This window comes from Cottoperca gobio, chromosome 10 (genome assembly GCF_900634415.1).
Source record: "Cottoperca gobio chromosome 10, fCotGob3.1, whole genome shotgun sequence".
Taxonomy (NCBI): Eukaryota; Metazoa; Chordata; class Actinopteri; order Perciformes; family Bovichtidae; genus Cottoperca; species Cottoperca gobio.
In genome coordinates, this window is record NC_041364.1 from 6039470 (window position 1) to 6110070 (window position 70601).

Genomic DNA, 70601 nt, shown 5'->3' on the forward strand with positions numbered 1-70601 from the left:
TGTCCTTGAAGTTTTAATGTGTTGAAAGTTCCTGCTGCAATAGTTTGAGCCATATATCCAAACTTCATCTTATACCAGTAAAAAAACCTGAATTCATTTTCACTGGATGAACATGTCAGAGTCAAATTATCTCCAAGTTCAACCACAGTCGAAGAGATCTGGTGAGGAACCTCTGCAGTTTGAATCAGGGCTGAAGAAAAGAGACAAAAGGACAAAAACAATGAAAAAGGGACATAACAGGACAATTAATACAAAGAGTTTGTCTAAACTTGAATATGACCTAAAACAAACAGTTTTACAGGAGTCCTCTTAAAGTAGAAAAGTAAAGTTGCACTCACACGCAGTACTTAGAAGAATCAAAGCAGCCAGTCCTCCGATCATTGTGCCACAGAGCCCTTCTCTTGCACTACTGATGTCGACGCACCCAAATGGAAGATTTAGTCACAAGGTGATCGAGGTTTACAAAGTAGAAGTCATCGTGATTGGCTGAAATGCAGACAATGCGCATAGACCTAAATTTACCAAACCCTTGATCCTGTCCCCTTTGTATTTATTGTTAGACTAACCACACTGCATTGGAGGTAAATAATGTGTTAGTTAGTAAAGACAAATAATAAACTGAATTCCACTCAGCAATAATAATGAAGCTGAGTTTACAAAATGAAATACTTTTACATTTTCAAAATGTGTAAAATGTAACGTCTTCTAAATGTAACTTTAGTGAGATTGCTTTCACAGCCTCAGGGAGCATATGACACATATCTTGTAGTTGTAGCAACAAGAGATGTCAGATGGTGCCTGTCTTTTACTTTTCCTACAACAGTGACGCTGCAGGACACAACCTCAGCAATTCTGACTTTCTGAAAGAGAATGCTTGGTGCAAAGCTGTCTGAGCAAACACCATGTAACACACTGATGTGCACAGGCAGCAGACCCACAAAGAACAACTAAATAACCGACTTGTAGGAACTTCATGTCACAACAGTGTGCAGAATTACAACTGTAACGGGAATTTGAAAAATGTCTTGTCCTTATCAAAAGCTTTTGCTACAAAAGCTCATTTCCCCGTAAAGGCCACATCTAACTGGGTTACTTTCATCAGGGTGTGCATGGTCATTGGTTTTGTCAGTGACATGTCCGGACCTTATTGTTTGGCATTCAGCACAGAATCTCTAGGAATTGCAACAATATTGGGAGAGTCTACAGGACATGATTTATGTCAGGTTCAGTGTTGGTCAGTAAAGCATTACTTAGTAACAGAGCTTTATATGTTGTAAGTACATTTTTGTTGCAGAATGTTTCCAAAAATAATGCATTAGAAAATATTTTGTAGGAACAACTACACTGTCTTTATAGTTTACATTGAAAGCAACAAGCAAAGTCACAGGCAACAGCTACACTGACAGACAAAAGCTGTGGTGGGAGATTTCTCTGCCTTTGACCAACCACTGAAGCTGTTTACTCAGAAGAGACCTGCCTGGAGATCAACAGGATATGTAGTGAGGTTAGAGGTGCAAGAGGGGAAGCGCTACAAGAGGCACCAGAAAGCTAATTTTAGTTTCACCAGTATAACTGATAGTTTTCATTTAATCTAATTTGCCTTTTAGTTTTTTTGCTGATCATGATTTTGCAGCAGTAGATTACAACATGGATGTGCTGCACCTTCACAAAGATCTGTGTTGGACCAGTGAATGTGTAGCACTCCCCTGTCCCTCAACAACAAACACCAAAGAAACACCTTTTTACACTGTTTAACTGACCAGGTGTGGGTTTGTATAACCCTCCTGTACCCTGTAACTATTGAGAATGACAGGAAGAATTGCAGCTTTGAACTCACACGTTATTTTCACAGCCCAACAACCACCAGGCTCAACTTGTCATTTGTTTGTCCGTGGTGATTAATAATGTATGTCTGTGCACACATATTCACAAGAAAATTACAGGGCAGCATCCAAATGTTTTTATCACAAGACAAATAAATGTTTTCGAGGGTTTACTACGTGAACAGGAGGGGCTGAGCACACAGCCCTGGGGGGCTCCCATATTAAGCAGTACAGTGGAGGAAGTGTGAACACCAATCCGAACTGCCTGAGGTCTATGTGTGAGGGATTCCAATATCTAGTTACAGAGTGTGTTACTAATGCCCTGCGTGCAAAGTTTGGCAATCTGTTCTGTATGCAAATCTGGTGAGGGTCCAGGCTACCTGGGATGTTGTTTTTGATTTGCTGGTGAACCAGCTTCTCAAAGGACTTCATCATAATGGGGACGATGGTGGCTGTCTTGAATCAGGTGGGAACACTCGCCTGTCACAATGATAAATTGAAATATCAGTGAAGACGTAAGTTAGCACATGTTCTTAGTACACAAGCCGGAATGATATCAGGACCAGAAGCTTTACTCATATTCAAGAATTCTTCTGACATACGCTGTGGATGCTGACCAAGGCCGGTCCTCTGTAGGCGAGGCAGACTTCACAGCTGACTCTAAGAAATATATGTTTACTAACATGTTGTCTTGATTTTAAAAGTGCATGTATAATATATTCTTTGAGCTTAGGGAAGATATTAAGTGTTTTAAAGTCAAAAGGTTCAAGTCCACGTGAAGTCACGAGTCATTGGTGTAAATGTCCAAGTTGAGTCGCATGTCTTTTTTGATTGTGTCAAGTTTAGTCTAAACAGAGTCTGACTGGAGTCCAAGTCATGTGACTGGAGTCCAATTCATGTGACTGGAGTCCAAGTCATGTGACTGGAGTCCAAGTCATGTGACTGGAGTCCAAGTCATGTGACTGGAGACCAAGTCAAGATCACACCTCTGGGTTATAGAATGGCAGATTTGTTCTCAATCAAAAATAACACTTCCTGTTTGGTTGTTTCTTAAATTAGTGGACTTCTCCGGGAGAAACTGTTTGAGTTGGAGTTCAGATAATAGTTCATCAATCAAGTCAAGTACATTTGTATTTATATAGCTTCAAATCATGGCAAATTCTCTGTGACGTCCTGGATCCTTGACAAGTTTTTTTAATGCGTAAAAGAATCATGTAGTAAACAAAGTTATGTACGTCCATTTGACAGTTTTTGCTAAACTTCCTTCATTTCTTGAGAAGATAAGGACGGTCCAATCACGTCACAAGCGTGATGCCAACAGTACTCCAAGCACAAGAACAACGGGTGTCCAGTATGATCCTGGAATGAGAGAAACTCCTTTTATTTCAATGAGTACCTGAAGCAATACTTAAGTGTGCGGACCAAAACCTCAATTTGGTGTCGTGCAAGATAGTAATGATTGTCGTTTAAGATACCTGCTTTAGATAATAATTTAAATGTCTTGAACATAACATGTACATCTAATTTAATAAGCCCTTCGTTTGTTGATAGTAGCAGACGTTTAATCATTTTGCTTGACTTGCAACCAAACTTATCAAGACTATAGTGAGATAACATAACAAATACACAAAGTGACATGACCAAATCAGTATTCTCTCTTTGACCTAACATGTCAACATGTCCAAGAGTTTGCTTACTGGTCTGACTCATGCATGTTGATTTTTTAAGAAACATATATTTATCCATAGATAGATTTATGTAGATTAGAATCATGAATTATTGAATTATTTTATAAGTTTCAATCTAACAAAAAATAGAACAGATAAAATTTCTTTTCTCTCGCCCTCTTCCCCGTGAACACACCACCCCCCCCCCCATCCAGAAATTCATCGCCCTACCACCCGCACTAATCAATTAACATATACTCCCCCATTTATTCATCAATCCCCCCAAACTTAAAAAACGTATCCACCAAAATCTTCAATCCTAATTACACAATACACCCACCAACTCTCCAATCTCTCCCCCCAAAAACCCCTCTATCATCTTACCCCTTACCCACAAACACATGCTACTAAAACCATAATCTCCACCCCCTAAATAGTCGTCTCTGACTCCTTCCAATTCTCGAAAACGCTCGACGCATTAACTTCCAATTATCTAATATATCTATCTAAAATTTAACCGACCCTCTCCTTCACAACACAGATATCTACTTTCACCCTTATGCATACCCATTAATCCCAACCCTCCCCACAATAACCAATCCACAAAAAAAAAAAAAATCTCCATAAACAATAACCAAAAATTAACAACCAAAAAAAAATCACAAATAACTCACCCCCCTACAAAACACATACCCTCCCTCTCCCTTCCCCTTTCCCAACCGTAAAAACATGTACATGTCAAAGGTTGTGATTCGTCTGACTCAATGCAGTGTGAGTTTAAGAAAAACTATATTATCCATAGATAGATTTATGTAGATTAGAAATCATGAATTATTGATATTTTTATAGTTTTATCTAATAAAATCTGAACAGCTATAATGTTCAAAATGTACTTAAGATTTCACAAAGGACATTAAAACTACTTGTTCCACTTTAGTTCTTCACCAAACAGGATCTGTCCACATGTGACCACCGCACAGTAGTAAGTCCCAGCATCAGATGAGTTCTGTATAGTTGTGGACAGACTGTAGACACAACTTCTTTCCTTTTGTGTCACTGTGAGTGTAAATGAAGCTTGGAGTGATCCTCCTGATCCAGATCTGAACCAGTACACATCGTGTTCACCTGGACACTGATCTGCGTTTTTTTGTAGTGGAGAGAAGTGAACACTGGAGAGTCACTGAGTCGCCCGGCCGGACCGACTCCGTCCCGGACTTTGTTTCACGAGGACAGATTTCTGCACATTTATGATTGATTCACCAAAAGGAAGGAATTAAGTAATGGTTGTGGTGTTGACAAAGCAGCAACACAAAGTCACTGACATGAACATACCTTACCATTCACAGCCAAAGGTGCGTTAATGAGTTTCATTTTGTATGATGATCCTGCTAGACAGAAGTATATCGCTTCATCTTCTTTGTTTACATCTGATGTTAAGAACATACTGAGCGTTCAAATTTGTGACTTCAAATTGCGTTGTCAAATTGTCCTTGAAGTTTTAATGTGTTGAAAGTTCCTGCTGCAATAGTTTGAGCCATATATTCCAAACTCATCTTATACAGTAAAAAAAACCTGAATTCATTTTCACTGGATGAACATGTCAGAGTCAATTATCTCCAAGTTCCAACCACAGCGAAGAGATCTGGTGAGGAACCTCTGCGTTTGAATCAGGGCTGGAGAAAAGAGACAAGGACAAAAACAATGAAAAAGGGACATAACGGACAATTAATACAAAGAGTTTGTCTAAACTGAATATGACCTAAAAACAAACAGTTTTACAGGGCCTACAAGTGCCTATTATGAAAAAAGTATGGAACGTCAAGCAACACCATTTCACTTTTGTGTCACACCGAAACTGTGAATCCTGCTTTTTTCCTGATGAACAACAAAGGTGAGGTTACATAACCCCTGTGAGGTTGAAGGCAACCAGTGAATGTACTTTGTATGATGCAAACACACAGGATTCTTTTATCAACATGGATTTTCTCAAAAATAACAACGGAAGATTTCTGACATAATTCTTTATTTTTATGCTTTGAGTATAAACAGACATATCCATTCGTATTATTTCAACATAGCAACATTAGAAGAAAAAAAAGTTGAAGAGTTGGACTCCCAAAGAACTTGGTATCTCACCCGGGGGCAGTGCTAACGTCCTGCGTCACAGTGTTGTGTGCCTGATGCGCATTCTCGTTGGCTTGTATTGGGTCATTAGGGTTTTATGTGCAGACTATTGCGTGCCATGAGGCTAGGGCAGGGGCCGGCAACCTGAGGACTCAGCAGCCACATGCGGCTCTTTAACCCCTCTGCAGTGGCTCCCTGAAGCTTTGACAAAAAAAATCATGGAAATAAATAACATTATTTTATGTATTTTTTTGTTGCACAGTGGACAACCTTTCAAATGGAACATCTCTTATCTTGGAGTTCGAGGTGATATTGTGACACTGAAATACATTTAATTGAATTTTTACATTTCGTCCACTAAAATATGCGTCACATTCTACTGCGTTTACGGGCGCGGCGCCTTTCCCTGCAGGCAGCTAATCTTGAGTTTCCGACCCCCGGCTAACTCGGTAAGCTAACAATGGATACAACTAAAAAAGAAAAGTCTAATTCTGCAGTGGACAGATACATTTGCTTTTACTGCCAACGATGCTGGCTGACCTGTCTGCTTGATATGTGGCGAGAAATTAGCTAACAACAAAAAATGTAATGTCGAAAGACATTTCAAGAACAGACACACACAGCATTTGCTGAAAAGTACTGAGCTGGAGATGCGCGAAAAAAACGCGATTTCTGAACTTCTGCTGAAAGCGGAGCAGAGAAAATATTCCATTAAGAAATGGATGAAGTCTTCAAACTCAACTACTGCTGCTAGTTTTGTGGCCGCTCAGGAGATAGTACGGCGTGGAAAGACGCTCACAGATGGAGAATACATGAAAGAAGCATTCTGAAAAATATCAGAGCATCTATTTTCAGACTTCAAAACAAAGATGAAATTGTTCAGAAACATTTGAGATATGTCTCTCTCTGCAAACACCGTCAAGGACAGGGCCATTAAAATGGCAACACACATCACCAAACAACAAATTGAGGACATCAATTCAGCTGAAGCATATTAAATCGCCTGTGATGAGTCAAGTGATGTAAATGATGTTGAACAGACAGCGCTGTTATGCAGGTGTGTGAACTCTGATGTGATGCAGGAAGAAATAATTGAGTTGATACCAATAAAAGAGTTTGGTGTTGTCCTAATATCAATATAATCTCAACAGTTTCCTTTGTATTTCTGTAATTTCATAAATGCAACAAATATAGTATAACTATTTATGGTATATACAACTTAAGCTGTGTTATGAAATATGTGTTGCGGCTCCAGACACATTTTATTTGGTGGAAGAGGTGGCAAAATAGCTCTTTTGATAGTAAAGGTTGCCGACCCCTGGGCTAGGGTGTATGGGACATGTAAACTACAAGATCAAAGATCCTAATTTAGTTTTATTCTATTAAATGTCCCACACAACCATTGACTCGTCATATTCAGGCCTGTGAAACAGGTTGTTGTGAGTGGGCTGTACGTTATGTGTGTTACTTGTAAAAATAGAATTCAGAATGCATTATTTAGCTTCACTAAATGCTTTGATGGCTAAGCTACATTTTTATGGTTTTATGTGGACCAAACGCTTTGTGAGAAGTCTATATGGGACGTGCAACAATAAAATCAGAGATTTTTATTTTAGCGATTTAATACATGTCAATTTACTCTGTTAAGTCTGGCACATGATGTGATTCTCTTTTCCCGGTGTGGCCCTCAGTGAAATTGAGTTGAACACACCTGTCATAGACTGTGGCGGGGAAGGGTCACGGAGCTTGCCCAAGCGTTCACTGCTACGTCTTGCAAAACCACATCCACCCGGGTTAAATACCAAGCTCCTCTGTTTCCCTGTCCCAGCCACGATTACCCATAACCCCCTTCTCCATGTGCACCCGCAGAGACGCCTGTGTAAGTGGCAGTTCTAGATCATTTCAAAAGCAGGGAGGGCGTCCTCCCCACATTGCACAACTAATCTCATGTACAGTTAATAACATTAACACACGTCATCACGTGTTGAAATGACTTTCTTATATATAACAAAGAGTTTAACGTTTTGATAATCAGTGGATTTCACCCAAACAGAAGTCAGAGCTTATGGTTACTATTGTTGTCTCTTTTTTCTTCCTCTTCATGCTTTTCATTGTCGATAATTCCAGTTCAATGCCTCTGTGTCACCATCCTGACAATAACAGTTTTTAACAAAGGTATTAGAGATTAGTGCTTTGACATCAAGATCAAGTGTAGAATATAGTTATTGGTATATTTGATATCAGCAAATCTCTCTGTGACGTCCTGGATCCTTGTCAAGTTTTTTTAATGCGTAAAAGAAATCATGTATGTAAAAAAGTTATGTACTCCATCTTTACAGTTTTGCTAAACTTACCTTCAGTTTCTTGAGAAGATAAGGACGGCAATCACAGTCACACAGCAGGCCAACAGTACTCCAAGCACAAGAACAACGGGGTCCAGATCTGATCCTGGAATGAGAGAAACTCCTTTTATTTCAATGATTACCTGAAGCAATATTAAGTGAGACACAAAACTCAATTTGTGTCGTGCAAGATAGTAATTATTGTCTGTTTAAGATACTGCCCTGTTTAGATAATTAATTTAAATGTCTTGAACATAACATTTAATATAATTTAATAGCCTTCTGTTTGTTGTAGTAGAGACTTTTAATCATTTTCTTTACTTGCACCAAACTTATCAAGACTATAGTGAGAATAAATGAACAAATACAACAAAGACATGACCAAACAGTATTTCTCCTTTGACTAACATGTAACATGTCAAAGAGCTGTGATTCTGTCTGACTCATGCACGTTGATTTTTAAGAAACATATATTTATCCATAGATAGATTTATGTAGATTAAAAATCATGAATTATTGATATTTTTATACGTTTTTATCTAATAAAATCTGAACAGCTATAATGTTCAAAATGTACTTAAGATTTCACAAAAGGACATTAAAACATACTTGTCTCCACTTTAGTTCCTTCACCAAACAGGATCTGTCCACATGTGACCACAGCACAGTAGTAAGTCCCAGCATCAGATGAGTTCTGTATAGTTGTGGACAGACTGTAGACACAACTTCTTTCCTTTTGTTCGTCACTGTGAGTGTAAATGATGCTTGGATGTGATCTTCCTGATCCAGATCTGAACCAGTACACATCGTGTTCACCTGGACACTGATCTGCGTTTTCTTTGTCAGTGGAGAGAAGTGAACACTGGAGAGTCACTGAGTCGCCCGGCCGGACCGACTCCGTCTCCGGACTTTGTTTCACGAGGACAGATTTCTGCACATTTTTATGATCTGATTCACAAAAAGGAAGGAATTAAGTAATGGATTGTTTGGTGTTGACAAAGCAGCAAACAAAGTCACTGACATGAACATACCTTACCATTCACAGCCAAAAGTGTGCCGTTAATGAGTTTCATTTTGTATGATGATCCTGCTAGACAGAAGTATATCGCTTCATCTTCTTTGTTTACATTTCTGATGTTAAGAACATACTGAGCGTTCAAATTTGTGACTTCAAATCTTGCGTTGTCAAATTGTCCTTGAAGTTTTAATGTGTTGAAAGTTCCTGCTGCAATAGTTTGAGCCATATATCCAAACTTCATCTTATACCAGTAAAAAAACCTGAATTCATTTTCACTGGATGAACATGTCAGAGTCAAATTATCTCCAAGTTCAACCACAGTCGAAGAGATCTGGTGAGGAACCTCTGCAGTTTGAATCAGGGCTGAAGAAAAGAGACAAAAGGACAAAAACAATGAAAAAGGGACATAACAAGACAATTAATACAAAGAGTTTGTCTAAACTTGAATATGACCTAAAACAAACAGTTTTACAGGAGTCCTCTTAAAGTAGAAAAGTAAAGTTGCACTCACAAGCAGTACTTAGAAGAATCAAAGCAGCCAGTCCTCCGATCATTGTGCCACAGAGCCCTTCTCTTGCACTACTGATGTCGACGCACCCAAATGGAAGATTTAGTCACAAGGTGATCGAGGTTTACAAAGTAGAAGTCATGGTGATTGGCTGAAATGCAGACAATGCGCATAGACCTAAATTTACCAAACCCTTGATCCTGTCCCCTTTGTATTTATTGTTAGACTAACCACACTGCATTGGAGGTAAAGAATGTGTTAGTTAGTAAAGACAAATAATAAACTGAATTCCACTCAGCAATAATAATGAAGCTGAGTTTACAAAATGAAATACTTTTACATTTTCAAAATGTGTAAAATGTAACGTCTTCTAAATGTAACTTTAGTGAGATTGCTTTCACAGCCTCAGGGATCATATGACACATATCTTGTAGTTGTAGCAACAAGAGATGTCAGATGGTGCCTGTCTTTTACTTTTCCTACAACAGTGACGCTGCAGGACACAACCTCAGCAATTCTGACTTTCTGAAAGAGAATGCTTGGTGCAAAGCTGTCTGAGCAAACACCATGTGCACAGGCAGCAGACCCACAAAGAACAACTAAATAACCGACTTGTAGGAACTTCATGTCACAACAGTGTGCAGAATTACAACTGTAACGGGAATTTGAAAAATGTCTTGTCCTTATCAAAAGCTTTTTGCTACAAAAGCTCATTTCCCCGTAAAGGCCACATCTAACTGGGTTACTTTCATCAGGGTGTGCATGGTCATTGGTTTTGTCAGTGACATGTCCGGAACCTTATTGTTTGGCATTCAGCACAGAATCTCTAGGAATTGCAACAATATTGGGAGAGTCTACAGGACATGATTTATGTCCGGTTCAGTGTTGGTCAGTAAAGCATCACTTAGTAACAGAGCTTTATATGTTGTAAGTACACTTTTTGTTGCAGAATGTTTCCAAAAATAATGCATTAGAAAATATTTTGTAGGCAACAACTACACTGTCTTTATAGTTTACATTGAAAGCAACAAGCAAAGTCACAGGCAACAGCTACACTGACAGACAAAAGCTGTGGTGGGAGATTTCTCTGCCTTTGACCAACCACTGAAGCTGTTTACTCAGAAGAGACCTGCCTGGAGATCAACAGGATATGTAGTGAGGTTAGAGGTGCAAGAGGGGAAGCGCTACAAGAGGCACCAGAAAGCTAATTTTAGTTTCACCAGTATAACTGATAGTTTTCATTTAATCTAATTTGCCTTTTAGTTTTTTTGCTGATCATGATTTTGCAGCAGTAGATTACAACATGGATGTGCTGCACCTTCACAAAGATCTGTGTTGGACCAGTGAATGTGTAGCACTCCCCTGTCCCTCAACAACAAACACCAAAGAAACACCTTTTTACACTGTTTAACTGACCAGGTGTGGGTTTGTATAACCCTCCTGTACCCTGTAACTATTGAGAATGACAGGAAGAATTGCAGCTTTGAACTCACACGTTATTTTCACAGCCCAACAACCACCAGGCTCAACTTGTCATTTGTTTGTCCGTGGTGATTAATAATGTATGTCTGTGCACACATATTCACAAGAAAATTACAGGGCAGCATCCAAATGTTTTTATCACAAGACAAATAAATGTTTCGAGGGTTTACTACGTGAACAGGAGGGGCTGAGCACACAGCCCTGGGGGGCTCCCATATTAAGCAGTACAGTGGAGGAAGTGTGAACACCAATCCGAACTGCCTGAGGTCTATGTGTGAGGGATTCCAATATCTAGTTACAGAGTGTGTTACTAATGCCCTGCGTGCAAAGTTTGGCAATCTGTTCTGTATGCAAATCTGGTGAGGGTCCAGGCTACCTGGGATGTTGTTTTTGATTTGCTGGTGAACCAGCTTCTCAAAGGACTTCATCATAATGGGGACGATGGTGGCTGTCTTGAATCAGGTGGGAACACTCGCCTGTCACAATGATAAATTGAAAATATCAGTGAAGACGTAAGTTAGCACATGTTCTTAGTACACAAGCCGGAATGATATCAGGACCAGAAGCTTTACTCATATTCAAGAATTCTTCTGACATACGCTGTGGATGCTGACCAAGGCCGGTCCTCTGTAGGCGAGGCAGACTTCACAGCTGACTCTAAGAAATATATGTTTACTAACATGTTGTCTTGATTTTAAAAGTGCATGTATAATATATTCTTTGAGCTTGAGGGAAGATATTAAGTGTTTTAAAGTCAAAAGGTTCAAGTCCACGTGAAGTCACGAGTCATTGGTGTAAATGTCCAAGTTGAGTCGCATGTCTTTTTTGATTGTGTCAAGTTTAGTCTAAACAGAGTCTGACTGGAGTCCAAGTCATGTGACTGGAGTCCAATTCATGTGACTGGAGTCCAAGTCATGTGACTGGAGTCCAAGTCATGTGACTGGAGTCCAAGTCATGTGACTGGAGACCAAGTCAAGATCACACCTCTGGGTTATAGAATGGCAGATTTGTTCTCAATCAAAATAACACTTCCTGTTTGGTTGTTTTCTTAAATTATTGGACTTCTCCGGGAGAAACTGTTTGAGTTGGAGTTCAGATAATAGTTCATCAATCAAGTCAAGTACATTTGTATTTATATAGCTTCAAATCATGAAAGAAGTTATCTTATGACACTTTTCATAAAGAGTAGGTCCAGACCACACTCTTTAGTTGCTCTTTAGCGCCTTTCAAAGCTAAAAGCATTTGCAAGGCGCTAGAATGAAATGTGGTCTCTAATACAAGAAAGACAAAGCACCTCATAATCTTTATTTGTGTCTTGAAAACAACAAGCAAAGCCACATGCAGAAGCTACACTGATAGACAAAAGCTGTGTTGGGCCATTTCTCCGCCTCTGATCAAGCACCAAGACTGTTTTACTCAGAAGAGACCAGACTATGAGCTTCAACAGGATGTGCCGTGAGGTATGAGGTGCAAGAAGGAAGAGCTACAAGAGGATAATTTTAGTTTAACCATTGAAGCTGATTGTTTCAGTTTTACTTGCCTGCACACATGCATAAATTCACAATCTAAAAATTATATTTAGTGTATGTTTTTTTTAAAACGCCAACTGTATCAATCAGGTATTATTTACTTACAAACATATATTCTACACAGCACTGTTCTATTCTGCAGTGGGACTGTGTCCTACAACACATTAACAAACCAAATGAGTAGCTGGTGTTAGTCGTTATAAAAGGTTTGCTTTTCTTTTAGTCATTGCGTCTAGACTCTGTCTCTATGTCACAGCTCCCTAATCTTCGAAATATTTGTCATTATCACACACATATCTTTTTAATTTTGCAGGACTTTGAAGCAAAAGCAGTAAACTACGCATCACTTAATTTCTCCACAAGGAAAGTGAAAAGAGAGAGGAGGAAGGAGAGAGAATCGCCACAAAAGTGTTTATACTCTGGTGTTAAAGCAGATTACCACAACCAGTAACACCCCTCTCTATAGGCCGAGCAGGGCCTGCTCCCCAAGTCTCTACGGAGAGCTTCATCTTGAGTGTGCTCACAAGTACATTTTTAATCCCAACGGCCAGTTTTTGCACTCATTTTTAGTTTGGTCAGAATTTGTTGCCACAGCATGTGTCGGAATTTCTGTAACGTGACATCAAGGTCAACATGTCTGTGGACCTGTTTGCTTTTGTTGTTTTGTTGACATACTAAAAATGTATATTTGTATTGTCTTCTCATATTGAGGAACTGCATTTTAACCCATCACAAAAACTACAAGAAACAATGCACTCATGGTTTCTGTGACATCAAAAGTGAAATGTGTTGATTGACTTCCAAACTTTTTTCATTATAGCATTGTAGGCCCCACATGTGAGGCTGACTAAAACTGCCCTTATGTCTTTTCCTGCCTCCTCCGGCTGTGTCCTATTCTCGTGATTAGTGTCTGTGTCTATATATAGCTGTCCGTCGCCCACGGTGCAGGTGTTCCCTCGTATTCGCTCGTCTCCATCCCTAGTTTGTGCTCTAAGTTTTACTTTGGTACCTTTTTGTAGATCATAGACTGCTCCCTCATTTTGTGCTTTGTACCTTTTGTATTTTAGCTTTGTTAAAATAAAGCTCGCCTTTTGTTATCCTCGTCCTGTTTTCTAGGTTTGGGTCCTCCCCTTTCCCCATACCCGTGAAACAGGTTAAATTGTTTAAGAGTGTTAGTCTAATCTCAAACGGTGAAAAACAATGTACGTCATCATTTATTTGCAAAGTCTGTTTACATTGCGCTTTGTTTTTTTTCATTTTGCTTATTTATACCAACGTTTCCACTTCAGCCAAGCGTAAAAAACAGTTTTCAAGATCTTTTCAAATGTTCAGCTCAGGTTTTTTTAAAGCTCAAATTGAAAATGTCCATTAAAAACTGGTGGATGAAACGCACCTAGTCATCAGATCCATTCTTGATATGAAATACTAAATACCCAAATCACCACCAGATGGTGATCAGTTGACTGCTCCGCCCCTCTCTTCACCCGAGTGTCCAAAACATGCGGCCTCAGTTTAGATGATATGATCACATAATCAATCATTGACCTTTGGCCTAGGGTGCTCTGGTACCACGTACACATATGAGCATCCTTATGTTCGAACATGGTGTTCGTTATGGCCATTCCATGACTAGCACAGAAGTCCAACAACAAACGACCGTTTTGATCAGGGAGGCCGTTCCTCTCAATCACACCTCTCCAGCTGTCTCCATTGATTCCCACGTGTGCGTTAAAGTCTCGCAGCAGAACTACGGAGTCCCTACCGGAGCTCCATACAGGACTTCATTCAGGGTCTCCAAGTAGGCAAAATACTCCAAACTGCTGTCTAGTGCATAGGCACAGACAAAAATCAGAGTTTCCCCCCCATAACCTGTAGGCGTATTGAGGCAACCCTCTCGCCCACCGGGGTGAACTCCAACATAGCGGCACTCAGCCGGGGACTTTTAACTCCAGAGAAGAATAGAGTCCAACCCCTATCCAGGAGTACGGTTCCAGAACCAAGACTGTGCGTAGAGATCCAACTGGTAGCGCTCCACCTCCTGAAAGAGTTCCGGCTCATTACCCCACAGAGAGGTGATGTTCTACGTCCCCAGAGCTAGCCTCTGTTGCCCGGGCCTAGTCCGTCGAGGTCCCTGACCATCACTGCCACCCGTGGGACAGCGCACCCGACCCCAGTGTTTTTTTCCCATGAGTGATGGGACCTCAGGATGGATGAATGGGAGGCACCACGTAGCTTTTTCAGACTGTGCTGTGTTTTGTGGATCTGGAGAAGGCGCATGACCGGGTCTCCCGGGTGATTCTGCGGGAGGTGCTGCGGGAGTATGGGGTGGGGGGTCACTTCTGAGGGCTATCCAATCCCTGTACAACCTAAGCGAGAGTTGTGTCCGTGTACTCGGCAGTAAGTCGGACTCGTTCCCAGTGGATGTTGGCCTCCGCCACTGGAGCTGAGCTAGAAGGCAAAGCTCTCGATCAACCGGAATATCTTCGTTCCTACCCTCACCTATGGTCACTCGGAGTAGAGCCGCTGCTCCTTTGCATTGAAAGGAGCCAGTTTAGGTGGTTCGTGCATCTAGTAAGGATGCCACCTGGGCACCTCCCTAGGGAGGTGTTCCAAGCACTTCCAGCTGGGAGGAGACCCCAGGGAAGACCCAGGAGATATTATATCTCCACACTGGCCTGGGAACGCCTCGGGATCCCCCAGTCGGAGATGGCGGATGTGGCCCGGAATAGGAAAGTTTGGGGTTCCCTACTGGAGCTGTTTCCCCCGCGACCCGACCCCGGATAAGCCGTAGACGATGGATGGATGGCGTTTGATTGATGTATATTTTAAAATGTATCCGAGTATTTGTTACAGAGAGATGGAGGAGCCGTCTATCGGTGAATATAAAAGGAGCCAACCAATCCATACGTTCCAATGATGACCCGCCCACACTGCCTGTCAGTCACCTGTAGAAGCAGACAGAGAGGGGGAGGGCTGTTACGCAATAATACCTCTATACCTCGTGGAGAGAAAGGCAGGAACGGAAACTTAAACTTTTTTTAATGAAAAGCTTTCTACAGTGTATGACCTCGCAATAACATAAACACCTGTTGTAGTCAAAGTCTGGCATCAAAAGTATAACCAAGAGCAATAGCACAAGGTTTCTAGATACTGAAAACTGAACGACTGCCATAACATTCGTCAAACTGCTGCGTTGTGGTTTGTGGCCTCATCAGGGTCAACATTGTTGACCACAAGCCGAAACACAAAGGTTTGACAATGAAGTTGTTCTAAATACAATCCTGAACAAATAAATTATTACCATACAGTTAAATCCCGCCCGCAGGCTTGGAACGAGCTGCAAAGCATATTTAAAATAGATTGCAATCTGTTTTTACAGAACTAATGTGCCATTTGCTGCCTTCATACTTTCAGCCACCGATCCCCATATGTTTTGTGTCTGCTGTTGGGTTTTGCTACTTTTTTCCATTGTGATGCTATCTGACTGAATGTTGAGATATTGTATCTTAATGAGACCTTTTTGGTTAAATAAAGTTTTAAAATGAATTCAAATCAATGATTTCCCGACACAATGCTGTGTCCAGCCCCTGCACACATACTGTTATACACATAACAGTTAAATATACCGAACGGTGGATGTAAGAAAAAGTAGCAACTGTAAAATGTAATTTTAAACATAAGCCCTGCAGTGCATATGTTCATGTACTTTGATACTGCTTTGTACCATCTGCTTTTCCTTTGTGTGTACAGCACTGCTTGCATCTGACACACAGACAGAAGCAAAGATGCCAAAAAAAAGGGGCTTTTTTACTCTCACTCTCTATTCTGGCCTAAGGAAGCTGGGCGTGCACTGCTGATTTAGAAAGATGTTTTTTATGACACTGTTCTGTGGTTTGGTGCTTTTCATTGGTAGTTGCTTTCAAATGTGGGAGGTGCTTAACATTTTCTGGTCCTCCCTCTTTTCTGGACTGCAGTTTGGCAGATAATCGACAAAAAGGTTTGACAGCCTCACTAAAGTCTGCTCCAATGCGCATCACTTGGCGCACTAATCGACTGGCAGCCTGTGCACATATGATAAATAAATCTTTACGTTTGAACTAAAGTGTATCTGTGATATATTGCAGATGCATATAGTTGTAGATGGTTGCCTTTTTAAAAACGCACAACTGACATTATTTGTACTTTGACTCATTTCCTTTCTTGCAACTTTACCCTCACTGAAAGACCTTTTGAAACCCATAGCCAGGTCTGTTCTGAGTAAACAGCCTTGATGTTTGGTCAAGGGAGGAAAAAATGGCCCACCGCAGCCTGTCAGTCAGTGAACCTGTTGCTTGTGGCTTTGATTGTTCTCATGATAGACATGCAATGGCTTATACAAAGTGCTGTGAGGCCAGAAAGATGGAGGTCATTATTAGATTTAATAGTCCTCTGACATTTTTTCATATTGTTTAACATGTTTTTTGTACAACGTTTGAGACCGCCAGTCAGATCGTACTGCAGGATGATTAGTCTTAAAGTGACTAATAAATGTGAGGTTACAGTTTAAGAACAATCTTTTCAGTGTAGAACCAAAGTGGAAAATATGTCCTGCACACGTGACACCACCATGAGTTTGGTTTTGTTATTGAGTGCAAACACAGCGCTTGCACTTCCAGTTGGAGGAGTTGCAAGAGACATATTTTTAAAAAGAATGATCAAAATGAAAGCAGCTCCAAACACACTGAATCGTACATTTCCTATAATGCCACTAAAAAATGTCTTTCATTAGAGCTTCCCTGATTTAATATGCCTCGGTCTTTTCAACTGAATCTCTATAGGTTGAAAATCGGGGCTCCTGTTATAAATGTGTTGGACTGATGGATTTAATTGACACACTGCAGAAAGGTCCAATATGAATGTATTTCCAAAGGAGACCAGGCTTAATTACTGCCACTCATTTTATAAATGTGTAAACGGATACATTTAAGGATGCCAGGAAAAATTGATAAAAAGTGAATGTGAGATCCTGCACCTTGGTGTTAATGCATGACTTAGATTTGATTCACAGTATGTAACAAACTGTTTTCATTCAAAAACTTTTTCAGTTTGTCTGGATTTTGTGAATGGGATGCTGTGCAAGGAAGAGCTCCAAGTGTGGAATGCTTTACAATCCAGAGCTGCTGCCGATCCACACTTTCTTTTGTTTCCCCTGACCGTCTTTCTGCGTTAAATGGCTCCTCTGCGTTAGATATGATCAACACATCTAACAGAAGATTTGCCTTTGAGTATAAAGACATTTCATGTAATGTATCTGTAAATATATAGGCCTATGTTTTTAGGCCTAATAGAAAATCCTACAACATTGTTCTTACCACTTATTTAAACAGGAATTTAATTGTCTTGTTTATTTGCGTACACAAGATATATCCATCCATTTGCCACAGTGATAAAGACAGAGCAGCCATCTTAAATATTGTGTAAGCCAGCCAATTGTCATTGATGACCCGCCCCCCTCTGCCTGTCAGTCACTTCAGCAGGAAGAGCACAGCGTGCAGAGTTGGGCCGTTACAACGTCCATCTTCTATACTTCACTTCTCTTCACAGGGCTGGTGAGAGGAAGCAGCAGAGCGACACTCACAGTATCAGAGGAACACTTTCATCTGGAGGCGATTTACAGTTTCTGACTTGCATATTTGTATCTGAGGGAGGGAATCCATAAGAGAAAACTACAAATATTGCTAACAAAAAACAATCCTGTGCCACCATACTGTATGTGCAGTGGTTGACCCTCACTATAGGGACACCTGACAAGATAATGCAGTCCACTACAACATCACAAACTCTGAGTGGGGGTTTCCTGACAACTCAAAAGGTGTCGGCACACTGAAAATAGAGAGATAGACAACTTATCTATCTTTAGGGCCAAAACTTCCATAACATTTGTTAGACCTGCACATTGTGGTTTGTGGCCTTCTTCAGGGTCAACATATTGTTGACAACAAGCCAAAACAGACAAAGATAAAAACGCATTCGCAGTCACCCCTGACAACCAGATGATGCATGGAAACTTAAGCGTTGTTGTGGTTGGGCTTTCAAACTAAGGTGTAAATACAAAGCGGCTTTTCTACCTTTCTCACTCTCTGTTTTAGTGTCAGGAAGCTGGGCTTGCAGGGCTGATTTGCCTTTTTAAAAGGAAAATAGAATAACACTTTATTATTGCTAGATTATTGTGTGTATCACAAGAATTTACAGGAGTAGTTAAAAGCTACAGTCACGCCGTGTGACGACCCTTTTTCATTGCAGCTTTCTGCGGTTTGGCTTCCTTGTTAGTTGCAGTCAGAGAGGGGAGGTGCTAATCAGTCACTGGTCCCACCCCGGTCTTATTGTCAAAGCAGAAGTTCAAAAAGTGATCTGAATAAACTTTGCCTGAATATGGACCAAAAGGTTTGACAGCCTTGCTAAAGACACTCGGTGCAGTGATCAACTGACAGCTTATATTTTAAGATTGAATATGGCTGTAGATGCCTTTTGTTGCATCTTAAAAAAAACCCATAAAAGATAGACATTATTTTTTACTTTACACATTAAGTGAAACAATAATTCAGCTTGCTGAAGCCTCTCGTGAGCTCTTTCCTCACTACACATCCTGTTGAAGCCCCATCAGGTCTGTTCTGAGTAAACACCCTTGATTGTTGGTCAAAGGGTGGATAAATGGCCCACCGCAGCTGATGGCTGTCAGTGTAGCTGTTGCATGTGGCTTTGCTTCTTGTTTGCACGACAGAAGGCATTTAGAAAGTGCTATGGGACCAGAAAAATGGAGGGCTTTATTCGTTTGAGTAGTTGTCCCTTGACTTCTTTAACAAAGAAAGATTGTGTCTACAACATAAACTACTCCCCTTGTATTATTGTCAGCCATACTCCTGTCAACAGATACACAGCTTCATTATCAAAACCACCGACTACTAGTCTCTCTCTCTTTCTAAGTGTCTCAAAGTGCACATGGCAAAAATGAAAGATGGATGATGTATGAAATGTATGATGCTACCTCTTTATGTATGGAATATATGATACTACCTCTTTCTGAAAGGACATTTAGACACAGGTGTAACTATAAAATTGTTGATCGCATTAATATCTGTTTTGGCCTCTTCCTTAATGTTACTGGGTTCACTTGTGCTTTTCCTGCTATGACGAGTCAAAATGTCTGTTTTGTGAAAAAGGTTTTATAAACCTGATGCATTTGGGAACGATAAAGATTCCAAAACGCTCAAGACTGCTTGCAGGGCTATAATGTTTTAAGCTAGCAAGATTTATTTAGAAAGCAAAACGACACGTAAAATACAGGATGTCCTGTCGGGGGTAAAATTAATAAAAATTGTGATGCTAATCCATTTAAGACACATTCAAATCCAAAATATGAAGAAGATAATCATGCTCTCAAGGTCACTAACAATAAAGCAGGAGGGACTTTGTTTTGTAAAAACTCAATAAAACTCAATAAAATCATCTTTACGAATCTCCTAAATACTGTTACAAGTTGATAATCTGACAATGCTCTACCTTAGAGACAGCCCTGTTTCTTCCACTCATATGTTTACCTGTGAGTTCTTCACATCTCTGTGTGGTTTTGGTCACATTTCTTCTCACCTTTCCTCTGCAACTGTCAATAAAACCTGCAGGCTTCCACCTACGCTGTAGCTAATGTAATGTTAATAATAATAATACATTTTATCTATAAGCGCACTTTTCATTTGCGTAAACAAAACTCAAAGTGCTACAGAGTAAAAACGATGAGCAAAATATACATTTAAAAATTAAATAAAAACATTTGATAGACAAGACAACACCTGGCCTGTTTTAAAAGCATCCACAGTCTGTGGCATCCTTAAATGTTCAGGGAGAGCATTCCACAGTCTGGGAGTGGCGGAGCAGAAGGCGCGATCTCCCATGGTTTTGAGCTTGAGTGAGACCGGGAGCCAGTGCAGTGATTTGAGGATGGGTGTGATGTGTTCGTACTTTCGCACTCTCATCAGGATCCTAGCAGTGCTGTTCTGGATGTATTGCAGCTTCTGGATGTTTTTGCTAGGAATCCCCATGAGAAGTGCGTTGCAGTAGTCAAGTCTGGAGGAGATAAATGCATGGACAAGCTTTTCAGCATCTGACAGAAAGAGTGTGGGGCGGAGTTTGGCAATATTTTTGAGGTTGTAGAAGGAGTTCTTGCATGTTTGTCTGATGTGGGCCTCAAAGGTCAGGTGAGGATCCATTTTAACACCCAGATTGGTGACTGTTGATGAGAGTGGAATGTTCTGACCAGAGAAGGTGATGCAGGTTATGGAGGAGGACTGGACCTGATGTGGGGTGCCAACTAGAAGGGCTTCGGTTTTAGTGCTGTTTAATTGGAGGAAATTGTGCTTCATCCACGTCTCTATCTCCTCCAGGCAGGTGGTTAATGTAGATGATGGCAGAGGTGCAGAGGGGGTTGGGTTGGTTCTGATGTAGAGTTGTGTGTCATCAGCATAGCAATGGAACGATATTCCATGCCGGTTGATGACACGACCAAGGGGGGACATGTAGATGGTGAAAAGAGTGGGGCCCAGGACAGATCCTTGAGGGACACCACAGGTGACAGAGTGTGTTTGTGATTTTGACACTCCCAAGGTGACATGCTCAGTCCTCTCAGTGAGATATGAGGTGAACCAGTTTAGGGCCGAGTAAGAGAGACCAATTGTGGAGTGAAGACGATTGACGAGGATGTCATGATCAACGGTATCAAATGCTGCTGCAGTTAGATCAAGGAGGATGAGGAGAGATGGAGATCCGGTGTCAGCTGTCATCAGCAGATCGTTGGTGACCCTAACCAGGGCAGTTTCTGTACTGTGGCCGGGGCGAAAACCAGACTGGAATTTTTCAAAGAAGTTATTGAAGTTGAGATGGTCCTGAATCTGAGTGGCAACTACTTTTTTTTTTGTTGTGAATTAAAACAGCTAGCTTACACTGAAAGTAGAACATACAGCTTTCAACAATGTCAATAATATCTCGTTTGCATGTATTATGCCGTTAGCCAGCAAGCTATCCACCAATACATCAAGTGTGTGAAGACTGCAGAGTCGCTGTGAGAACAGGACTTCAGCCATTCAGCTGTTGGTCAGTAAATAGCTTCAGCGTGTGAACCAAACTGCTCATTAAGCTTTGAGGGTTTTTTCTACTTCTATTTAAAACGCACCATTTGGAATTGTCTTATAAAAAACATTTACAAAAAAGAACATGCAGATTTACTATCAAATGAAAATGGATTACAGGTTTGCAAATGTTGGGGGAAGGTCACTTTCTACATTTTAGCCAATCACTATGATTTGTACTTTGTAAACCTTGATCACCTTGCCCCTAAACCTTCATTTGGGTGGGAAGACATCAGTAGGGCAAGACGAAAGGACTGTACCACAATGGTTGCTTTGATTCTACATAGTACAATGTGTAAGTGCAATTCTTCAAAGCTAGTGTGAGAAAGACAAGCTCATGTCTTGAACTTAATCTAAAGACTTTTTTCTGTTTTAACTCTGTTACTGTTTGTCTCTTATCTTCAGCTCTGATTCAAACTGCAGAGGTTCCTCACCTGATCTCTTTGACTGCGGTTGAAGTTGGTGGAAATGTTACTTACTTCAATGTCCAGTTCCTGGGAAGGAAGGACAATTATTTTACTGGTACAAGCAGTCTCTTGGACATTTGGCCCAACCGGTCTTCACAGTAATTTTTGGCAAAATAACACTTGGTGAAGAATTTCAAGGCTCACGGTTCACAGCAGAGAAAGTGGATACTCAGTATTTATTTACCATCGGAAACGTCAGCAAAGAGGACGAAGCAACATACTTCTGTCAGAATGGTGCAACGTATTCACAGACCTTTGTCAATGGCATCTTCTTGGCTGTAAAGGGTAAAATATTTTTTATACTTTCAGTGTTTGTGTCATACAAATGATTTAGATCATTAATTCCTTTAGATGTGTTTTCGCCTGAATGACGCAGATCGTAATCAGCAGAAATCTTTCGTGAAACAGTCCGGAGACTGAGGATTACATTTCCATTTCCATTATGTATAAAAGTATAAATATAATACTTTTGACTGATGAATGACAAGAAATAAAGTATGTCATCACTGTAAAGCAACCTTTACTCTAGAGACTGTGGCTGTTTTTACACGCAGCATTTATGTCTGAAAGAAAAGCTGCATGGAGCCCTTTATAATATGAGGTTCAGCTTTCCTCTTACTGTTGTATTGATTCATTTAGTTCCCTCTAGGAACTTTGTTCTCGATATAATATTTGATCACAATGATGATGATAATAACAGTGTTTGTTGAAGTTGTGGGGAAACATAAAACCCAGCCTCTCTTTTGACCGGTGCGCTGACTTGATGTGTGGAAAACCATACCCTCTCTTTGTTTTACCACTAAAGCAGCTCAGTGCTAGTTATTAAAGGGACTGATTTTAAATCATTTGCAGCCACTTTATATCCTTTTCTACACAAATTGTGGGAGGTCAGAAGAAACATTGTTGTTACAGTGTGTCTGCAAGGCCCTGATCATACACATGCACACACAGCCACAATACAACACATATCTGTTCACAAGCAGCATGAAAGTCAATTTATTAAGAGCAAAATAATCAGTTACATGTGTTACATAGTCCAGCTTGGATGCAACATCCTTTTTTTGATGGATATGGCAAACCCACATATCCTGAGGCATTGATGCGTAAATAGTTTATTAATTTCAATTTGAGATTTTCAAGTTGTCAATTCTGAGGGCCATCCAATCCCTGTACGCCGAAAGGCTCCGCCAGGGCTGCACTTTATCACCAATCCTGTTTGTGATTTTCATGGACAGGATATCGAGGCGTAGTCGTGGAGGAGAGGGGTTGCAGTTCGGTGGGCTGAAGATCTCATCGCTGCTCTTTGCAGATGATGTGGTCCTTATGGCATCTTCAGTCTGTGACTTTCAACAGTCACTGGATCGGTTCGCAGCCGAGTGTGAAGCGGTTGGGATGAGGATCAGCACCTTAAAATCTGACGCCATGGCTACTCCGAGTAGGGACCTCTGGGTCTTTTTTGCGAGTGATAGAGAGCTGAGCCAGAAGGCAAAGCTCTCAATCTACCCGCTGATCTTCGTTCCTACCCTCACCTATGGTCATGAAGGCTGGGTCATGACCTAAAGAACGAGATCACAGGTACAAGCGGCCGAAATGTGTTTTCTCAGACGGGTGTCGTCTCCCTTAGAGATAGGGTGAGAAGTTCAGCCATCTGTGAGAGACTCGGAGTAGAGCCGCTGCTCCTTTACGTTGAAAGGAGCCAGTTGAGATGGTTCAGGCATCTAGTAAGGATGCCACCTGGGCGCCTCCCTAGAGAGGTGTTCCAGGCACGTCCAGCTGGGAGGAAACCCCGGGGAAGACCCAGGACTTGGTGGAGAGATTATATATCCTCACTGGCCTGGAAACGCCTCGGGATCCCCCAGTCGGAGCTGGCGGATGTGGCCCGGAGCAGGGAAGTTTGAGGTTCCTTACTGGAGCTGCTGCCCCCGCGACCTGACCCCGGATAAGCGGTAGACGATGGATGGATGGATGGAACTTGAGCTTTTCTCAGTCACCCGCTCATGCCTGTGCAGCCAGTCCTGATCCTGCGTGCTGACATTTGTCACAGGATGGACTTGACCTACAGGAAGCGCTTTTTTAAAACCAAAATATTGAGGAAAATAATTAAAAGCATGACATTTGTTAAAAACGCGAAGCTCGATGAGGAGACTTGGGGTTCGGTTGACCTGCAGGCCCGGCTCTGCCTATAGAGAGGACTGGTGCTGGTCGTGGTATTCTGCTCTTACAGCAGAGTACACACACTCAGGTGGTGACTCTCTCGTCTTCTTCACTCTTTTCGCTTTCCTTGTGGAGAAATTGAGTGCTGCATAGTTTACTGCATCTCCGTCTCCATCCTGCAAATAAGAATTGTCTATTCATTATTTAATTTCTTTTATAGATTAGGACTATAATATGAAGAACAGTTAATCCCAACCAGGTCTAGAATTTAAAGTTTATCGTCAGGCTGTGGTACAATATCAGATTTTTTTAATCTGACGACTATGTGAAACGATGCCACACAGAGACGCCCGAGGAGTCCAGAGTCAGAATAATGTACACAATTGAAATTGATGTTTTTAGTCTCAATGATATAAACATATTTACCAGGTCAGTTGATTGATCCACTGTCGACTTGTCGTATCCTGGATTACGGGAGGCAGTCGTTGCTCCTGCGGATAAAAGCAAAGCCTTCAGAAAGTGTGTTCACACTGGGGCCTGCCGTCAAATCAACTTCACACCACCTCACATGTTCAGTTCTTTGCTTTACAGTTACACATTTTATAAACTATACTCTTCTAATGCCACTTAAAATCTCAACGATAGCATTAATTTGTTCAGTGCCACATATAATATGTTAGGAAATGTAGATTGTGATCCAGATATAGAAATTTTTCAGGGGACTTCACGGTTTGAATTTATTAAATTTCAGAGAATATTGTGACCTATTCGTCCCACATTTACCCTGTAAAAGTAATTATCAGTTTGCAGAATATGGAATTATATCTACAAAATGTAAGGTGTATCGTACAATGACATACGGTATGTCTGCATAGAGAACATTTCTTTTCCTTTGTAAAACATTTTAGTTTTATTTCCACTTTTGACAAATGAAGACATATGAATGGATGTTAAAAATAACCCAGGACTCAAAGTAGTAACCATTTAATCAGAGGATCACAATTTATATCCTTTACACTAAAACATATAAACTACTACGTACACTTGATTGACACAAAAGACGAGAGATAGAGAAGTAAATTATTCAATAGCTAATATAAACAAATACAACTGTAGGAGACTCATGAAGTAAATGTATGTTCTAGGCTGGGGTTTATTATTAGGTCTCTCCAAAAGTAACTGAAAATACAGAAAAATAACAAATTGGTAACATGAACAAAAATCAATGTCTAAATAAATAATTGTATATTTGAGGAACCTACCTTTGCAATGTTCACAAACTCTCCTTCGATTTAAGTAGAACATAAGGACGGTAATCAGAGTCACACAGCAGGCCAACAGTACTCCAAGCACAAGGACGACTGGGTCCAGTTGTGATCCTGGAATTAGAGAAATGTCCAAATAGACACTTGACACCTCTTTCGTTACTCAAAACTCAATTTTTGTTGTGCAAAATAGTAATTATTGTCTGTTTCAGATACTGTCTTGTTTAGAGAATGTATTTAGGTTTGTTCAACATAACATTTAATCTAATTCAATATCCTTCAGTTTGTTGTCGTAGAGACTTTTAATAATTATCTTTACTTATCAAACTTATCAAGACTATAGTGAGAATAATTTATCAAATACAACAAAGAAACAGTATTTCTCCTTTGACTAACATTTAACATGTCAAAGAGCTGTGATTCTGTCTGACATATGCACATTGAGTTTTAAGAAAAATATATTTATCCATAGATAAATATGTGCAGATTAGCAATTATGAATTATTGATATTCTTTATTAATGTTATCTAATAAAATCTGAACAGCTATAATGTTCAAAATGTACTTAAGATTTCACAAAAGGACATTAAAACATACTTGTCTCCACTTTAGTTCCTTCACCAAACAGGATCTGTCCACATGTGACCACAGCACAGTAGTAAGTCCCAGCATCAGATGAGTTCTGTATAGTTGTGGACAGACTGTAGACACAACTTCTTTCCTTTTGTTCGTCACTGTGAGTGTAAATGATGCTTGGATGTGATCCTCCTGATCCAGATCTGAACCAGTACACATCGTGTTCACCTGGACACTGATCTGCGTTTTCTTTGTCAGTGGAGAGAAGTGAACACTGGAGAGTCACTGAGTCGCCCGGCCGGACCGACTCCGTCTCCGGACTTTGTTTCACGAGGACAGATTTCTGCACATTTTTATGATCTGATTCACAAAAAGGAAGGAATTAAGTAATGGATTGTTTGGTGTTGACAAAGCAACAAACAAAGTCACTGAAATGAACATACCTTACCATTCACAGCCAAAAGTGTGGCGTTAATGAGTTTCATTATGTATGATGATCCTGCTTGACAGAAGTATGTTGCTTCATCTTCTTTGTTTACATTTTTGATGTTAAGAACATACTGAGCGTTCAAATTTGTGACTTCAAATCTTGAGTTGTTAAATTGTCCTTGAAGTTTTATTGACTTTAAAGTTCCAGATGCAACAGTTTGAACCATATATCCAAACTTCATCTTATACCAGTAAATAAACCATAATTCATTTTCACTGGATGAACATGTCAGAGTCAAATTATCTCCAAGTTCAACCACAGTCGAAGAGATCTGGTGAGGAACCTCTGCAGTTTGAATCAGGGCTGAAGAAAAGAGACAAAAGGACAAAAACAATGAAAAAGGAACATAACAAGACAATTAATACAAAGAGTTTGTCTAAACTTGAATATGACCTAAAACAAACAGTTTTACAGGAGTCCTCTTAAAGTAGAACAGTAAAGTTGCACTCACACGCAATACTTAGAAGAATCAAAGCAGCCAGTCCTGCGATCATTGTGCCACAGAGCCCTTCTCTTGCACTACTGATGTCGACGCACCCAAATGGAAGATTTAGTCACAAGGTGATCGAGGTTTACAAAGTAGAAGTCATGGTGATTGGCTGAAATGCAGACAATGCGCATAGACCTAAATGTACCAAACCCTTGATCCTGTCCCCTTTGTATTTATTGTTAGACTAACCACACTGCATTGGAGGTAAAGAATGTGTTAGTTAACAAAGACAAATAATAAACTGAATTCCACTCAGCAATAATAATGAAGCTGAGTTTACAAAATGAAATACTTTTACATTTTCAAAATGTGTAAAATGTAACGTCTTCTAAATGTAACTTTAGTGAGATTGCTTTCTCAGCCTCAGGGAGCATATGACACATATCTTGTAGTTGTAGCAACAAGAGATGTCAGATGGTGCCTGTCTTTTACTTTTCCTACAACAGTGACGCTGCAGGACACAACCTCAGCAATTCTGACTTTCTGAAAGAGAATGCTTGGTGCAAAGCTGTCTGAGCAAACACCATGTAACACACTGATGTGCACAGGCAGCAGACCCACAAAGAACAACTAAATAACCGACTTGTAGGAACTTCATGTCACAACAGTGTGCAGAATTACAACTGTAATGGGAATTTGAAAAATGTCTTGTCCCCTTGAGATTTGTCCCCGTAAAGGCCACATCTAACTGGGTTACTTTCATCAGGGTGTGCATGGTCATTGGTTTTGTCAGTGACATGTCCGGACCTTATTGTTTGGCATTCAGCACAGAATCTCTAGGAATTGCAACAATATTGGGAGAGTCTACAGGACATGATTTATGTCCGGTTCAGTGTTGGTCAGTAAAGCATTACTTATTAACAGAGCTTTTTATGTTGTAAGTACATTTTTGTTGCAGAATGTTTCCAAAATAATGCATTAGAAAACATTTTGTAGGAACAACTACACTGTCTTTATAGTTAACATTGAAAGCAACAAGCAAAGTCACAGGCAACAGCTACACTGACAGACAAAAGCTGTGGTGGGAGATTTCTCCGCCTTTGACCAACCACTGAAGCTGTTTACTCAGAAGAGACCTGCCTGGAGATCAACAGGATATGTAGTGAGGTTAGAGGTGCAAGAGGGGAAGCGCTACAAGAGGCATCAGAAAGCTAATTTCAGTTTCACCAGTATAACTGATAGTTTTCATTTAATCTAATTTGCCTTTTAGTTTCTTTGCTGACCATGATTTTGCAGCAGTAGATTACAACATGGATGTGCTGCACCTTCACAAAGATCTGTGTTGGACCAGTGAATGTGTAGCACTCCCCTGTCCCTCAACAACAAACACCAAAAAAACGCCTTTTTACACAGTTTACCTGACCAGGTGTGGGTTTGTATAACCCTCCTGTACCCAGAAACTATTGAGAATGACAGGAATAATTGCAGCTTTCAAATCACACGTTATTTTCGCAGCCCAACAACCACCAGGCTCAACTTTCTACTGTCTACTAATGTATGTCTGTGCACACATATTCACAATAAAAATACAGGGCAGCATCCAAATGTATTTATCACAAGACAAATAAATGTTTCGAGGGTTTACTACGTGAACAGGAGGTGGCTGAGCACACAGCCCTGGGGGGCTCCCATATTAAGCAGTACAGTGGAGGAAGCGTGAACACCAATCCGAACTGCCTGAGGTCTATGTGTGAGGGATTCCAATATCTAGTTGCAGAGTGTGTTACTAATGCCCTGTTTAAAAATATTGTATTTATCGTATGTTTTTTATTTAAACGCCAAACGTATCGATTTATTTAGAATGCATTATTCTATCCCATTCAGTTTTAGTCAGTCTCATATTTGGGGCCTACAGTGCTATTATGAAAAAAGTATGGAAGTCAAGCAACACATTTCACTTTTGATGTCACCGAAAACGTGAATCTGCTTTTTTCCTGATGAACAACAAAGGTGAGGTTACATAACCCCTGTGAGGTTGAAGGCAACCAGTGAATGTACTTTGTATGATGCAAACACACAGGATTCTTTTATCAACATGGATTTTCTCAAAAATAACAACGGAAGATTTCTGACATAATTCTTTATTTTTATGCTTTGAGTATAAACAGACATATCCATTCGTATTATTTCAACATAGCAACATTAGAAGAAAAAAAAGTTGAAGAGTTGGACTCCCAAAGAACTTGGTATCTCACCCGGGGGCAGTGCTAACGTCCTGCGTCACAGTGTTGTGTGCCTGATGCGCATTCTCGTTGGCTTGTATTGGGTCATTAGGGTTTTATGTGCAGACTATTGCGTGCCTTGAGGCTAGGGCAGGGGTCGGCAACCTGAGGCTCAGCAGCCACATGCGGCTCTTTAACCCCTCTGCAGTGGCTCCCTGAAGCTTTGACAAAAAAAAATCATGGAAATAAATAACATTATTTTTATGTATTTTTTTGTTGCACAGTGGACAACCTTTCAAACGGAACATCTCTTATCTTGGAGTTCGAGGTGATATTGTGACACTGAAATACATTTAATTGAATTTTTACATTTCGTCCACTAAAATATGCATCACATTCTACTGCGTTTACGGGCGCGGCGCCTTTCCCTGCAGGCAGCTAATCTTGAGTTTCCGACCCCCGGCTAACTCGGTAAGCTAACAATGGATACAACTAAAAAAAGAAAAGTCTAATTCTGCAGTGGACAGATTACATTTGCTTTTACTGCCAACGATGCTGGCTGACCTGTCTGCTTGATATGTGGCGAGAAATTAGCTAACAACAAAAAATGTTATGTCGAAAGACATTTCAAGAACAGACACACACAGCATTTGCTGAAAAGTACTGAGCTGGAGATGCGCGAAAAAAAAGCAATTTCTGAACTTCTGCTGAAAGCGGAGCAGAGAAAATATTCCATCAAGAAATGGATGAAGTCTTCAAACTCAACTACTGCTGCTAGTTTTGTGGCCGCTCAGGAGATAGTACGGCGTGGAAAACATGAAAGAAGCATTCTGAAAAATATCAGAGCATCTATTTTCAGACTTCAAAACAAAGATGAAATTGTTCAGAAACATTTGAGATATGTCTCTCTCTGCAAAGACCGTCAAGGACAGGGCCATTAAAATGGCAACACACATCACCAAACAGCAAATTGAGGACATCAATTCAGCTGAAGCATATTAAATCGCCTGTGATGAGTCAAGTGATGTAAGTGATGTTGAACAGACAGCGCTGTTATGCAGGTGTGTGAACTCTGATGTGATGCAGGAAGAAATAATTGAGTTGATACCAATAAAAGAGATTGGTGTTGTCCTAATATCAATATAATCTCAACAGTTTCCTTTGTATTTATGTGATTTCATAAATGCAACAAATATAGTATAACTATTTATGGTATATACAACTTAAGCTGTGTTATGAAATATGTGTTGCGGCTCCAGACACATTTTATTTGGTGGAAGAGGTGGCAAAATGGCTCTTTTGATAGTAAAGGTTGCCGACCCCTGGGCTAGGGTGTATGGGACATGTAAACTACAAGATCAAAGATCCTAATTTAGTTTTATTCTATTAAATGTCCCACACAACCATTGACTCGTCATATTCAGGCCTGTGAAACAGGTTGTTGTGAGCGGGCTGTACGTTATGTGTGTTACTTGTAAAAATAGAATTCAGAATGCATTATTTAGCTTCACTAAATGCTTTGATGGCTAAGCTACATTGTTATGGTTTTATGTGGACCAAACGCTTTGTGAGAAGTCTATATGGGACGTGCAATAATAAAATCAGAGATTTTTATTTTAGCGATTTAATACATGTCAATTTACTCTGTTAAGTCTGGCACATGATGTGATTCTCTTTTCCCGGTGTGGCCCTCAGTGAAATTGAGTTGAACACACCTGTCATAGACTGTGGCGGGGACGGTCACGGAGCTTGCCCAAGCGTTCACTGCTACGTCTTGCAAAACCACATCCACCCGGGTTAAATACCAAGCTCCTCTGTTTCCTTGTCCCAGCCACACTTACCCATAACCCCCTTCTCCATGTGCACCCGCAGAGACGTCTGTGTAAGTGGCAGTTCTAGATCATTTCAAAAGGAGGGAGGGCGTCCCCCACACATTGCACAACTAATCTCATGTACAGTTAATAACATTAACACACGTCATCACGTGTTGAAATGACTTTCTTATATATAACAAAGAGTTTAACGTTTTGATAATCAGTGGATTTCACCCAAACAGAAGTCAGAGCTTATGGTTACTATTGTTGTCTCTTTTTTCTTCCTCTTCATGCTTTTCATTGTCGATAATTCCAGTTCAATGCCTCTGTGTCACCATCCTGACAATAACAGTTTTTAACAAAGGTATTAGAGATTAGTGCTTTGACATCAAGATCAAGTGTAGAATATAGTTATTGGTATATTTGATATCAGCAAATCTCTCTGTGACGTCCTGGATCCTTGTCAAGTTTTTTTAATGCGTAAGAGAAATCATGTATGTAAAAAGGTTATGTACTCCATCTTTACAGTTTTGCTAAACTTACCTTCAGTTTCTTGAGAAGATAAGGACGGCAATCACAGTCACACAGCAGGCCAACAGTACTCCAAGCACAAGAACAACGGGGTCCAGATCTGATCCTGGAATGAGAGAAACTCCTTTTATTTCAATGATTACCTGAAGCAATATTAAGTGTGACACAAAACTCAATTTGTGTCGTGCAAGATAGTAATTATTGTCTGTTTAAGATACTGCCCTGTTTAGATAATTAATTTAAATGTCTTGAACATAACATTTAATCTAATTTAATAGCCTTCTGTTTGTTGTAGTAGAGACTTTTAATCATTTTCTTTACTTGCACCAAACTTATCAAGACTATAGTGAGAATAAATGAACAAATACAACAAAGACATGACCAAACAGTATTTCTCCTTTGACTAACATGTAACATGTCAAAGAATTGTGATTCTGTCTGACTCATGCACGTTGAGTTTTAAGAAAAATATATTTATCCATAGATAGATTTATGTAGATTAGAAATCATGAATTATTGATATTTTTATACATTTTTATCTAATAAAATCTGAACAGCTATAATGTTCAAAATGTACTTAAGATTTCACAAAAGGACATTAAAACATACTTGTCTCCACTTTAGTTCCTTCACCAAACAGGATCTGTCCACATGTGACCACAGCACAGTAGTAAGTCCCAGTATCAGATGAGTTCTGTATAGTTGTGGACAGACTGTAGACACAACTTCTTTCCTTTTGTTCGTCACTGTGAGTGTAAATGATGCTTGGATGTGATCCTCCTGATCCAGATCTGAACCAGTACACATCGTGTTCACCTGGACACTGATCTGCGTTTTCTTTGTCAGTGGAGAGAAGTGAACACTGGAGAGTCACTGAGTCGCCCGGCCGGACCGACTCCGTCTCCGGACTTTGTTTCACGAGGACAGATTTCTGCACATTTTTATGATCTGATTCACAAAAAGGCAGGAATTAAGTAATGGATTGTTTGGTGTTGACAAAGCAGCAAACAAAGTCACTGAAATGAACATACCTTACCATTCACAGCCAAAAGTGTGGCGTTAATGAATTTCATTATGTATGCCGATCCTGCTTGACAGAAGTATGTTGCTTCATCTTCTTTGTTTACATTTCTGATATTAAGAACATACTGAGCGTTCAAATTTGTGACTTCAAATCTTGAGTTGTCAAATTGTCCTTGAAGTTTTAATTTGTTGAAAGTTTCTGATGCAATAGTTTGAGCCATATATCCAAACTGTATCTTATACCAGTAAAACAACCATAAATCATTTTGAGTGAATGAACATGTCAGAGTCAAATTATCTCCAAGTTCAACCACAGTCGAAGAGATCTGGTGAGGAACCTCTGCAGTTTGAATCAGGGCTGAAGAAAAGAGACAAAAGGACAAAAACAATGAAAAAGGGACATAACAAGACAATTAATACAAAGAGTTTGTCTAAACTTGAATATGACCTAAAACAAACAGTTTTACAGGAGTCCTCTTAAAGTAGAAAAGTAAAGTTGCACTCACACGCAGTACTTAGAAGAATCAAAGCAGCCAGTCCTGCGATCATTGTGCCACAGAGCCCTTCTCTTGCACTACTGATGTCGACGCACCCAAATGGAAGATTTAGTCACAAGGTGATCGAGGTTTACAAAGTAGAAGTCATGGTGATTGGCTGAAATGCAGACAATGCGCATAGACCTAAATGTACCAAACCCTTGATCCTGTCCCCTTTGTATTTATTGTTAGACTAACCACACTGCATTGGAGGTAAAGAATGTGTTAGTTAGTAAAGACAAATAATAAACTGAATTCCACTCAGCAATAATAATGAAGCTGAGTTTACAAAATGAAATACTTTTACATTTTCAAAATGTGTAAATTGTAACGTCTTCTAAATGTAACTTTAGTGAGATTGCTTTCACAGCCTCAGGGAGCATATGACACATATCTTGTAGTTGTAGCAACAAGAGATGTCAGATGGTGCCTGTCTTTTACTTTTCCTACAACAGTGACGCTGCAGGACACAACCTCAGCAATTCTGACTTTCTGAAAGAGAATGCTTGGTGCAAAGCTGTCTGAGCAAACACCATGTAACACACTGATGTGCACAGGCAGCAGACCCACAAAGAACAACTAAATAACCGACTTGTAGGAACTTCATGTCACAACAGTGTGCAGAATTACAACTGCAACGGGAATTTGAAAAATGTCTTGTCCCCTTGAGATTTGTCCCCGTAAAGGCCACATCTAACTGGGTTACTTTCATCAGGGTGTGCATGGTCATTGGTTTTGTCAGTGACATGTCCGGACCTTATTGTTTGGCATTCAGCACAGAATCTCTAGGAATTGCAACAATATTGGGAGAGTCTACAGGACATGATTTATTTCCGGTTCAGTGTTGGTCAGTAAAGCATTACTTAGTAACAGAGCTTTTTATGTTGTAAGTACATTTTTGTTGCAGAATGTTTCCAAAATAATGCATTAGAAAACATTTTGTAGGAACAACTACACTGTCTTTATAGTTAACATTGAAAGCAACAAGCAAAGTCACAGGCAACAGCTACACTGACAGACAAAAGCTGTGGTGGGAGATTTCTCCGCCTTTGACCAACCACTGAAGCTGTTTACTCAGAAGAGACCTGCCTGGAGATCAACAGGATATGTAGTGAGGTTAGAGGTGCAAGAGGGGAAGCGCTACAAGAGGCACCAGAAAGCTAATTTTAGTTTCACCAGTATAACTGATAGTTTTCATTTAATCTAATTTGCCTTTTAGTTTTTTTGCTGACCATGATTTTGCAGCAGTAGATTACAACATGGATGTGCTGCACCTTCACAAAGATCTGTGTTGGACCAGTGAATGTGTAGCACTCCCCTGTCCCTCAACAACAAACACCAAAAAAACGCCTTTTTACACAGTTTACCTGACCAGGTGTGGGTTTGTATAACCCTCCTGTACCCAGAAACTATTGAGAATGACAGGAATAATTGCAGCTTTCAAATCACACGTTATTTTCGCAGCCCAACAACCACCAGGCTCAACTTTCTACTGTCTACTAATGTATGTCTGTGCACACATATTCACAATAAAAATATAGGGCAGCATCCAAATGTATTTATCACAAGACAAATAAATGTTTCGAGGGTTTACTACGTGAACAGGAGGTGGCTGAGCACACAGCCCTGGGGGGCTCCCATATTAAGCAGTACAGTGGAGGAAGCGTGAACACCAATCCGAACTGCCTGAGGTCTATGTGTGAGGGATTCCAATATCTAGTTGCAGAGTGTGTTACTAATGCCCTGTTTAAAAATATTGTATTTATCGTATGTTTTTTATTTAAACGCCAAACGTATCGATTTATTTAGAATGCATTATTCTATCCCATTCAGTTTTAGTCAGTCTCATATTTGGGGCCTACAGTGCTATTATGAAAAAAGTATGGAAGTCAAGCAACACATTTCACTTTTGATGTCACCGAAAACGTGAATCTGCTTTTTTCCTGATGAACAACAAAGGTGAGGTTACATAACCCCTGTGAGGTTGAAGGCAACCAGTGAATGTACTTTGTATGATGCAAACACACAGGATTCTTTTATCAACATGGATTTTCTCAAAAATAACAACGGAAGATTTCTGACATAATTCTTTATTTTTATGCTTTGAGTATAAACAGACATATCCATTCGTATTATTTCAACATAGCAACATTAGAAGAAAAAAAAGTTGAAGAGTTGGACTCCCAAAGAACTTGGTATCTCACCCGGGGGCAGTGCTAACGTCCTGCGTCACAGTGTTGTGTGCCTGATGCGCATTCTCGTTGGCTTGTATTGGGTCATTAGGGTTTTATGTGCAGACTATTGCGTGCCTTGAGGCTAGGGCAGGGGTCGGCAACCTGAGGCTCAGCAGCCACATGCGGCTCTTTAACCCCTCTGCAGTGGCTCCCTGAAGCTTTGACAAAAAAAAATCATGGAAATAAATAACATTATTTTTATGTATTTTTTTGTTGCACAGTGGACAACCTTTCAAACGGAACATCTCTTATCTTGGAGTTCGAGGTGATATTGTGACACTGAAATACATTTAATTGAATTTTTACATTTCGTCCACTAAAATATGCGTCACATTCTACTGCATTTACGGGCGCGGCGCCTTTCCCTGCAGGCAGCTAATCTTGAGTTTCCGACCCCCGGCTAACTCGGTAAGCTAACAATGGATACAACTAAAAAAAGAAAAGTCTAATTCTGCAAGGACAGATACATTTGCTTTTACTGCCAACGATGCTGGCTGACCTGTCTGCTTGATATGTGGCGAGAAATTAGCTAACAACAAAAAATGTAATGTCGAAAGACATTTCAAGAACAGACACACACAGCATTTGCCGAAAAGTACTGAGCTGGAGATGCGCGAAAAAAACGCGATTTCTGAACTTCTGCTGAAAGCGGAGCAGAGAAAATATTCCATTAAGAAATGGATGAAGTCTTCAAACTCAACTACTGCTGCTAGTTTTGTGGCCACTCAGGAGATAGTACGGCGTGGAAAGACATTCACAGATGGAGAATACATGAAAGAAGCATTCTGAAAAATATCAGAGCATCTATTTTCAGACTTCAAAACAAAGATGAAATTGTTCAGAAACATTTGAGATATGTCTCTCTCTGCAAACACCGTCAAGGACAGGGCCATTAAAATGGCAACACACATCACCAAACAGCAAATTGAGGACATCAATTCAGCTGAAGCATATTAAATCGCCTGTGATGAGTCAAGTGATGTAAATGATGTTGAACAGACAGCGCTGTTATGCAGGTGTGTGAACTCTGATGTGATGCAGGAAGAAATAATTGAGTTGATACCAATAAAAGAGTTTGGTGTTGTCCTAATATCAATATAATCTCAACAGTTTCCTTTGTATTTATGTGATTTCATAAATGCAACAAATATAGTATAACTATTTATGGTATATACAACTTAAGCTGTGTTATGAAATATGTGTTGCGGCTCCAGACACATTTTATTTGGTGGAAGAGGTGGCAAAATGGCTCTTTTGATAGTAAAGGTTGCCGACCCCTGGGCTAGGGTGTATGGGACATGTAAACTACAAGATCAAAGATCCTAATTTAGTTTTATCCTATTAAATGTCCCACACAACCATTGACTCGTCATATTCAGGCCTGTGAAACAGATTGTTGTGAGCGGGCTGTACGTTATGTGTGTTACTTGTAAAAATAGAATTCAGAATGCATTATTTAGCTTCACTAAATGCTTTGATGGCTAAGCTACATTGTTATGGTTTTATGTGGACCAAACGCTTTGTGAGAAGTCTATATGGGACGTGCAACAATAAAATCAGAGATTTTTATTTTAGCGATTTAATACATGTCAATTTACTCTGTTAAGTCTGGCACATGATGTGATTCTCTTTTCCCGGTGTGGCCCTCAGTGAAATTGAGTTGAACACACCTGTCATAGACTGTGGCGGGGACGGTCACGGAGCTTGCCCAAGCGTTCACTGCTACGTCTTGCAAAACCACATCCACCCGGGTTAAATACCAAGCTCCTCTGTTTCCCTGTCCCAGCCACGATTACCCATAACCCCCTTCTCCATGTGCACCCGCAGAGACGTCTGTGTAAGTGGCAGTTCTAGATCATTTCAAAAGCAGGGAGGGCGTCCTCCCCACATTGCACAACTAATCTCATGTACAGTTAATAACATTAACACACGTCATCACGTGTTGAAATGACTTTCTTATATATAACAAAGAGTTTAACGTTTTGATAATCAGTGGATTTCACCCAAACAGAAGTCAGAGCTTATGGTTACTATTGTTGTCTCTTTTTTCTTCCTCTTCATGCTTTTCATTGTCGATAATTCCAGTTCAATGCCTCTGTGTCACCATCCTGACAATAACAGTTTTTAACAAAGGTATTAGAGATTAGTGCTTTGACATCAAGATCAAGTGTAGAATATAGTTATTGGTATATTTGATATCAGCAAATCTCTCTGTGACGTCCTGGATCCTTGTCAAGTTTTTTTAATGCGTAAAAGAAATCATGTATGTAAAAAAGTTATGTACTCCATCTTTACAGTTTTGCTAAACTTACCTTCAGTTTCTTGAGAAGATAAGGACGGCAATCACAGTCACACAGCAGGCCAACAGTACTCCAAGCACAAGAACAACGGGGTCCAGATCTGATCCTGGAATGAGAGAAACTCCTTTTATTTCAATGATTACCTGAAGCAATATTAAGTGAGACACAAAACTCAATTTGTGTCGTGCAAGATAGTAATTATTGTCTGTTTAAGATACTGCCCTGTTTAGATAATTAATTTAAATGTCTTGAACATAACATTTAATATAATTTAATAGCCTTCTGTTTGTTGTAGTAGAGACTTTTAATCATTTTCTTTACTTGCACCAAACTTATCAAGACTATAGTGAGAATAAATGAACAAATACAACAAAGACATGACCAAACAGTATTTCTCCTTTGACTAACATGTAACATGTCAAAGAGTTGTGATTCTGTCTGACTCATGCATGTTGAGTTTTAAGAAACATATATTTATCCATAGATAGATTTATGTAGATTAGAAATCATGAATTATTGATATTTTTATACGTTTTTATCTAATAAAATCTGAACAGCTATAATGTTCAAAATGTACTTAAGATTTCACAAAAGGACATTAAAACATACTTGTCTCCACTTTAGTTCCTTCACCAAACAGGATCTGTCCACATGTGACCACAGCACAGTAGTAAGTCCCAGCATCAGATGAGTTCTGTATAGTTGTGGACAGACTGTAGACACAACTTCTTTCCTTTTGTTCGTCACTGTGAGTGTAAATGAAGCTTGGATGTGATCCTCCTGATCCAGATCTGAACCAGTACACATCGTGTTCACCTGGACACTGATCTGCGTTTTCTTTGTCAGTGGAGAGAAGTGAACACTGGAGAGTCACTGAGTCGCCCGGCCGGACCGACTCCGTCTCCGGACTTTGTTTCACGAGGACAGATTTCTGCACATTTTTGTGATCTGTGTGATTCACAAAAAGGCAGGAATTAAGTAATGGATTGTTTGGTGTTGACAAAGCAGCAAACAAAGTCACTGAAATGAATATACCTTACCATTCACAGCCAAAAGTGTGGCGTAAATGAATTTCATTATGTATGATGATCCTGCTTGACAGAAGTATGTTGCTTCATCTTCTTTGTTTACATTTCTGATGTTAAGAAAATACTGAGTGTTCAAATTTGTGACTTCAAATCTTGAGTTGTCAAATTGTCCTTGAAGTTTTATTGACTTTAAAGTTCCTGATGCAACAGTTTGAACCATATATCCAAACTTCATCTTATACCAGTAAATAAACCATAATTCATTTTCACTGGATGAACATGTCAGAGTCAAATTATCTCCAAGTTCAACCACAGTCGAAGAGATCTGGTGAGGAACCTCTGCAGTTTGAATCAGGGCTGAAGAAAAGAGACAAAAGGACAAAAACAATGAAAAAGGGACATAACAGGACAATTAATACAAAGAGTTTGTCTAAACTTGAATATGACCTAAAACAAACAGTTTTACAGGAGTCCTCTTAAAGTATAAAAGTAAAGTTGCACTCACACGCAGTACTTAGAAGAATCAAAGCAGCCAGTCCTCCGATCATTGTGCCACAGAGCCCTTCTCTTGCACTACTGATGTCGACGCACCCAAATGGAAGATTTAGTCACAAGGTGATCGGGGTTTACAAAGTAGAAGTCATCGTGATTGGCTGAAATGCAGACAATGCGCATAGACCTAAATTTACCAAACCCTTGATCCTGTCCCCTTTGTATTTATTGTTAGACTAACCACACTGCATTGGAGGTAAATAATGTGTTAGTGAGTAAAGACAAATAATAAACTGAATTACACTCAGCAATAATAATGAAGCTGAGTTTACAAAATGAAATACTTTTACATTTTTAAAATGTGTAAATTGTAACGTCTTCTAAATTGAACTTTAGTGAGATTGCTTTCACAGCCTCAGGGAGCATATGACACATATCTTGTAGTTGTAGCAACAAGAGATGTCAGATGGTGCCTGTCTTTTACTTTTCCTACAACAGTGACGCTGCAGGACACAACCTCAGCAATTCTGACTTTCTGAAAGAGAATGCTTGGTGCAAAGCTGTCTGAGCAAACACCATGTAACACACTGATGTGCACAGGCAGCAGACCCACAAAGAACAACTAAATAACCGACTTGTAGGAACTTCATGTCACAACAGTGTGCAGAATTACAACTGCAACGGGAATTTGAAAAATGTCTTGTCCTTATCAAAAGCGTTTCGCTACAAAAGCTCATTTCCCCGTAAAGGCCACATCTAACTGGGTTACTTTCATCAGGGTGTGCATGGTCATTGGTTTTGTCAGTGACATGTCCGGACCTTATTGTTTGGCATTCAGCACAGAATCTCTAGGAATTGCAACAATATTGGGAGAGTCTACAGGACATGATTTATGTCAGGTTCAGTGTTGGTCAGTAAAGCATTACTTATTAACAGAGCTTTTTATGTTGTAAGTACATTTTTGTTGCAGAATGTTTGCAAAATAATGCATTAGAAAACATTTTGTAGGAACAACTACACTGTCTTTATAGTTTACATTGAAAGCAACAAGCAAAGTCACAGGCAACAGCTACACTGACAGACAAAAGCTGTGGTGGGAGATTTCTCTGCCTTTGACCAACCACTGAAGCTGTTTACTCAGAAGAGACCTGCCTGGAGATCAACAGGATATGTAGTGAGGTTAGAGGTGCAAGAGGGGAAGCGCTACAAGAGGCATCAGAAAGCTAATTTCAGTTTCACCAGTATAACTGATAGTTTTCATTTGACCAGCCTTTTTGTAACATATTCCAACAATGCACAGTTATATGAAAACACATTTTATATTTGGAGATCTTTTTGGCAAGAATAAATGATGTAGAGTAAGAGAACATGATTTTGCAGCAGTAGATTACAACATGGATGTGGACCAGTGAATGTGTAGCACTCCCCTGTCTCTCAACAACAACCACTAAAGAAAAAAACAAAGACATTCACTCACTGCCATTGCATGAATAAAACGCTGTTTTACTGACTAGGTGTGAGTTTGTATAACCGTCCTGCACCCTGAAACTATTGAGAATGACAGGAAGAAATGCAGTTTTTAAATCACACCTTGTTTTGACACCGCAACCACCACCAGGTTTAGCTTTCCACGCATCACGTTTGTCCGTGGTGATTAATAATGTATGTCTGTGCACACACATTCACAAGAAAAATACAGGCCAGCATCCAAATGTATTTATCACAAGAATCTTTTTTTTCTTTAATGTCCAGGCTGTTGCCATGATCTCATAGTGTTTAACATGTTGCCTCACAACAAAAAGGTCTAAAGTTCTTCATTCGTGGAGTTTTAACATTCTCTTCCACTAAAAAAGCCTTTTTATCGTGTCAACATAGTAGTGGATGGTGTAACAGTCGTCCCTCACTCTGTTTGTTACTCTGTTTGTTACTCTTCCTGCGGATGTGTTTCACTCCTGATGACTGAGTGTGTGGGTCTTTACTGATGATGTGGAACTCTGGCTTCCTCTCTGATTCAATGAGACAATCTCTCTTTATTTAATCAATTCACAAAAATAAAAGAAACTTTTTTTTTACTCTGTGGTATTTTAAATTGCCATAAGAAACATACGTTTAGAAATATATTATATATTTTAAATATTAAATATTTATATTATATATATATATCATATAGTTTTATCGGCTGTTTGTTGAGTCATCTGATTTCCACCAATAGGCGGTGCTGTGACAGATGATTCGTAGCATCGTTCAGTGATGTAAAGCTTCAAGATTATATCTCCTCACTGGCCTGGGAACACCTCGATATCCCCCAGTCGGAGCTGGCGGATGTGGCCCGGAGAAGGGAAGTTTGGGGTTCCTTACTAGAGCTGCTGCCCCCGCGACCCGACCCCGGATAAGCGGTAGACAATGGATGGATGAGTGATAGCCGGCTTAACTATCACTGGACCTATCACAGACGTGCTGATTTAAATAAATGTATCATTATTCAGACAGTGTACTTGCTGAAGGAAGCAGGTCAAAGGGTCATGAACCAGGATTGAATACGCAACCAATCACTATGCTCTTCACTTAGCAATGGCGCTCTGCAGACGAGACTCAAATATGGAGGACACTCAAAAAGTTGATTAACAAACTAAAGGCCCTGCCACACAGATCCGTATGGCGGAAACGAATGCCGGCACATACGAAATACACGGCATTACGCTGGTGTGCGTCGATATAAATTAGGGGTAAGTTGGACATAAGTAGTATTCGTGAGGAACAGGGCGTTTTTACGCTGGGCACTGTGTTGAACGCTGAAGCCGTAAACATGTGTCGAGCATGTCAAAGACGTTCGAGGTACTGGCAGTCGTAAATCAATATACGTGACGTGAACCCTACAGCCTACTCATTGATACCGGGTGGACAACCTATTTGTTAGCTATGCATAAATTATGTCTGACGTCTCTGTCGTATCTGCAACATATTTAGTATGAAAGGGCCATATGTCTGGCGTGTTCGCTGTGGCTCCTGTGAGTCTTCTGTTGCCTCCAACTCCTCTGTGCAGCCCCAGGAGGCGACAAAGAGGAAGAGGGCCAAGAAGTCGGACTTCTCCTTGTCCGTTGACCATGAGGAGATGATGCTGTAGTTTCTCAGGGAGAATCCCATCATCTGGGACTGCAAGAGGAGTGACTACAGGAGGGCGGACAAGAAGGGCAAGCTGTGGGAAGACCAGGCTGCACTCATGGGCAGAACCGGTAAGATAATATTGTTGTGTTGACGTTTATCATTAACATATAAAGATGTCATTAGACCAGTGGTCTTCAAACTTTCTGTGCCAAGGCACACCAAAGACCAAGCCGGGATCTCAAGGCACACCTGTGTTTATATCCGAGCAAATCACCCTCTATTACACATTTATTTAGCCTTGCTAGCTATTCTCCTTCACACTAGCGGACAGCCTTTGATGTGGCACACTCTAATACTTCCCACCATGCGCAAATGGCTAAAACGCTTTAACAGGTGTCTTTCTTTAATGATTGTTGCTGTTATATGTAAGCCGAAGCATATAAGGCCTATTGTTACTGTGAAATAAGTGTTTAGGACAAAGTACTGAATGTACAGTGTTTCCCTGTGCCCCCCCCCCCCCTGAAGTTCAAGACGGTTATTCTGTTTTATAGTCACAACTCACTTGTCACATTGAACAGGTTGTTATTATGTTATTACATACACTAAACACTTATGTTATTTAACTAATTAATATATGTGCACGTTTGAGTATTTACATTCACTCCTCTGCGCTGCATCGCAAATGGCAGAACTCCGCACACACACACACACACACACACACACACCAGACACAGCGGAGGAAAGTAGAGGACAGGGGTCATTGCCCGCGGTATTACTTGTGTTGTGTACTATTATTTTAACCTAACTAATAGTATTGAAGGCTTGAACACCCCCCCAGCACTAAACCTAGGGATAACACTGAAGTACATTACAAATCATTCATAACCTTGTGTATAGTTAAATGCTATAGGCCTAATTGTTTCACAGTCCCACGGCACACCACTGCATTACACTAATATCAATCATTTGTATTCCCATCAGATTTCCATCTTTTAGGCTGATTCAAATCCCTGAGGGATATGAACACCCGTCTCCATAAGAAAAAGAGTGGGGATGGGGCAGCTGAGCTGACAGAGAGGGAGCGGTGGATCAAGGACAAGTTCATCTTCCTGACGTCTGTTGTTCGACACAGGCGTGAGCCCTGCAAAAGTGTAAGTACTGCCCTAAGAATGAAATATATCTGTGACCTCATTCTTTTAATGACTATATAATCTTCCGTCATATCGCTTATTCTTTGTATTATTGTGTCTTTGCAGATCAAAGCTGCCGTCGATGGGCATCCCGGTGACCTAGACGCTGCTGAGGCTGCTTGCACGGAACTGCGGCTTGGCGGGCCCATGAGCAAGCGGGCACATGATGCCGAAGAGGCCCTTCTATCATCCCTCCAAAAGCGCGTTGCTGACTCTGGTGCAGCCCTCAGAGACCTGCAGGTCAGACAGGAGCACCAGCAGCCGCTCACCCAGCGTACCGCCTTTGCAAACTATGTGCGTGACAGCCTGGTGACCATGTCCAAGCGGAGGTACAAAACGGTGAAACTGGCCATGAACCGCATCCTGTCCGAGGTGATGGAAGCAGACAGCGACGCCGATGAGCCCAGTGCTGGCCCCTGCCTGGGAGGACCCGTCGTGCCAGATGTGCGTTGCGGTTCGGCACATTCATCCTCCTCATATGCATCACACACCTCTTCCCATTCACCATGTGACGCCTACCAGCCACCTCCATGCATGTGGAGACACCAGCCCCAACCAGCGTCAGCATGGACCTCTCAGACACCGTAGTATGCTCTGCAGCATATGCAGCAGCAGCAGCAACACTTCAATCAGCCGTCTCAACCTGTGCAATATCAGGCGTAACGCACATTTCCCTGGGTTTGGAAGGTGGGAATGTGCTTCAGGACCTGTGTTCAGGTGACCTGAACACATCACCACCCAACAACAGGGAGGATGAGTGACTGTGTACAGGTGTTGCCAGGGATTCCATTATTGTATATATGCCATTATAATATGTTCATTGTAATAAAAGTTGTTGAATGGCTGTAATCCTTTCTTTTCATTATTTAAAAGTGTCAATGTATCACCAATACCTATTCCAATCTCTTCTACATTGATATGTTCGTCATAACATATACATACATTAAACGTAGCTTGTAGTTCAGACTTCAATGTGGTGTCCTTTACAGTTAATGAAAATTGCATAAGTGTCTCTTTCCTGTTAATATATAGACATATAATGACATTGTCCAAACAATAATAATAACCGTAATAACATGGGGTTAGATAGATATATTCACATTTCATTCAGTCATACAAACGTGTGTGGTCAACATGTCAGAATGTTCATATCCTAGATCATGCTGTATTGACACAGAACTGTGAGTGAGTTCACCCAGTGTGATGAGCTCCATCTGTGTCTTTCCGAATGCATTCTCTACTACTCTCCTGGCACGGGAAAGCCTGTAGTTAAAGATCCTTTCCTCCTTTGTCAAACCCCGCTGCCCATACGGCTTCATCATGTAGTGGTGTAGGGCGAAGGCATCGTCACCGATCCAGAAGCAGGGCACATCCTGGGTGCCGTTGGACATAGGATCCGGGTCAGGGAAACCTATGGTACCATTCTCGGCGCCTTCCTTCAGCTCACAGTGGTTGTAGATCTGAGCGTCTGACGCTGACCCCATACCTGCAAATACAGGATAACAAAAGTGTTACCTCAAACATATATCATAAATTGTGTGATTCATATTGCAAATACCCACCACCGACATCTGCCCAGATGAACTTGTAGTCCGCATCTACAAGCGCCATCAGAACAATGGAGTAGAATCCTTTGTAGTTGTAGTACATGGACCCTGGACCATGGATACGACTGCCGTACCTCTGACGTCATCACGTATGTCTTACGTAACTTTCCGTATGCATGAAACTATCACTCACACGTTGGGTACGTCAGAATATATTGAACATGCTCAAAATATGTTTACGGCCCAGCATAACACGGCGTGTTCCTCACGTATACTACTTATGTCCAACACACCCCTAATATATATCGACGCACACCAGCGTAATGCCGTGTATTTCGTATGCGCCGGCATTCGTTTCCACCATACGGACCTGTGTGGCAGAACCATTACGTTATATATTAGTCGAATACGTTTTGTGCAAGTATGGGATATGTTATGTATGCATATCAATCTGTTAGACATACGACTCTGTGCCTGTTCCGGATCCAATCCGATCCAATCAAAAGTTCGACGTATTTGGACTATGACAAATTGTGGGCTGTTTTTCGTATACGTTTCCGCCATACGGACATGTGAGACAGGGCCTTAACCCTGACTTCTTTGAATGTTCTAAAAACGTGGTTGACGAACAAAGTTAAATATGCAGATGTTTGTCTCGATAACTACAGTGTTTTTTAGACTGACTGTTGGTTATCCAGAATCACTGACCAACAGACAAGCTGAATTCATCACGCTTCTAAACTTAACAACTTCATAGGAATTTTTTACTGTGTGCATTGTTTCTTGTAGTTTTTGTGATGAGTTAAACTACAGTTACTCAATATGAGAAGACAAATACAATCATACATTTTTATTATGTCAACAAAATAATAAAAGCAAACAGGTCCACAGACATGTTGACCTTGATGTCACGTTACAGAAATGGCGGCACATGCTGTGGCAACAAATTCTGACCAAACTAAAAATCTCCCAGAAAATAAGATGGGTGCAAAACTTCTTAAGAAAACAATACTATACTACTATTACTACAATAATACCTGATTGATACAATTGGCGTTTAAAAAAAAAAAACATACGCTAAATTTAATTTTTAGACTGTGAATTTCACTGTAGATGAGCATGTATGCAGGCAAGTAAAACTGAGACAATCAGGTTCAATGGTTAAACTAAAATTATCCTCTTGTAGCTCTTCCTTCTTGCACCTCATACCTCACGGCACATCCTGTTGAAGCTCATAGTCTGGTCTCTTCTGAGTAAAACAGTCTTGGTGCTTGATCAGAGGCGGAGAAATGGCCCATCACAGCTTTTGTCTATCAGTGTAGCTTTTGCATGTGGCTTTGCTTGTTGTTTTCAAGACACAAATAAAGATTATGAGGTGCTTTGTCTTTCTTGTATTAGAGACCACATTTCATTCTAGCGCCTTGAGAATGCTTTTAGCTTTGAAAGGCGCTTTATAAATACAATTTATTGTTATTATTATTATTTAATTGGCTTGTACCTGTACTCTACACAATAACAATAAAGTTGAATCTAAGAAAGACAAAGTAGTAGTCTCCAGTCAATCTCTTTTTTACAACCATACAGAAAGACTGAATATTTAAAACATAAAAAGCTTCCTGCTTTGTTGTTTTCTTTCATCTGTGACTCTGTGTTGGACAATTAAACAGAAAACTGCTTAAAACCACTTGCAGTCTATCTCTGACTGTTTCTCTCTATCTTACCCTTACTTCATTAATATAGTTTTTAAGTTATTATGACAACTAAAGAGTGTGGTCTAGACCTACTCTTTAGTTGTCATGAAAAGTGTCATAAGATAACTTCTGTCATGATTTGAAGCTATATAAATACAAATGTACTTGACTTGATTGATGAACTATTATCTGAACTCCAACTCAAACAGTTTCTCCCGGAGAAGTCCAATAACTTAATAAAACAACCAAACAGGAAGTGTTATTTTGATTGAGAACAAATCTGCCATTCTACAACCCAGAGGTGTGATCTCCAGTCACATGACTTGGACTCCAGTCACATGACTTGGACTCCAGTCACATGTCTTGGACTCCAGTCACATGACTTGGACTCCAGTCACATGACTTGGTCTCCAGTCAGACTCAGTTTAGACTAAACTTGACACAATCAAAAAAGACATGTGACTCAACTTGGAAATTAACACCAATGACTCGTGACTTCACGTGGACTTGAACCTTTTGACTTTAAAACACTTAATATCTTCCCTCAAGCTCAAAGAATATATTATACATGCACTTTTAAAATCAAGACAACATGTTAGTAAACATATATTTCTTAGAGTCAGCTGTGAAGTCTGCCTCGCCTACAGAGGACCGGCCTCTGTCAGCATCCACAGCGTATGTCAGAAGAATTCTTGAATATGAGTAAAGCTTCTGGTCCTGATATCATTCCGGCTTGTGTACTAAGAACATGTGCTAACTTACGTCATCACTGATATTTTCAATTTATCATTGTGACAGGCGGGTGTTCCCACCTGATTCAAGACAGCCACCATCGTCCCCATTATGATGAAGTCCTTTGAGAAGCTGGTTCTCCAGCAAATCAAAAACAACATCCCAGATAGCCTGGACCCTCACCAGATTTGCATACAGAACAGATTGCCAAACTTTGCACGCAGGGCATTAGTAACACACTCTGTAACTAGATATTGGAATCCCTCACACATAGACCTCAGGCACTTCCTCCACTGTACTGCTTAATATGGGAGCCCCCCAGGGCTGTGTGCTCAGCCCCTCCTGTTCACGTAGTAAACCCTCGAAACATTTATTTGTCTTGTGATAAAAACATTTGGATGCTGCCCTGTAATTTTCTTGTGAATATGTGTGTACAGACATACATTATTAATCACCACGGACAAACAAATGACAAGTTGAGCCTGGTGGTTGTTGGGCTGTGAAAATAAGTTGTGAGTTCAAAGCTGCAATTCTTCCTGTCATTCTCAATAGTTTCTGGGTACAGGAGGGTTATACAAACCCACACCTGGTCAGTTAAACCATGTAAAAAGGTGTTTCTTTGGTGTTTGTTGTTGAGAGACAGGGGAGTGCTACACATTCACTGGTCCAACACAGATCTTTGTGAAGGTGCAGCACATCCATGTTGTAATCTACTGCTGCAAATTCATGGTCTGCAAAAAAACTAAAAGGCAAATTAAATTAAATGAAAACTATCAGTTATACTGGTGAAACTAAAATTAGCTTTCTGGTGCCTCTTGTAGCGCTTCCCCTCTTGCACCTCTAACCTCACTACATATCCTGTTGATCTCCAGGCAGGTCTCTTCTGAGTAAACAGCTTCAGTGGTTGGTCAAAGGCAGAGAAATCTCCCACCACAGCTTTTGTCTGTCAGTGTAGCTGTTGCCTGTGACTTTGCTTGTTGCTTTCAATGTAAACTATAAAGACAGTGTAGTTGTTCCTACAAAACGTTTTCTAATGCATTATTTTGCAAACATTCTGCAACAAAAATGTACTTACAACATAAAAAGCTCTGTTAATAAGTAATGCTTTACTGACCAACACTGAACCTGACATAAATCATGTCCTGTAGACTCTCCCAATATTGTTGCAATTCCTAGAGATTCTGTGCTGAATGCCAAACAATAAGGTCCGGACATGTCACTGACAAAACCAATGACCATGCACACCCTGATGAAAGTAACCCAGTTAGATGTGGCCTTTACGGGGACAAATCTCAAGGGGACAAGACATTTTTCAAATTCCCGTTGCAGTTGTAATTCTGCACACTGTTGTGACATGAAGTTCCTACAAGTCGGTTATTTAGTTGTTCTTTGTGGGTCTGCTGCCTGTGCACATCAGTGTGTTACATGGTGTTTGCTCAGACAGCTTTGCACCAAGCATTCTCTTTCAGAAAGTCAGAATTGCTGAGGTTGTGTCCTGCAGCGTCACTGTTGTAGGAAAAGTAAAAGACAGGCACCATCTAACATCTCTACAAGATATGTGTCATATGATCCCTGAGGCTGTGAAAGCAATCTCACTAAAGTTACATTTAGAAGACGTTACAATTTACACATTTTGAAAATGTAAAAGTATTTCATTTTGTAAACTCAGCTTCATTATTATTGCTGAGTGTAATTCAGTTTATTATTTGTCTTTACTAACTAACACATTATTTACCTCCAATGCAGTGTGGTTAGTCTAACAATAAATACAAAGGGGACAGGATCAAGGGTTTGGTACATTTAGGTCTATGCGCATTGTCTGCATTTCAGCCAATCACCGATGACTTCTACTTTGTAAACCTCGATCACCTTGTGACTAAATCTTCCATTTGGGTGCGTCGACATCAGTAGTGCAGGAGAAGGGCTCTGTGGCACAATGATCAGAGGACTGGCTGCTTTGATTCTTCTAAGTACTGCGTGTGAGTGCAACTTTACTTTTCTACTTTAAGAGGACTCCTGTAAAACTGTTTGTTTTAGGTCATATTCAAGTTTAGACAAACTCTTTGTATTAATTGTCTTGTTATGTCCCTTTTTCATTGTTTTTGTCCTTTTGTCTCTTTTCTTCAGCCATGATTCAAACTGCAGAGGTTCCTCATCCGGTCTCTTCGACTGTGGTTGAACTTGGAGATAATTTGACTCTGACATGTTCATTCACTCAAAATGATTTATGGTTTATTTACTGGTATAAGATAAAGTTTGGATATATGGCTCAAACTGTTGCATCAGGAACTTTAAAGTCAATAAAACTTCAAGGACAATTTGACAACTCAAGATTTGAAGTCACAAATTTGAACGCTCAGTATTTTCTTAACATCAGAAATGTAAACAAAGAAGATGAAGCGACATACTTCTGTCAAGCAGGATCGGCATACATAATGAAATTCATTAACGCCACACTTTTGGCTGTGAATGGTAAGGTATGTTCATTTCAGTGACTTTGTTTGCTGCTTTGTCAACACCAAACAATCCATTACTTAATTCCTGCCTTTTTGTGAATCACACAGATCATAAAAATGTGCAGAAATCTGTCCTCGTGAAACAAAGTCCGGAGACGGAGTCGGTCCGGCCGGGCGACTCAGTGACTCTCCAGTGTTCACTTCTCTCCACTGACAAAGAAAACGCAGATCAGTGTCCAGGTGAACACGATGTGTACTGGTTCAGATCTGGATCAGGAAGATCACATCCAAGCTTCATTTACACTCACAGTGACGAACAAAAGGAAAGAAGTTGTGTCTACAGTCTGTCCACAACTATACAGAACTCATCTGATGCTGGGACTTACTACTGTGCTGTGGTCACATGTGGACAGATCCTGTTTGGTGAAGGAACTAAAGTGGAGACAAGTATGTTTTAAAGTCCTTTTGTGAAATCTTAAGTACATTTTGAACATTATAGCTGTTCAGATTTTATTAGATAAAAATGTATGAAAATATCAATAATTCATGATTTCTAATCTACATATATGTATCTATGGATAAATATATTTTTCTTAAAACTCAATGTGCGTGAGTCAGACAGAATCACAGCTCTTTGACATGTTAAATGTTAGTCAAAGGAGAAATACTGTTTCTTTGTTGTATTTGTTCATTTATTCTCACTATAGTCTTGATAAGTTTATCGTAAGTAAGTAAGTAAGTTTACTAAGCAAGTAAAGATAATTATTAAAAGTCTCTACTACAACAAACTAAAAGCTATTGAATTAGATTAAATGTTATGTTGAACAAACCTAAATACATTCTCTAAACAAGACAGTATCTGAAACAGACAATAATTACTATTTTGCACAACAAAAATTGAGTTTTGAGTAACGAAAGAGGTGTCAAGTGTCTATTTTGACATTTCTCTAATTCCAGGATCACAACTGGACCCAGTCGTCCTTGTGCTTGGAGTACTGCTGGCCTGCTGTGTGACTCTGATTACCGTCCTTATGTTCTACTTAAATCGAAGGAGAGTTTGTGAACATTGCAAAGGTAGGTTCCTCAAATATACAATTATTTATTTAGACATTGATTTATGCTCATGTTACCAATTAGTTATTTTTCTGTATTTTCAGTTACTTTTGGAGAGACCTAATAATAAACCCCAGCCTAGAACATACATTTACTTCATGAGTCTCCTACAGTTGTATTTGTTTATATTAGCTATTGAATAATTTACTTCTCTATCTCTCGTCTTTTGTGTCAATCAAGTGTACGTAGTAGTTTATATGTTTTAGTGTAAAGGATATAAATTGTGAGCCTCTGATTAAATGGTTACTACTTTGAGTCCTGGGTAATTTTTAACATCCATTCATACGTCTTCATTTGTCAAAAGTGGAAATAAAACTAAAATGTTTTACAAAGGAAAAGAAATGTTCTCTATGCAGACATACCGTATGTCATTGTACGATACACATTACATTTTGTAAATATAATTCCATATTCTGCAAACTGATAACTACTTTTACAGAGTAAATGTGGGACGAATAGGTCACAATATTCTCTGAAATATAATAAATTCAAACCGTGAAGTCCCCTGAAAAATTTCTATATCTGGATCACAATCTACATTTCCTAACATATTATATGTGGCACTGAACAAATTAATGCTTTCGTTGAGATTTTAAGTGGCATTAGAAGAGTATAGTTTATAAAATGTGTAACTGTAAAGCAAAGAACTGAAAATGTGAGGTGGTGTGAAGTTGATTTGACGGCAGGCCCCAGTGTGAACACACTTTCTGAAGGCTTTGCTTTTATCCGCAGGAGCAACGACTGCCTCCCGTAATCCAGGATATGACAAGTCTACAGTGGATCAATCAACTGACCTGGTAAATATGTTTATATCATTGAGACTAAAAACATCAATTTCAATTGTGTACATTATTCTGACTCTGGACTCCTCGGGCGTCTCTGTGTGGCATCGTTTCACATAGTCGTCAGATTAAAAAAATCTGATATTGTACCACAGCCTGACGATAAACTTTAAATTCTAGACCTGGTTGGGATTAACTGTTCTTCATATTATAGTCCTAATCTATAAAATAAATTAAATAATGAATAGACAATTCTTATTTGCAGGATGGAGACGGAGATGCAGTAAACTATGCAGCACTCAATTTCTCCACAAGGAAAGCGAAAGGAGTGAAGAAGACGAGAGAGTCACCACCTGAGTGTGTGTATTCTGCTGTAAGAGCAGAATACCACGACCAGCACCAGTCCTCTCTATAGGCAGAGCCGGGCCTGCAGGTCAACCGAACCCCAAGTCTCCTCATCGAGCTTCGCCTTCGCTCAGCTTTGCATGTTTTTAACAAATGTCATGCTTTTAATTATTTTCCTCAATATTTTGGTTTTAAAAAAGCGCTTCCTATAGGTCAAGTCCATCCCTAACCCTCCCTAGGGAGGCGCCCAGGTGGCATCCTTACTAGATGCCCGAACCACCTCAACTGGCTCCTTTCAACGTAAAGGAGCAGCGGCTCTACTCCGAGTCTCTCACGGCTGGCTGAACTTCTCACCCTATCTCTAAGGGAGACCCCAGCCACCCATCTGAGAAAACCCATTTCGGCCGCTTGTACCCGTGATCTCGTTCTTTCGGTCATGACCCAGCCTTCATGACCATAGGTGAGGGTAGGAACGAAGATCGACCGGTAGTTTGAGAGCTTTGCCTTCTGGCTCAGCTCTCTTTTCGTCACAACGTTGCGGTAAAGTGAATGCAGTACCGCCCCCGCTGCTCCAATTCTCCGGCCAATCTTTCGCTCCATCGTCCCCTCACTCGCAAACAAGACCCAGAGGTCCCAACTCGGAGTAGCCATGGCCTCAGATTTTGAGGTGCTGATCCTCATCCCAACCGCTTCACACTCGGCTGCGAACCGATCCAGTGACTGTTGAAGGTCACAGACCGATGATGCCATAAGGACCACATCATCTGCAAAGAGCAGCGATGAGATCTTCAGTCCACCGAACTGCAACCCCTCTCCTCCACGACTACGCCTCGATATCCTGTCCATGAAAATCACAAACAGGATTGGTGATAAAGCGCAGCCCTGGCGGAGGCCAACATCCACTGGGAACGAGTCCGACTTACTGCCAAGTATCCGGACACAACTCTCGCTTTCGGCGTACAGGGATTGGATGGCCCTCAGAATTGACAACTTGAAAAGCTCAAATTGAAATTAATAAACTATTTACGCATCATTGCCTCAGGATATGTGGGTTTGCCATATCCATCAAAAAAAGGATGTTGCATCCAAGCTGGACTATGTAACACATGTAACTGATTATTTTGCTCTTAATAAATTGACTTTCATGCTGCTTGTGAACAGATGTGTGTTGTACTGTGGCTGTGTGTGCATGTGTATGATCAGGGCCTTGCACACACACTGTAACAACAATGTTTCTTCTGACCTCCCACAATTTGTGTATAAAAGGATATAAAGTGGCTGAAAATGATTTAAAATCAGTCCCTTTAATAACTAGCACTGAGCTGCTTTAGTGGTAAAACAAAGAGAGGGTATTGTTTTCCTCACATCAAGTCAGCGCACCGGTCAAAAGAGAGGCTGGGTTTTATGTTTCCCCACAACTTCAACAAACACTGTTATTATCATGATCATTGTGAGCAAATATTATACAGAGAACAAAGTTCCTAGAGGAAACTAAATGAATCAATACAACAGTAAGAGGAAAGCTGAACCTCATATTATAAAGGGCTCCAGGCAGCTTTTCTTTCAGACATAAATGCTGTGTGTAAAACAGCCACAGTCACTAGAGTAAAGGTTGCTTTACAGTGATGACATACTTTATTTCTTGTCATTCATCAGTCAACAGTATTATATTTATACTTTTATACCTAATGGAAATGGAAATGTAATCCTCTTTTAATGGTTACGCACATGTACACAGCACACAGTGAAATTTAGACTCTGCATCCCATTAGCAGCAGTGGGCAGCTTTTATATTATCAGCAGGGAGCAGTGTGGGGGTCCTGTGCCTTGCTCAAGGACACCTTGGCAGTTCCCAGGAGGTGGACCGGTGCCTCTCAAAGTACCGGTCCACACTCCATACTTGGTCCGTCCAGTGACAAGAATCGGCGACCCTCAGGTTCCCAAGCTAATTCTACCGCTGCCCTAACTGTATCCCCCTTTGTCATATAATAACAGACATTATGTTCTAGCTACTCAACAGTTAGTTTATTTTATTGTTGTATGTTTTGATTATGATATATGGGTCATGTGAGGATCTGATAAAAAGGCTAAGGGTAGCAGAATACGCACGCCCACAACTAAGAAGACAACACACCACCACATATTTACCATATTATCTGATTGAGCCACAGTTGACTTGTCGTGTCCAGGATGATGGGAAGCACTCACTGCTCCTGTTTGATCAAGCAAAGCATTCACAATGCATGTACACACACATCAGTGTCATCTTCTTATTAGAGGACAGGGATGAACAAACAGACTTTAATAACATGTTCAGTTTTTTTTGGTTTTACAGTTAACCACATTCACTCCTGTAATGTGCTGAATACAGCTTCAGTCTTATAATGAAATGCTGATTAACTCCACGAGAGCTTTCAGCAGTCCGGGGTGAAGTACTTTGCTCAAAGGCAACTGGATGACAGTTTCTATAGACATAAGACTTCTGTTATTAAATGTTCAACACATTACATTTCCTTTCGCTGACGCTTTTGTCCAAAACAACTTACGATAAATGCAAATAATCATGAGAATGCAACTTCGTACATTAGCTTCAAATAGGTAAAATCATTTTAAGTGCAGTACAATAGCTTAAAATAAGCCAAACCAATTTAAGTACTATCTACAGATATATATATAGTATTATATTTATATATATGTTATATATATATATATATATATATATATATATATATATATATATATATTATTGTTATTATATATATATTATTATTTTATTATTATTTTTTGGCCAAGGTGCTGCCAATACTTCCTGCTGCAATACATTAATATTTTTTTTATATTCAAAACATTCAGTATAGTGACCTTATGTTTACAATAATGTAACACTATTACTAGAAAACAAAACATCTCTAGAGTATTTAGTCTGCTGCAGTGGTAGCTTTACACGGTAAAGATATTTGATATTTCCAGCATCATATTTGTTGAATAGAAACACAAATGTACAGTATGTTGACCAAAGGAGACATATTAATGCATTTTCCATCATTCCATAATAAGTATAATATAAATATAATAATAATATAAACTGCTTTGGAAACTTCCAACCATCTAATCATCATATTTTGTTATTACAGCAAAGTCATGTCAAACATTCAGATCTTTATGGTACGTACTCACAAAGCGTAACTGAAATGACAGTATAATGAGTTGAACCTACCTTTGCAATTTTCCCTGAATTTCCTTCGATTTATATAGAAAATAAGGACGGCAATCACAGTCACACAGCAGGCCAACAGTACTCCATGCACAAGGACAACTGGGTCCAGTTGGGATCCTGAATCACAAACATTTTCCAAGAGACATTAAGAATTATATAATAATGGACTCTTGGGAGTCATTTTGTGGTGTTAAGAAAACTGCAAAGTTTTACTGCGTCAACAAACGTTTGGTAAGTCAATGATCAACATAAGATTCATGTAAAAGTATGCCCTTCTTTAGTTTGAGCTGAAAACTTCACAGAAAATAATAAATGTGATTTCAAAGTGTAACATGGAATAAGGCTCATAGGTCTAGATAAAGTAGCTATTATGATCGAATGAGTTTTTAATAAGTGTGCTAATGCTTCATGTTTTTATAAACTCTTGGTCACCTTCCTAAAGTTTAAAAGAAGCTAACAGACAAATAAACGTTATATTGTTTTAGATTTACATATAATTATGATTTAAATAAGACTTTAAAACATACTTTTCTCCACTTTAGTTCCTTCACTACACAGGATCTGTCCACATGTGACCACAGCACAGTAGTAAGTCCCAGTATCAGATGAGTTCTGTATAGTTGTGGACAGACTATAGACACAACTTCTTTCCTTTTGTTTGTCAGTGTGAGTGTAAATGAAGCTTGGATGTGATCTTCCTGATCCAGATCTGAACCAGTACACATCTTGTTCACCTGGACACTGAAATGCGTTTTCATGCGTCAGTGGAATGAAGTGAACACTGGAGAGTCACTGAGTCGCCTGGCCGGACCGACTGCGTCTCCGGACTGTTTCACGCTGATTACGATCTGCGTCATTCAGGCGAAAAGACATCTAAAGGAATTAATGATCTAAATTATTTGTATGACACAAACACTGAAAGTATAAAAAATATTTTACCCTTTACAGCCAAGAAGATGCCATTGACAAAGGTCTGTGAATACGTTGCACCATTCTGACAGAAGTATGTTGCTTCGTCCTCTTTGCTGACGTTTCCGATGGTAAATAAATACTGAGTATCCACTTTCTCTGCTGTGAACCGTGAGCCTTGAAATTCTTCACCAAGTGTTATTTTGCCAAAAATTACTGTGAAGACCGGTTGGGCCAAATGTCCAAGAGACTGCTTGTACCAGTAAAATAATTGTCCTTCCTTCTTAGGAACTGGACATTGAAGTAAGTAACATTTCCACCAACTTCAACCGCAGTCAAAGAGATCAGGTGAGGAACCTCTGCAGTTTGAATCAGAGCTGAAGATAAGAGACAAACAGTAACAGAGTTAAAACAGAAAAAAGTCTTTAGATTAAGTTCAAGACATGAGCTTGTCTTTCTCACACTAGCTTTGAAGAATTGCACTTACACATTGTACTATGTAGAATCAAAGCAGCCATTGTGGTACAGTCTTGCCCTACTGATGTCGTCCCACCCAAATGAAGGTTTAGGGGCGAGGTGATCAAGGTTTACAAAGTACAAATCATAGTGATTAGCTAAAATGTAGAAAGTGACCTTCCCCCAACATTTAGCAAACCTGTAATCCATTTTCATTTGATAGTAAATCTGCATGTTCTTTCTTGTAAATGTTTTTTATAAGACAATTCTAAATGGTGCGTTTTAAATAGAAGTAGAAAAAACCCTCAAAGCTTAATGAGCAGTTTGGTTCACACGCTGAAGCTATTTACTGACCAACAACAGCTGAATGGCTGAAGGCTTGTTCTCACAGCGACTCTGTAGGCTTCACACACTTGATGTATTGGTGGATAGCTTGCTGGCTAACGGCATAATACATGCAAACGAGATATTATTGACATTGTTGAAAGCTGTATGTTCTACTTTCGGTGTAAGCTAGCTGTTTTAATTCACAACAAAAAAAATAAAGTAGTTGCCACTCAGATTCAGGACCATCTCAACTTCAATAACCTCTTTGAAAAATTCCAGTCTGGTTTTCGCCCTGGCCACAGTACAGAAACTTAGGGTCACCAACGATCTGCTGATGACAGCTGACGCCGGATCTCCATCTCTCCTCATCCTCCTTGATCTAACTGCAGCAGCATTTGATACCGTTGATCATGACATCCTCGTCAACCGTCTTCACTCCACATATGGACTCTCTCACTCGGCCCTAAACTGGTTCACCTCATATCTCACTGGGAGGACTGAGCATGTCACCTTGGGAGTGTCAAAATCACAAACTCTGTCACCTGTGGTGTCTCTCAAGGATCTGTCCTAGGCCCCACTCTTTTCACCATCTACATGTCCCCCCTTGGTCGTGTCATCAACCGGCATGGAATATCGTTTGTTGTGGAAGTTTTCCTGCTTTACTCTGGAGAGATGTATATAAAATCAAATACATGGTGATAGAGACAGAGTTGTCTTTGTGCATTTATTTGTGGCCACAAAATGGCACCAGTTTCACAGAATACAGCGTAGTCTATGGAAGGGCACAGGTTGGAAGAAGACACATAGGCATTTTATACAATTTGGTTTGGAGGCGAGGTGAGGAAAGAAACACAGGGGGCCGGGCCAAACTGCCCTTTGATGCTTGTAAAGTAATAGTTATGTAAACAGAGTATTGGGTGATACATTCAATATTCTGTCTCAGTATGTTAAACAGTTTGATCAAGATTTGGGTGTGTCCTGTCTTTTGTTTTGATCAGGATGCTAAAACATTTTGGGTGGGTCCTGTCTTTTGTTAGTTCAGTATCAGTCTAATCAGGATGCGTCTGTCTTGTATTAACATGACCGGCACTTCTATGTTAGCATCAAATGGCAGTTGGCTTGTTTAACATAGGAAACTTATATAATTAAAACAGTAGACATTTAAATTGCTATTACACGTTCCATTGCTATGCTGATGACACACAACTCTACATCAGAACCAACCGAACCCCCTCTGCACCTCTGCCATCATCTTCATTAACCACTTGCCTGGAGGAGATAGAGACGTGGATGAAGCACAATTTCCTCCAATTAAACAGCACTAAAACCGAAGCCCTTCTAGTTGTCACCCCACATCAGGTCCAGTCCTCCTCCATAACCTGCATCACCTTCTCCGGTCAGAACATTCCACTCTCATCAACAGTCACCAATCTGGGTGTTAAAATGGATCCTCACCTGACCTTTGAGGCCCACATCAGACAAACATGCAAGAACTCCTTCTACCACCTCAAAAATATTGCCAAACTCCGCCCCACACTCTTTCTGTCAGATGCTGAAAAGCTTGTCCATGCATTTATCTCTTCCAGACTTGACTACTGCAACGCACTTCTCATGGGGATTCTTAGCAAAAACATCCAGAAGCTGCAATACATCCAGAACAGCGCTGCTAGGATCCTGATGAGAGTGCGAAAGTACGAACACATCACACCCATCCTCAAATCACTGCACTGGCTCCCGGTCTCACTCAAGCTCAAAACCATGGGAGATCGCGACTATGGAATGCTCTCCCTGAACATCTAAGGACGCCGCAGACTGTGGATGCTTTTAAAACAGGCCAGGTGTTGTCTTGTCTATCAAATGTTTTTATTTTATTTTTTAAATGTATATTTTGCTCATCGTTTTTACTCTGTAGCACTTTGCGCAAATGAAAAGTGCGCTTATAAATAAAATATATTATTATTATTAACATTACATTAGCTGCAGCGTAGGTGGAAGCCTGCAGGTTTTATTAACAGTTGCAGAGGAGAGGTGAAAAGAAATGTGACCAAAACCACACAGAGATGTGAAGAACTCACAGGTAAACATATGAGTGGAAGAAACAGGGCTGTCTCTAAGGTAGAGCATTGTCAGATTATCAACTCGTAACAGTATTTAGGAGATTCATAAAGATGATTTTATTGAGTTTTATTGAGTTTTTACACAAAAAAGTCTCTCCTGCTTTATTGTTAGTGACCTTGAGAGCATGATTATCTTCTTCATATTTTGGATTTGAATGTGTCTTAAATGGATTAGCATCACAATTTTTATTAATTTTACCCCCGACAGGACATCCTGTATTTTACGTGTGTCGTTTTGCTTTCTAAATAAATCTTGTTAACTTAAAACTTTATAGCCCTGCAAGCAGTCTTGAGCGTTTTGGAATCTTTATCGTTCCCAAATGCATCAGGTTTATAAAACCTTTTTCACAAAACAGACATTTTGACTCGTCATAGCAGGAAAAGCACAAGTGAACCCAGTAACATTAAGGAAGAGGCCAAAACAGATATTAATGCAATCAACAATTTTATAGTTACACCTGTGTTTAACAGGTCTAAATGTCCTTTCAGAAAGAGGTAGTATCATACATTCCATAGATAAAGAGGTAGTATCATACATTTCATATATCATGCATCTTATCTTTCATTTTTGCCATGTGCACTTTGAGACACTTAGAAAGAGAGAGAGACTAGTAGTCGGTGGTTTTGATAATGAAGCTGTGTATCTGTTGACAGGAGTATGGCTGACAATAATACAAGGGGAGTAGTTTATGTTGTAGACACAATCTGTCGTGCAAACAAGAAGCAAAGCCACATGCAACAGCTACACTGACAGCCATCAGCTGCGGTGGGCCATTTATCCACCCTTTGACCAACAATCAAGGGTGTTTACTCAGAACAGACCTGATGGGGCTTCAACAGGATATGTAGTGAGGAAAGAGCTCACGAGAGGCTTCAGCAAGCTGAATTATTGTTACACTTAATGTGTAAAGTAAAAAATAATGTCCATGTTTTATGGGTTTTATGCAACAAAAGGCATCTACAGCCATATTCAATCTTAAAATATAAGCTGTCAGTTGATCACTGCACTGAGTGTCTTTAGCAAGGCTGTCAAACCTTTTGGTCCATAATCAGGCAAAGTTCATTCAGATCACTTTTTGAACTCCTGCTTTGACAATAAGACCGGGGTGGGAGCAGTGACTGATTAGCACCTCCCCTCTCTGACTGCAACTAACAAGGAAGCCAAACCGCAGAAAGCTGCAATGAAAAAGGGTCGTCACATGGCGTGACTGTAGCTTTTAATTACTCCTGTAAGTTCTTGTGATAAGAACAATAATCTAACAATAATAAAGTGTTATTCTATTTTCCTTTAAAAAAATTTAAAAAGGCAAATCAGCCCTGCAAGCCCAGCTTCCTGACTCTAAAACAGAGAGTGAGAAAGGTAGAAAAGCCGCTTTGTATTTATACCTTAGTTTGAAAGCCCAACCACAACAACGCTTAAGTTTCCATGCATCATCTGGTTGTCAGGGGTGACTGCGAATACGTTTTTATCTTTGTCTGTTTTGGCTTGTTGTCAACAATATGTTGACCCTGAAGAAGGCCACAAACCACAATGTGCAGGTCTAACAAATGTTATGGAAGTTTTGGCCCTAAAGATAGATAAGTTGTCTATCTCTCTATTTTCAGTCTGCCGACACCTTTTGAGTTGTCAGGAAACCCCCACTCAGAGTTTGTGATGTTGTAGTGGACTGCATTATCTTGTCAGGTGTCCCTATAGTGAGGGTCAACCACTGCACATACAGTATGGTGGCACAGGATTGTTTTTTGTTAGCAATATTTGTAGTTTTCTCTTATGGATTCCCTCCCTCAGATACAAATATGCAAGTCAGAAACTGTAAATCGCCTCCAGATGAAAGTGTTCCTCTGATACTGTGAGTGTCGCTCTGCTGCTTCCTCTCACCAGCCCTGTGAAGAGAAGTGAAGTATAGAAGATGGACGTTGTAACGGCCCAACTCTGCACGCTGTGCTCTTCCTGCTGAAGTGACTGACAGGCAGAGGGGGGCGGGTCATCAATGAAAATTGGCTGGCTGACACAATATTTAAGATGGCTGCTCTGTCTTTATCACTGTGGCAAATGGATGGATATATCTTTTCTATGTGTACGCAAATAAACAAGACAATTAAATTCCTGTTTAAATAAGTGGTAAGAACAATGTTGTAGGATTTTCTATTAGGCCTAAAAACATAGGTCTATATATTTACAGATACATTACATGAAATGTCTTTATACTCAAAATCTTCTGTTAGATGTGTTGATCATATCTAACGCAGAGGAGCCATTTAACGCAGAAAGACGGTCAGGGGAAACAAAAGAAAGTGTGGATCGGCAGCAGCTCTGGATTGTAAAGCATTCCACACTTGGAGCTCTTCCTTGCACAGCATCCCATTCACAAAATCCAGACAAACTGAAAACATTTTGAATGAAAACAGTTTGTTACATACTGTGAATCAAATCTAAGTCATGCATTAACACCAAGGTGCAGGATCTCACATTCACTTGTTATCAATTTTTCCTGGCATCCTTAAATGTATCCGTTTACACATTTATAAAATGAGTGGCAGTAATTAAGCCTGGTCTCCTTTGGAAATACATTCATATTGGACCTTTCTGCAGTGTGTCAATTAAATCCATCAGTCCAACACATTTATAACAGGAGCCCCGATTTTCAACCTATAGAGATTCAGTTGAAAAGACCGAGGCATATTAAATCAGGGAAGCTCTAATGAAAGACATTTTTTAGTGGCATTATAGGAAATGTACGATTCAGTGTGTTTGGAGCTGCTTTCATTTTGATCATTCTTTTTAAAAATATGTCTCTTGCAACTCCTCCAACTGGAAGTGCAAGGACATATTTTCCACTTTGGTTCTACACTGAAAAGATTGTTTTTAAACTGTTACCTCAAATTTATTAGTCACTTTAAGACTAATCATCCTGCAGTACGATCTGACTGGCGGTCTCAAACGTTGTACAAAAAACATGTTAAACAATATGAAAAAATGTCAGAGGACTATTAAATCTAATAACGCCCTCCATCTTTCTGGCCTCACAGCACTTTGTATAAGCCATTGCATGTCTATCATGAGAACAAGCAAAGCCACAAGCAACAGGTTCACTGACTGACAGGCTGCGGTGGGCCATTTTTTCCTCCCTTGACCAAACATCAAGGCTGTTTACTCAGAACAGACCTGACTATGGGCTTCAAAAGGACTTTCAGTGAGGGTAAAGTTGCAAGAAAGGAAATGAGTCAAAGTACAAATAATGTCAGTTGTGCGTTTTTAAAAAGGCAACCATCTACAACTATATGCATCTGCAATATATCACAGATACACTTTAGTTCAAACGTAAAGATGTATTTATCATATATGTGGACAGGCTGCCAGTCGATTAATGCGCCAAGTGATGCACATTGGAGCAGACTTTAGTGAGGCTGTCAAACCTTTTTGTCGATTATCTGCCAAACTGCAGTCCAGAAAAGAGGGAGGACCAGAAAATGTTAAGCACCTCCCACATTTGAAAGCAACTACCAATGAAAAGCACCAAACCACAGAACAGTGTCATAAAAAACATATTTTTAAATCAGCAGTGCACGCCCAGCTTCCTTAGGCCAGAATAGAGAGTGAGAGTAAAAAAGCCCCTTTTTTTTGGCATCTTAGTTTGAAGCCCAACCACAACAATGCTCAAGTTTCCATGCATCATTTGTTTGTCAGAGGTGACGGTGAATGCATGTCTATCTGCTTCTGTCTGTGTGTCAGATGCAAGCATTGCTGTGCACACAAAGAAAAGGCAGATGGTACAAAGCAGTATCAAAGTACATGAACGTATGCACTGCAGGGCTTTTGTTTAAAATTACATTTTACAGTTATTACTTTTTCCTACATAGTATATTTAACTGTTATGTGTATAACAGTATGTGTGCAGGGGCTGGACACAGCATTGTGTCGGGAAATCATTGATTTGAATTTATTTTTAAACTTTATTTAACCAAAAAGGTCTCATTAAGATACAATATCTTAACATTCAGTCAGATAGCATCACAATGGAAAAAAGTAGCAAAACCCAACTGCAGACAAAAAACATATGGGGATCAGTGGCTGAAAGCAAGAAGGCAGCAAATGGAACATTAGTTCTGTAAAAACTTCATTGTCAAACCTTTGTGTTTCGGCTTGTGGTCAATAATGTTGACCCTTATGAGGCCACAAACCACACCTCAGCAGTCTGCTGAATGTTATGGCAGTTTTTCTGTTTTCATTCTCTAGAAACCTTGTGCTAGAAACCCACTCTTGTTTTTGGTTATACTTTTGATGCCAGACTTTGACTGCAACAGGTGTTCCTGTTATTGTGAGGTTATCCACTGTAGAAAGCTTTTAATTAAACAAAGTTTAAGTTTCTGTTCCTGCCTTTCTCTCCACGAGGTATAGAGGTATTATTGCGTAACAGCCCTCCCCCTCTCTGTCTGCTTCTACAGGGTCATCATTGGAAAGTATGTATTGGTTGGCTCCATTTATATTCACCTATAGATGGATCCTTCATCTTTCTGTAACAAATACATTTTAAAATATACACCAATCAAACGCCATCCATCCGGATGTATGGATCCGCGATCTCGTTCTTTCGGTCATGACCCATCCTTCATGACCTTAGGTGAGGGTAGGAACGAAGATCTTCCGGTTGATCCAGAGCCTTACCTTTTGGCTCAGCTCTCTTTTCGTCACAACGGTGTCGTAAAGTGAATGCAATACCGCCCCCGCTGCACCGATTCTCTGGCCAATTTCACTCCATCGTCCCCTCACTCGCGAACAAGACCCTGAGGTACTTGAACTCATTCGCTTGGGGTAAGGACTCATTTCCTACCCGGAGTAGGCAATCCAGCGGTTTCCTCAGATTCGGTTGTGATCTGATCCAGTTCTTGCTGAAGGTCACAGATCGATGATGCCATCAGGACCACATCATCTGCAAAGAGCAGCAATGAGATCCTCAGGCCACCAAACTTCAACCGTTCTCCTCCACAACTACGCCTCGATATCCGGCTATGAATATCACAAACAGTATTGGTGATAAAGCGCAGCCCTGGCGGATTCCAACATCCACTGGGAACGAGTCCGACTTACTGCTGAGTACCTGGACACAACTCTCGCTTTGGGTGTACAGGGATTGGAGGGCCCTCAGAAGGGACCCCCGACCCCATACTCCCGCAGCACTTTCCACAGTGTCACCCGGGGGACTCGGTCATACGCCTTCTCCAGATCCACAAAACACAGCACAGTCCGAAGAGGCTATGTGGGGCCTCCCATTCATCCATCCTTTGGGCCCATCACTCTTTGGAAAAAACGCTGGGGTCGGGTGCGGTGTCACACGGGTGGCAGTGACGGTCAGGGACCTCGACGGACCAGACCCGGGCAGCAGAGGCTAGCTCTGGGGATGTGGAACATCACCTCTCTGTGGGGGAAGGAGCCGGAACTCTTTCCTCTTTCGGGAGGTGGAGTGTTACCAGTTGGATCTGGTGGGGCTTACCTCTACGCACAGTCTTGGTTCTGGAACTGTAATCCTGGATCGGGGTTGGACTCTATTCTTCTCTGGAGTTGCCCAAGGTGTGAGGTGTCGGGCGGGTGTGGGGATACTCACAAGTCTCTGGCTCAGCGCCGCTACGTTGGAGTTCACCCCGTTGGACGAGAGGGTCGCATCAATACGCCTACGGGTTATGGGGGGGGGACTCTGATTGTTGTCTGTGCCTATGCACCTAACAGCAGTTCGGAATATTTGGTCTTCTGGGAGACCCTGAATGAAGTCCTTTATGGAGCTCTGGTAGGGGACTCCGTAGTTCTGCTGGGACACTTTAACGCGCATGTGGGAAAGGATGGAGACAGCTGGAGAGGCGTGATTGGGAGGAACAGCCTCCCTGTTGTAAACCTGAACGGTTGTTTGTTGTTGGACTTCTGTGCTTGTCATGGAATGGCCATAACGAACACCATGTTCGAACATAAGAATGCTCATAAGTGTACGTGGTACCAGAGCACCATAGGCCAAAGGTCAATGATCGATTTTGTGATCGTATCATCTAATCTGAGGCCGCATGTTTTGAACACTCGGGTGAAGAGAGGGGCGAAGCTTTCATCTGATCACCATCTGGTGGTGAGTTGGATCAAGGGTATTTAATATTTTCATATCAAGAATGGATCTGATGATTAGGTGCGTTTCATCCACCAGTTTTTATGCACATTTTCAATTTTCAACATGAGTGGAAACGCTGAACATTTGAAATAATCTTGAAATATCACAAAACAGTTTCTACGCTTAGCTAAGGTGGAAACGTTGGTATAAAAAAGCGAAATGAGCAGAAACAAGGGCAATGTAAACAGATTTTGCAAATAAAAGATGACGTACATTGTTTACCACCGTTTGAGATTCGACTAACAGTCTTCTGCAATGGCATAATCGTTTTCCAATTGGTAAATTGGCACCACATACTGCTTATCTCGATGAACCAACTCCTAATTATCGTATAAAGGCAGTGAAAATTTGGTAAAAATGTTCACTACATCTGGGTGAAATCCTGGCTACTACCTGTTTGTGAGATGTGTGTGTTAAAACAAAAGTCAGAGTCGTTTACAGGTTTACAGATGCAGTAGGCCGATGTTTTCAGCCCGAGGTGGAACTCATATATCAGTTTTCTGTTTTGAACATTTTTGTCCAAGTTCAGTTGAAAGATTTGTTGTTACCGACTATGTAGTTTGTTCAGTATTGTGAATAATAATAATAATAATAATAATAATAATAATAATAATAATAATAATAATAATAATAATAATAATAATAATAATAATAATAATAATAATAATAATAAATTGTATTTATAGGCGCACTTCTCATTTGCGTAAACAAAACTCAAAGTGAACGAGTGAGCCGATCAGAAACAGTGTGTTTTGATCAAATGAAATCATTGCTAAAGCATTCAACATAAATGCAACGTTCAATACCTGGGGAGGAAGCTGTGTGCCAATCATGTAGCACAGGGGTCGGGAACCTTTTTGGCTGGGAGAGCCATAAAAGACAAACATTTTTTTTATGTATTTCCTTGAGAGCCATATAAATTTGAATGCAACTTTACGTGTGCATTTTTTAATATAACACGTCTCCGAGTACTAATAGAGGTATGAGTGTTTCATTGAACAGGTGCTCTTTTATTAAATAAACTAAACGCTTACGTTATTTATCTCATATATGAGCACGTTTCTGTGTTTTCTGCACGGGTGTCAAACTCAAGGCAATTATATCCGACCAGCGAGAAAATATCATATGTCTGTCATAACTGGCCCGCCGGTTTTGGTAATTAAATCAATGCATGGCACAACCACGGGGAAAGACATTTGAGGAAGAATCTCAGAAATGAAAACTGAACTGCTCAGCAATCCGTCTGCAGTTGACTTAAATATGTTCCATATCTTTTTGCACTTTATGTGTATCCTGTTCAATAAATGTGGACCGTGTTTGGCCCTCGACGTAGTCCCAGTTTTTAATGTTGGCCCTCTGTGAATGAGTTTGACCCCCCCCCGTCTACTGCTTGCTTTGCGCAGTTTCTCCTCTGCTCAGTTTCGCGACGGGCGGGGCTCTGCCCCCTACACCCCTACACCCACACCTACACACACACCTATACACACACACACACCTATACACACACCTATACACACACATATACACACACACACACACACACCTATACACACACACAACACACACCTATACACACACCTATACACACACACACACACACACACACACACACACACCTATACACATACACACACACACGTGTGTAAGTGTGTGCGCTGTGCAGCCTGAGACAGAGCGGAGGAAAGGAGAGGGGAGAACTAAAAACAAATCCGCTGCTAAATGTTTTACTTTAAAATGACACAGTGTAATTGTTTATTACTTGTTAATCATGTTAAAAAATGTCAGCTCAAAATTGTCTGCGAGCCATATCGCGTCATCGAAAGAGCCATATATGGCTCGCGAGCCATAGGTTCCCGACCCCTGATGTAGCATGTTGAAATATTAATCCTGACTTTTATCATTGTTTATTATCTATTTCAGGATTTCTTGAAATCAGACTACATTCACAAGCAAATACTAAAGATGTAGAACACACAAATGTATTTTGTCAGATTGTCTCTTTGTTTTTTAGTTTGTATTTGACTGTTCACATTAAGATCAAATCATCTATTGTGTTTACGCTCAAACTAGAAAGAGGCAATGTCTCACAACATGAATAAAGTCCATGTACACATTGTGAAAAGGTAAAGGAAAACAAGATTGTTTTTGATGAATGTAGTTCACAACGAATCAAATCATCTGTTGTGTTTACTCTCCGTGTCAGTTACAGAAACCCACCATGAAACAGAAGCGTGCTGTTGGTGTTGTTTCATGTGTTTAGGTTGGAAAGATGGTTGATATTATTTCCACTGTGGTGGCACAGCCAAATACTAACATAAGGAGAGGCCAATCAGCTTGCTCTGAAATAGTTCCCTCCCACTTCATATGAGTACATTAAGCCGAATCCTCTTCTAATACGATCTAATTTAACTGCAGATACAAGTGGATTAACAAGAAGATGATGATCATATTTTATTTACTGCTGATGCTCAGAGCGGGGCGTAAGTATATGTAGAAATGTCAAATTTACTCCAGATGTGTATTTAATACATTGCCATGTGATTATCATGTACAGTTAGCAGGGCATATATTATTCTTAATGTATCTTTAATCACTCATCTGTGTTTCTTTATATTTTTCAGGATGCGCACACGATCCGATCTTTGACACAAAGACTGTTGGTGTTGGAGATGATGTGACTTTGACATGTCCCCGCCAGAAAAATTCGCAAACAGAATACTTCTTTTGGATTAGGCTTGTTTCTGGAAACTTTCCTGAAACCTTCAAGGGAACGTATCAATTTGAATATAATGTTGTTCACATGACTCCTCGCACTGCAACAAAACAAGGGCCTGAAACATTTCTTCTGCAGATAAATAAAACAGAGCCAAGCGATACTGGAGTTTACTACTGTATAAAAGTAGACTTACTTGATATGACATTTTTGAAAGGAACATTTCTGAGAATTAAAGGTATATGTACTTTATACTAGATGTTATTGTTATAACTGTCCGATGGTTCACATTTATTATATATATTACACATATGTGTACAATACGTGTTTGCCTCTTTAATTTAATATGTTAAGCAACTTATTGTATTCTTGTCTTTCATCTGCACTGTCCCTTTGCTATTATATGATTTCTGAAATAAACTACAGCAAACAAACGTTTACATTCCTGAATTTTATTATCCTTTATTCATGCATTTGTATTTGCCCAGGACCAGAACCTGATATCACTGCCATCATTCAAGACCTTCCATCTGATCCAGTCCGTCCAGGAGACTCAGTGACTCTGCAGTGTTCAGTCCTCTCTGACTCTGAGACCAAGATGTGTGCAGGACAACACAGTGTGTTCTGGTTCAGATCTGGATCAGATGAATCTCATCCTAAAGTCATTTACGCTCATGGAAACAGTGGTGATGGATGTGAGAAGAGTCCTGAGGCTCACGCTCCACAGAAATGTATCTACAACTTCTCTAGAAACGTCAGCTCCTCTGATGCCGGGACTTATTACTGTGCTGTGGCCACATGCGGGGAGATATTTTTTGGAGATGGTACAGAACTGGAAATTGAAGGTAACTGCAGAACACTTACATATTAATCATTAATAATCATTCATTTGTAATCTAGTAGGAACTGATGCAATCCCAAAATATGTGTTCCTCATGCATTGTGATAATGTCAAAGTATTGGTTAACTTTCATATTTGATCCTTTTCATATTGTTTTAGCAGTCAACATGTGGGATTTGGAGAAGGCCAACACAGTTCTGTTTCTGTTATGCGCTGCTTTGGCTATAAGTCTAATCGTCAATATGTATACCATCAAGAAGAAAACTTGTGATTGTTGCAACGGTAAAATAAGTTTCTCATACATTAATCTATAAACAGTATTTTTCAAAAACTAACTTTCTAGTATCTACATAACTGATTTGTGTAAATTAACCTATGACATATTTTATCTCAAAATTATGTTTTTTTTTATAATACAGCTGATGTTGCTCCGCAAACAAATGCTGCACCAGCCAGCGGTGATCAGCAAAGTCAGCAGGTATGGTCTATAAAGAAAAGATGACGCTGCAAAAGTTATTGCCACATTTTTCTTTCTAAATATGTAAATATTTGGGTCTGCTGTCTTAAAACATTATATTTGAGGTGAGGAATCATTATTTTTTGCAGATGCTCTTATCCAGAGTGATTTACAGTGAACTAACAACATGGACATTCCTCCTGGAGCACCAAACATCAACACGAGGAAAACTGGAAGAGCAGAGAGAAGGAATGAAGAAGCGGCAGAGAGAGAGACGATCTACACCGATGTCAGGGCGTTAGTGAAATAATCAAAATCTACTGGATTTGCTTATTAAAGCTAATATCATTTTTGTCTGACACACTGTTGTAAATATGCTGCTTCACTTCTGATATTGCTAAAAAAAACTTTTATTTGGATAACTTTAAACATTTTGAATGTTTAACTTTGACATTATGTTTTGTTCAATCTGTTTGCATTGTATGACAGAAGGGCATGGAGTATCATGACGCACTGTGGAATAGTTTTAGTGGATTTTTAAGGTGATATTCTACAGCGTCTCATATCTATTATTTCTTGTTACATTTTTGTGCATTTTTTTCATTCAAAGTTGAGTCGTTTACGATCCGTCTCTTTTGTCTGAAATGTAGTTTTAAGCCTGTTAACTTCTCCTATATGTATCTATGCAAAGCTACGGTGCACCATGTTCAGGGTTTTTCAAAAGTTTTGTTTTGTCTCTGATTTTATGAAGGCAGATTTTTATGGAATTAAAATGAAAGTATATGAAAGTGACCTTGATATGTTGTTGTTTTTTTATGTTGATAACACAGAAAAAACAAATACAATACTTTTAAATCAATAACCCAGGAGGCTAAAATATACATAATAATCATTTCATATTTATTTTTCTTACTTGTGCTTGCACATGCCGATCTCTTACCACACTTCAAATCCATTAATTTTAACCATTTTGAGATTCTGAGGCAGACGGAGGTGAAGCCTTTCGCAAATTAGATTTTATTGAATTTTATTGGATTTTATTGGATTTTATTGGATTATATTTTGAAATACACAATATGTTACCGATTCGACCATCAACATTAACTCAGGCCGACAGCATTGTGTAAAATGTGTATTTCACCCACAATAGTGGCCTGGCTCTGTCAATCAAACCACCACTTTGATCCTGACTGATAACATCTCAATAAATGTTGTGATGGATTGCCATGAAAGGTTTCCGG

General features: G+C 40.0%; 7 protein-coding genes and 1 pseudogene across 9 annotated transcripts in view; 2 read left to right on the plus strand and 6 right to left on the minus strand.

Moving 5' to 3' along the window:
* The window catches only part of LOC115014577 (uncharacterized), a 3758-nt gene extending 3346 nt beyond the window's left edge, over window positions 1–412 (minus strand). For both annotated transcript variants that reach the window (XM_029441555.1, XM_029441554.1), the window contains exons 1-2: window positions 339–412; window positions 1–190 (exon numbers count right to left, since the gene is read on the minus strand). The exon at window positions 1–190 is cut by the window's left edge and continues 155 nt beyond it. In XM_029441555.1, the coding sequence (XP_029297415.1) occupies window positions 1–190; window positions 339–381 (233 nt within the window). In that variant the 5' untranslated portion in view covers window positions 382–412. The remainder of the gene's footprint in view (window positions 191–338) is intronic.
* Window positions 413–5803: 5391 nt separating this feature from the next.
* LOC115014578 (uncharacterized) lies at window positions 5804–9528 on the minus strand. Its single transcript, XM_029441556.1, has 5 exons — window positions 9486–9528; window positions 8993–9337; window positions 8566–8904; window positions 7969–8062; window positions 5804–5815 (listed from the first exon to the last, which is right to left on the minus strand). The coding sequence occupies exons 1-4, from the start codon at window positions 9526–9528 to the stop codon at window positions 7971–7973; spliced, it is 819 nt and encodes a 272-aa protein (XP_029297416.1). The 3' UTR covers window positions 5804–5815; window positions 7969–7970.
* A 14463-nt stretch (window positions 9529–23991) lies between these two features.
* On the minus strand, window positions 23992–27130 carry LOC115014866 (uncharacterized). The gene is made up of 6 exons (XM_029441972.1): window positions 27055–27130; window positions 26562–26906; window positions 26135–26473; window positions 25535–25651; window positions 24699–24763; window positions 23992–24448 (listed from the first exon to the last, which is right to left on the minus strand). The coding sequence occupies exons 1-6, from the start codon at window positions 27095–27097 to the stop codon at window positions 24299–24301; spliced, it is 1059 nt and encodes a 352-aa protein (XP_029297832.1). The 5' UTR covers window positions 27098–27130; the 3' UTR covers window positions 23992–24298.
* Window positions 27131–29158: 2028 nt separating this feature from the next.
* Window positions 29159–33172, minus strand: LOC115014850 (uncharacterized). The gene is made up of 5 exons (XM_029441945.1): window positions 33130–33172; window positions 32637–32981; window positions 32210–32548; window positions 31613–31706; window positions 29159–29476 (listed from the first exon to the last, which is right to left on the minus strand). Exons 1-4 carry the CDS (start codon window positions 33170–33172, stop codon window positions 31615–31617), a joined length of 819 nt encoding a protein of 272 aa, XP_029297805.1. The 3' UTR covers window positions 29159–29476; window positions 31613–31614.
* Window positions 33173–35233: 2061 nt separating this feature from the next.
* Window positions 35234–39300, minus strand: LOC115014816 (uncharacterized). The gene is made up of 5 exons (XM_029441897.1): window positions 39227–39300; window positions 38734–39078; window positions 38303–38641; window positions 37706–37799; window positions 35234–35551 (listed from the first exon to the last, which is right to left on the minus strand). The coding sequence occupies exons 1-4, from the start codon at window positions 39267–39269 to the stop codon at window positions 37708–37710; spliced, it is 819 nt and encodes a 272-aa protein (XP_029297757.1). The 5' UTR covers window positions 39270–39300; the 3' UTR covers window positions 35234–35551; window positions 37706–37707.
* A 10064-nt stretch (window positions 39301–49364) lies between these two features.
* On the plus strand, window positions 49365–52528 carry LOC115014860 (uncharacterized). Its single transcript, XM_029441962.1, has 6 exons — window positions 49365–49457; window positions 49606–49950; window positions 50043–50381; window positions 50892–51008; window positions 51780–51844; window positions 52095–52528. Exons 1-6 carry the CDS (start codon window positions 49415–49417, stop codon window positions 52242–52244), a joined length of 1059 nt encoding a protein of 352 aa, XP_029297822.1. The 5' UTR covers window positions 49365–49414; the 3' UTR covers window positions 52245–52528.
* A 3379-nt stretch (window positions 52529–55907) lies between these two features.
* LOC115015004 (uncharacterized) lies at window positions 55908–56791 on the minus strand (annotated as a pseudogene).
* A 10974-nt stretch (window positions 56792–67765) lies between these two features.
* On the plus strand, window positions 67766–70152 carry LOC115014803 (uncharacterized). Of its 2 annotated transcripts, none has more exons than XM_029441869.1 (6): window positions 67766–67829; window positions 67971–68300; window positions 68551–68907; window positions 69063–69185; window positions 69323–69381; window positions 69510–70152. In XM_029441869.1, exons 1-6 carry the CDS (start codon window positions 67787–67789, stop codon window positions 69660–69662), a joined length of 1065 nt encoding a protein of 354 aa, XP_029297729.1. In that variant the 5' UTR covers window positions 67766–67786; the 3' UTR covers window positions 69663–70152. The 2 variants fall into 2 exon arrangements, with proteins under 2 accessions (XP_029297729.1, XP_029297730.1); XM_029441870.1 differs by having other exon boundaries at window positions 69066–69185.
* Window positions 70153–70601: the final 449 nt, after the last annotated feature.

What these genes read in the sequence shown, in the direction of transcription:
- LOC115014578 (XM_029441556.1), bottom strand. Translation starts at nt 9,528, where the DNA reads ATGATCGGAGGACTGGCTGCTTTGATTCTTCTAAGTACTGCTT. An exon ending in GATTCTTCTAAGTACTGCTT is followed by an intron (nt 9,338 to 9,485) that starts GTGAGTGCAACT and finishes TCTTTTCTTCAG; the next exon opens with CCCTGATTCAAACTGCAGAG. An exon ending in CACACTTTTGGCTGTGAATG is followed by an intron (nt 8,905 to 8,992) that starts GTAAGGTATGTT and finishes TTTGTGAATCAG; the next exon opens with ATCATAAAAATGTGCAGAAA.
- LOC115014866 (XM_029441972.1), bottom strand. Translation starts at nt 27,097, where the DNA reads ATGATCGCAGGACTGGCTGCTTTGATTCTTCTAAGTATTGCGT. An exon ending in CACACTTTTGGCTGTGAATG is followed by an intron (nt 26,474 to 26,561) that starts GTAAGGTATGTT and finishes TTTGTGAATCAG; the next exon opens with ATCATAAAAATGTGCAGAAA. An exon ending in AGGAACTAAAGTGGAGACAA is followed by an intron (nt 25,652 to 26,134) that starts GTATGTTTTAAT and finishes CTCTAATTCCAG; the next exon opens with GATCACAACTGGACCCAGTC.
- LOC115014850 (XM_029441945.1), bottom strand. Translation starts at nt 33,172, where the DNA reads ATGATCGCAGGACTGGCTGCTTTGATTCTTCTAAGTACTGCGT. An exon ending in CACACTTTTGGCTGTGAATG is followed by an intron (nt 32,549 to 32,636) that starts GTAAGGTATGTT and finishes TTTGTGAATCAG; the next exon opens with ATCATAAAAATGTGCAGAAA. An exon ending in AGGAACTAAAGTGGAGACAA is followed by an intron (nt 31,707 to 32,209) that starts GTATGTTTTAAT and finishes CTCTCATTCCAG; the next exon opens with GATCAGATCTGGACCCCGTT.
- LOC115014816 (XM_029441897.1), bottom strand. Translation starts at nt 39,269, where the DNA reads ATGATCGGAGGACTGGCTGCTTTGATTCTTCTAAGTACTGCGT. An exon ending in GATTCTTCTAAGTACTGCGT is followed by an intron (nt 39,079 to 39,226) that starts GTGAGTGCAACT and finishes TCTTTTCTTCAG; the next exon opens with CCCTGATTCAAACTGCAGAG. An exon ending in AGGAACTAAAGTGGAGACAA is followed by an intron (nt 37,800 to 38,302) that starts GTATGTTTTAAT and finishes CTCTCATTCCAG; the next exon opens with GATCAGATCTGGACCCCGTT.
- LOC115014860 (XM_029441962.1), top strand. Translation starts at nt 49,415, where the DNA reads ATGATCAGAGGACTGGCTGCTTTGATTCTTCTAAGTACTGCGT. An exon ending in GATTCTTCTAAGTACTGCGT is followed by an intron (nt 49,458 to 49,605) that starts GTGAGTGCAACT and finishes TCTTTTCTTCAG; the next exon opens with CCATGATTCAAACTGCAGAG. An exon ending in AGGAACTAAAGTGGAGACAA is followed by an intron (nt 50,382 to 50,891) that starts GTATGTTTTAAA and finishes CTCTAATTCCAG; the next exon opens with GATCACAACTGGACCCAGTC.
- LOC115014803 (XM_029441869.1), top strand. Translation starts at nt 67,787, where the DNA reads ATGATGATCATATTTTATTTACTGCTGATGCTCAGAGCGGGGC. An exon ending in GCTGATGCTCAGAGCGGGGC is followed by an intron (nt 67,830 to 67,970) that starts GTAAGTATATGT and finishes TATATTTTTCAG; the next exon opens with GATGCGCACACGATCCGATC. An exon ending in TACAGAACTGGAAATTGAAG is followed by an intron (nt 68,908 to 69,062) that starts GTAACTGCAGAA and finishes ATATTGTTTTAG; the next exon opens with CAGTCAACATGTGGGATTTG.